This window comes from Falco punctatus (assembly GCF_963210335.1).
Source record: "Falco punctatus genome assembly, contig: scaffold_22, whole genome shotgun sequence".
Taxonomy (NCBI): Eukaryota; Metazoa; Chordata; class Aves; order Falconiformes; family Falconidae; genus Falco; species Falco punctatus.
Window position 1 is genome coordinate 2,743,370 of NW_027660223.1, and position 66,075 is coordinate 2,809,444.

At 40.6% G+C, this 66,075-nt stretch overlaps 1 protein-coding gene and 1 long non-coding RNA gene across 3 annotated transcripts; both read left to right on the forward strand.

The window, feature by feature from the left end:
• Positions 1–32,512: 32,512 nt before the first annotated feature.
• Positions 32,513–39,030, forward strand: LOC308057559 (uncharacterized protein; the record flags this gene model as incomplete). The annotated part of the gene is made up of 3 exons (XM_080411639.1): positions 32,513–33,237; positions 38,522–38,993; positions 39,025–39,030. Exons 1-3 carry the CDS (start codon positions 32,540–32,542, stop codon positions 39,028–39,030), a joined length of 1,176 nt encoding a protein of 391 aa, XP_080267765.1. The 5' UTR covers positions 32,513–32,539.
• A 17,283-nt stretch (positions 39,031–56,313) lies between these two features.
• LOC308057531 lies at positions 56,314–58,700 on the forward strand. 2 transcript variants are annotated; one of them, XR_013925315.1, is made up of 3 exons: positions 56,314–56,382; positions 57,738–57,883; positions 58,366–58,700. It is a non-coding gene; the product is annotated as an uncharacterized lncRNA (long non-coding RNA). The 2 variants fall into 2 exon arrangements; XR_013925316.1 differs by lacking the exon at positions 56,314–56,382 and having other exon boundaries at positions 57,550–57,883.
• Positions 58,701–66,075: the final 7,375 nt, after the last annotated feature.

Consider the following 66,075-nt stretch of genomic DNA (forward strand, 5'->3'; position numbering starts at 1 on the left):
AAATCTTAGGTTTAGGTCTCAGTTTTCAGTTTTAGGGATAAGTCTTATGGATAAATTTCACGACTAAGTCTCAGGGTTGAGTCTTAAGGTTAAAACTTAACCTGAAGTCTTAGGGTTAAGTCTTATGGTTAAATCTTAATGTTAAATCGTAATTTTAAGTCTTAGCGTTCAGTCTAAAGTTTAAATCACAAGTTGAAGTCTTAGGGTTAACTCTTTAGAGTTACGTCTTGGGGATAAGTCTTAGGGTTAAGTCTTAACATTTAAGTCCTAAGGTTAACTCTTAGGGTTAAATCTAGGGTTAAGCCTTAAGGTTACATCTTCAAGTTAAATATTAAGGTTAAGTCTTAGGGTTATCTCTTAAGTTTAAAACTGAGGGTTATATCTGAGCGTTAATTATTAAGTTGAAGTCTTAGAGTTCATTCTCAGGGTTAAGTCCTCAAGTTACCTCTTAAGGTTGAGACTTAGGTTTAAGTTTTAAGGTTAAGTCCGAATGTTACATCTTAAAGTTAAGTCTTAGGGTTAAATCTCAGTGTTAAGTCTCAAGGTTAGGTCTCAGGGTAGAAGTCGTAAGGTTGTGCCTTAATGTTCAGTCTTATTGTTAAGTCTTAAAAGTTATATTTTAGGGTTCAGTCTTAGGGTTAAATTTTAAGGTTAAGTCTTCAGGTTAAGTCTTAAGGTGAAGTCTTATGGCTTGAGTCTTAGGGTTAAGTCTAAAGTTTAATTCATAAGTTTAAGTCTTAGACTTAAGTCTTGGGGCTAAGTCTTAGGGTTAAGTCTTAAATCTTAGGTTTACGTCTCAGTGTTGAGTCTTAGGGATAAGTCTTTGAATTAAGTCTTCAAGTTTTGTCTTAAGGTTTAACCTTAAGTTTACGTCATAGGGTTAAGTCTTAGGGTTAAGTATTGAGTGTAAATCTTAAGGTTACGCTTTAAGGTTAAGTCTTAATGGTACATCTTAAAGTTAAGTCTTAGCATTAAGACTTAGGGTTAAATCCCAGGGTTAAATTTCAAGGTAAAGTCTCAGGGTTACGTGGTCAAGTTGTGTCTTAGGATTCAGTCTTAGGGTTAAGTTTTGAAGTTAAACTTGAGGTTAAGTCTTAGGGTTAAGTCTCAGGATTATGTCTTAGGGATAAGTCTTAATGTGAAGTCCTAAGTTTAAACCTTAAGCTTAAGTCTTAGGGTTAAGCCTTAAGGTTAAGTGTCAGGGTTAATTCCTAAAGGTTAAGTCTTAAGTTTACATCTCATAGATTGAGCCTTAGGGTTAATTAAGTCTTAAGTTTACATCTCATAGATTGAGTCTTAGGGTTAAGTCTTCATCTTAAGTCTTAGGGTTAAGTCTTAGAGTACAATCTTGAGGATAAGTCTTATGGTTAAGTCTCAGGGTTAAGTCTTAATGTTAAGTCTTAAGGTTGAGCCTTAAGGTTAAGTCTTAGGGTTAAGCCTTAGAGTTATGTCTTGGGGATAAGTCTTAGGGCTAAGTCTCAGGATTAAGTATCAAGGTTAAAGCTCAAGGATAAGTCTCAGGGCTACGTTTTAGGGTTAAGTCTTCAGGTTAAATCTTAGGTTTAGGTCTCAGTTTTCAGTTTTAGGGATAAGTCTTATGGATAAATTTCACGACTAAGTCTCAGGGTTGAGTCTTAAGGTTAAAACCTAACCTGAAGTCTTAGGGTTAAGTCTTATGGTTAAATCTTAATGTTAAATCATAATTTTAAGTCTTAGCGTTCAGTCTAAAGTTTAAATCACAAGTTGAAGTCTTAGGGTTAACTCTTTAGAGTTGCGTCTTGGGGATAAGTCTTAGGGTTAAGTCTTAACATTTAAGTCCTAAGGTTAACTCTTAGGGTTAAATCTGTAAGGTTAATACTTAAGGTTAACTCTTAGGGTTAAATCTAGGGTTAAGCCTTAAGGTTACATCTTAAAGTTAAATATTAAGGTTAAGTCTTAGGGTTATCTCTTAAGTTTAAATCTGAGGGTTATATCTGAGCGTTAATTAATAAGTTGAAGTCTTAGAGTTCATTCTCAGGGTTAAGTCTTCAAGTTACTTCTTAAGGTTGAGGCTTAGGGTTAAGTTTTAAGGTTAAGTCCGAATGTTACATCTTAAAGTTAAGTCTTAGGGTTAAATCTCAGTGTTAAGTCTCAAGGTTAGGTCTCAGGGTAGAAGTCGTAAGGTTGTGTCTTAATGTTCAGTCTTATTGTTAAGTCTTAAAAGTTATATTTTAGGGTTCAGTCTTAGGGTTAAATTTTAAGGTTAAGTCTTCAGGTTAAGTCTTAAGGTGAAGTCTTATGGCTTGAGTCTTAGGGTTAAGTCTAAAGTTTAATTCATAACTTGAAGTCTTAGACTTAAGTCTTGGGGCTAAGTCTTAGGGTTAAGTCTTAAATCTTAGGTTTAAGTCTCAGTGTTGAGTCTTAGGGATAAGTCTTTGAATTAAGTCTTCAAGTTTTGTCTTAAGGTTTAACCTTAAGTTTAAATCATAGGGTTAAGTCTTAGGGTTAAGTATTGAGTGTAAATCTTAAGGTTACGCTTTAAGGTTAAGTCTTAATGGTACATCTTCAAGTTAAGTCTTAGCATTAAGACTTAGGGTTAAATCCCAGGGTTAAATTTCAAGGTAAAGTCTCAAGGTTAAGTCTCAGGGTTACGTGGTCAAGTTGTGTCTTAGGATTCAGTCTTAGGGTTAAGTTTTGAAGTTAAACTTGAGGTTAAGTCTTAGGGTTAAGTCTCAGGATTATGTCTTAGGGATAAGTCTTAATGTGAAGTCCTAAGTTTAAATCTTAAGCTTAAGTCTTAGGGTTAAGCCTTAAGGTTAAGTGTCAGGGTTAATTCCTAAAGGTTAAGTCTTAAGTTTACATCTCATAGATTGAGTCTTAGGGTTAATTAAGTCTTAAGTTTACATCTCATAGATTGAGTCTTAGGGTTAAGTCTTCAGGTTAAATCTTAGGTTTAGGTCTCAGTTTTCAGTTTTAGGGATAAGTCTTATGGATAAATTTCACGACTAAGTCTCAGGGTTGAGTCTTAAGGTTAAAACTTAACCTGAAGTCTTAGGGTTAAGTCTTATGGTTAAATCTTAATGTTAAATCGTAATTTTAAGTCTTAGCGTTCAGTCTAAAGTTTAAATCACAAGTTGAAGTCTTAGGGTTAACTCTTTAGAGTTACGTCTTGGGGATAAGTCTTAGGGTTAAGTCTTAACATTTAAGTCCTAAGGTTAACTCTTAGGGTTAAATCTAGGGTTAAGCCTTAAGGTTACATCTTCAAGTTAAATATTAAGGTTAAGTCTTAGGGTTATCTCTTAAGTTTAAAACTGAGGGTTATATCTGAGCGTTAATTATTAAGTTGAAGTCTTAGAGTTCATTCTCAGGGTTAAGTCCTCAAGTTACCTCTTAAGGTTGAGACTTAGGTTTAAGTTTTAAGGTTAAGTCCGAATGTTACATCTTAAAGTTAAGTCTTAGGGTTAAATCTCAGTGTTAAGTCTCAAGGTTAGGTCTCAGGGTAGAAGTCGTAAGGTTGTGCCTTAATGTTCAGTCTTATTGTTAAGTCTTAAAAGTTATATTTTAGGGTTCAGTCTTAGGGTTAAATTTTAAGGTTAAGTCTTCAGGTTAAGTCTTAAGGTGAAGTCTTATGGCTTGAGTCTTAGGGTTAAGTCTAAAGTTTAATTCATAAGTTTAAGTCTTAGACTTAAGTCTTGGGGCTAAGTCTTAGGGTTAAGTCTTAAATCTTAGGTTTACGTCTCAGTGTTGAGTCTTAGGGATAAGTCTTTGAATTAAGTCTTCAAGTTTTGTCTTAAGGTTTAACCTTAAGTTTACGTCATAGGGTTAAGTCTTAGGGTTAAGTATTGAGTGTAAATCTTAAGGTTACGCTTTAAGGTTAAGTCTTAATGGTACATCTTAAAGTTAAGTCTTAGCATTAAGACTTAGGGTTAAATCCCAGGGTTAAATTTCAAGGTAAAGTCTCAGGGTTACGTGGTCAAGTTGTGTCTTAGGATTCAGTCTTAGGGTTAAGTTTTGAAGTTAAACTTGAGGTTAAGTCTTAGGGTTAAGTCTCAGGATTATGTCTTAGGGATAAGTCTTAATGTGAAGTCCTAAGTTTAAACCTTAAGCTTAAGTCTTAGGGTTAAGCCTTAAGGTTAAGTGTCAGGGTTAATTCCTAAAGGTTAAGTCTTAAGTTTACATCTCATAGATTGAGCCTTAGGGTTAATTAAGTCTTAAGTTTACATCTCATAGATTGAGTCTTAGGGTTAAGTCTTCATCTTAAGTCTTAGGGTTAAGTCTTAGAGTACAATCTTGAGGATAAGTCTTATGGTTAAGTCTCAGGGTTAAGTCTTAATGTTAAGTCTTAAGGTTGAGCCTTAAGGTTAAGTCTTAGGGTTAAGCCTTAGAGTTATGTCTTGGGGATAAGTCTTAGGGCTAAGTCTCAGGATTAAGTATCAAGGTTAAAGCTCAAGGATAAGTCTCAGGGCTACGTTTTAGGGTTAAGTCTTCAGGTTAAATCTTAGGTTTAGGTCTCAGTTTTCAGTTTTAGGGATAAGTCTTATGGATAAATTTCACGACTAAGTCTCAGGGTTGAGTCTTAAGGTTAAAACCTAACCTGAAGTCTTAGGGTTAAGTCTTATGGTTAAATCTTAATGTTAAATCATAATTTTAAGTCTTAGCGTTCAGTCTAAAGTTTAAATCACAAGTTGAAGTCTTAGGGTTAACTCTTTAGAGTTGCGTCTTGGGGATAAGTCTTAGGGTTAAGTCTTAACATTTAAGTCCTAAGGTTAACTCTTAGGGTTAAATCTGTAAGGTTAATACTTAAGGTTAACTCTTAGGGTTAAATCTAGGGTTAAGCCTTAAGGTTACATCTTAAAGTTAAATATTAAGGTTAAGTCTTAGGGTTATCTCTTAAGTTTAAATCTGAGGGTTATATCTGAGCGTTAATTAATAAGTTGAAGTCTTAGAGTTCATTCTCAGGGTTAAGTCTTCAAGTTACTTCTTAAGGTTGAGGCTTAGGGTTAAGTTTTAAGGTTAAGTCCGAATGTTACATCTTAAAGTTAAGTCTTAGGGTTAAATCTCAGTGTTAAGTCTCAAGGTTAGGTCTCAGGGTAGAAGTCGTAAGGTTGTGTCTTAATGTTCAGTCTTATTGTTAAGTCTTAAAAGTTATATTTTAGGGTTCAGTCTTAGGGTTAAATTTTAAGGTTAAGTCTTCAGGTTAAGTCTTAAGGTGAAGTCTTATGGCTTGAGTCTTAGGGTTAAGTCTAAAGTTTAATTCATAACTTGAAGTCTTAGACTTAAGTCTTGGGGCTAAGTCTTAGGGTTAAGTCTTAAATCTTAGGTTTACGTCTCAGTGTTGAGTCTTAGGGATAAGTCTTTGAATTAAGTCTTCAAGTTTTGTCTTAAGGTTTAACCTTAAGTTTAAATCATAGGGTTAAGTCTTAGGGTTAAGTATTGAGTGTAAATCTTAAGGTTACGCTTTAAGGTTAAGTCTTAATGGTACATCTTCAAGTTAAGTCTTAGCATTAAGACTTAGGGTTAAATCCCAGGGTTAAATTTCAAGGTAAAGTCTCAAGGTTAAGTCTCAGGGTTACGTGGTCAAGTTGTGTCTTAGGATTCAGTCTTAGGGTTAAGTTTTGAAGTTAAACTTGAGGTTAAGTCTTAGGGTTAAGTCTCAGGATTATGTCTTAGGGATAAGTCTTAATGTGAAGTCCTAAGTTTAAATCTTAAGCTTAAGTCTTAGGGTTAAGCCTTAAGGTTAAGTGTCAGGGTTAATTCCTAAAGGTTAAGTCTTAAGTTTACATCTCATAGATTGAGTCTTAGGGTTAATTAAGTCTTAAGTTTACATCTCATAGATTGAGTCTTAGGGTTAAGTCTTCAGGTTAAATCTTAGGTTTAGGTCTCAGTTTTCAGTTTTAGGGATAAGTCTTATGGATAAATTTCACGACTAAGTCTCAGGGTTGAGTCTTAAGGTTAAAACTTAACCTGAAGTCTTAGGGTTAAGTCTTATGGTTAAATCTTAATGTTAAATCGTAATTTTAAGTCTTAGCGTTCAGTCTAAAGTTTAAATCACAAGTTGAAGTCTTAGGGTTAACTCTTTAGAGTTACGTCTTGGGGATAAGTCTTAGGGTTAAGTCTTAACATTTAAGTCCTAAGGTTAACTCTTAGGGTTAAATCTGTAAGGTTAACACTTAAGGTTAACTCTTAGGGTTAAATCTAGGGTTAAGCCTTAAGGTTACATCTTCAAGTTAAATATTAAGGTTAAGTCTTAGGGTTATCTCTTAAGTTTAAAACTGAGGGTTATATCTGAGCGTTAATTATTAAGTTGAAGTCTTAGAGTTCATTCTCAGGGTTAAGTCCTCAAGTTACCTCTTAAGGTTGAGACTTAGGTTTAAGTTTTAAGGTTAAGTCCGAATGTTACATCTTAAAGTTAAGTCTTAGGGTTAAATCTCAGTGTTAAGTCTCAAGGTTAGGTCTCAGGGTAGAAGTCGTAAGGTTGTGCCTTAATGTTCAGTCTTATTGTTAAGTCTTAAAAGTTATATTTTAGGGTTCAGTCTTAGGGTTAAATTTTAAGGTTAAGTCTTCAGGTTAAGTCTTAAGGTGAAGTCTTATGGCTTGAGTCTTAGGGTTAAGTCTAAAGTTTAATTCATAAGTTTAAGTCTTAGACTTAAGTCTTGGGGCTAAGTCTTAGGGTTAAGTCTTAAATCTTAGGTTTACGTCTCAGTGTTGAGTCTTAGGGATAAGTCTTTGAATTAAGTCTTCAAGTTTTGTCTTAAGGTTTAACCTTAAGTTTACGTCATAGGGTTAAGTCTTAGGGTTAAGTATTGAGTGTAAATCTTAAGGTTACGCTTTAAGGTTAAGTCTTAATGGTACATCTTAAAGTTAAGTCTTAGCATTAAGACTTAGGGTTAAATCCCAGGGTTAAATTTCAAGGTAAAGTCTCAGGTTTACGTGGTCAAGTTGTGTCTTAGGATTCAGTCTTAGGGTTAAGTTTTGAAGTTAAACTTGAGGTTAAGTCTTAGGGTTAAGTCTCAGGATTATGTCTTAGGGATAAGTCTTAATGTGAAGTCCTAAGTTTAAATCTTAAGCTTAAGTCTTAGGGTTAAGCCTTAAGGTTAAGTGTCAGGGTTAATTCCTAAAGGTTAAGTCTTAAGTTTACATCTCATAGATTGAGCCTTAGGGTTAATTAAGTCTTAAGTTTACATCTCATAGATTGAGTCTTAGGGTTAAGTCTTCATCTTAAGTCTTAGAGTACAATCTTGAGGATAAGTCTTATGGTTAAGTCTCAGGGTTAAGTCTTAATGTTAAGTCTTAAGGTTGAGCCTTAAGGTTAAGTCTTAGGGTTAAGCCTTAGAGTTATGTCTTGGGGATAAGTCTTAGGGCTAAGTCTCAGGATTAAGTATCAAGGTTAAAGCTCAAGGATAAGTCTCAGGGCTACGTTTTAGGGTTAAGTCTTCAGGTTAAATCTTAGGTTTAGGTCTCAGTTTTCAGTTTTAGGGATAAGTCTTATGGATAAATTTCACGACTAAGTCTCAGGGTTGAGTCTTAAGGTTAAAACCTAACCTGAAGTCTTAGGGTTAAGTCTTATGGTTAAATCTTAATGTTAAATCATAATTTTAAGTCTTAGCGTTCAGTCTAAAGTTTAAATCACAAGTTGAAGTCTTAGGGTTAACTCTTTAGAGTTGCGTCTTGGGGATAAGTCTTAGGGTTAAGTCTTAACATTTAAGTCCTAAGGTTAACTCTTAGGGTTAAATCTGTAAGGTTAATACTTAAGGTTAACTCTTAGGGTTAAATCTAGGGTTAAGCCTTAAGGTTACATCTTAAAGTTAAATATTAAGGTTAAGTCTTAGGGTTATCTCTTAAGTTTAAATCTGAGGGTTATATCTGAGCGTTAATTAATAAGTTGAAGTCTTAGAGTTCATTCTCAGGGTTAAGTCTTCAAGTTACTTCTTAAGGTTGAGGCTTAGGGTTAAGTTTTAAGGTTAAGTCCGAATGTTACATCTTAAAGTTAAGTCTTAGGGTTAAATCTCAGTGTTAAGTCTCAAGGTTAGGTCTCAGGGTAGAAGTCGTAAGGTTGTGTCTTAATGTTCAGTCTTATTGTTAAGTCTTAAAAGTTATATTTTAGGGTTCAGTCTTAGGGTTAAATTTTAAGGTTAAGTCTTCAGGTTAAGTCTTAAGGTGAAGTCTTATGGCTTGAGTCTTAGGGTTAAGTCTAAAGTTTAATTCATAATTTGAAGTCTTAGACTTAAGTCTTGGGGCTAAGTCTTAGGGTTAAGTCTTAAATCTTAGGTTTAAGTCTCAGTGTTGAGTCTTAGGGATAAGTCTTTGAATTAAGTCTTCAAGTTTTGTCTTAAGGTTTAACCTTAAGTTTAAATCATAGGGTTAAGTCTTAGGGTTAAGTATTGAGTGTAAATCTTAAGGTTACGCTTTAAGGTTAAGTCTTAATGGTACATCTTAAAGTTAAGTCTTAGCATTAAGACTTAGGGTTAAATCCCAGGGTTAAATTTCAAGGTAAAGTCTCAAGGTTAAGTCTCAGGGTTACGTGGTCAAGTTGTGTCTTAGGATTCAGTCTTAGGGTTAAGTTTTGAAGTTAAACTTGAGGTTAAGTCTTAGGGTTAAGTCTCAGGATTATGTCTTAGGGATAAGTCTTAATGTGAAGTCCTAAGTTTAAATCTTAAGCTTAAGTCTTAGGGTTAAGCCTTAAGGTTAAGTGTCAGGGTTAATTCCTAAAGGTTAAGTCTTAAGTTTACACCTCATAGATTGAGTCTTAGGGTTAATTAAGTCTTAAGTTTACATCTCATAGATTGAGTCTTAGGGTTAAGTCTTCAGGTTAAATCTTAGGTTTAGGTCTCAGTTTTCAGTTTTAGGGATAAGTCTTATGGATAAATTTCACGACTAAGTCTCAGGGTTGAGTCTTAAGGTTAAAACTTAACCTGAAGTCTTAGGGTTAAGTCTTATGGTTAAATCTTAATGTTAAATCGTAATTTTAAGTCTTAGCGTTCAGTCTAAAGTTTAAATCACAAGTTGAAGTCTTAGGGTTAACTCTTTAGAGTTACGTCTTGGGGATAAGTCTTAGGGTTAAGTCTTAACATTTAAGTCCTAAGGTTAACTCTTAGGGTTAAATCTGTAAGGTTAACACTTAAGGTTAACTCTTAGGGTTAAATCTAGGGTTAAGCCTTAAGGTTACATCTTCAAGTTAAATATTAAGGTTAAGTCTTAGGGTTATCTCTTAAGTTTAAAACTGAGGGTTATATCTGAGCGTTAATTATTAAGTTGAAGTCTTAGAGTTCATTCTCAGGGTTAAGTCCTCAAGTTACCTCTTAAGGTTGAGACTTAGGTTTAAGTTTTAAGGTTAAGTCCGAATGTTACATCTTAAAGTTAAGTCTTAGGGTTAAATCTCAGTGTTAAGTCTCAAGGTTAGGTCTCAGGGTAGAAGTCGTAAGGTTGTGCCTTAATGTTCAGTCTTATTGTTAAGTCTTAAAAGTTATATTTTAGGGTTCAGTCTTAGGGTTAAATTTTAAGGTTAAGTCTTCAGGTTAAGTCTTAAGGTGAAGTCTTATGGCTTGAGTCTTAGGGTTAAGTCTAAAGTTTAATTCATAAGTTTAAGTCTTAGACTTAAGTCTTGGGGCTAAGTCTTAGGGTTAAGTCTTAAATCTTAGGTTTACGTCTCAGTGTTGAGTCTTAGGGATAAGTCTTTGAATTAAGTCTTCAAGTTTTGTCTTAAGGTTTAACCTTAAGTTTACGTCATAGGGTTAAGTCTTAGGGTTAAGTATTGAGTGTAAATCTTAAGGTTACGCTTTAAGGTTAAGTCTTAATGGTACATCTTAAAGTTAAGTCTTAGCATTAAGACTTAGGGTTAAATCCCAGGGTTAAATTTCAAGGTAAAGTCTCAAGGTTAAGTCTCAGGGTTACGTGGTCAAGTTGTGTCTTAGGATTCAGTCTTAGGGTTAAGTTTTGAAGTTAAACTTGAGGTTAAGTCTTAGGGTTAAGTCTCAGGATTATGTCTTAGGGATAAGTCTTAATGTGAAGTCCTAAGTTTAAATCTTAAGCTTAAGTCTTAGGGTTAAGCCTTAAGGTTAAGTGTCAGGGTTAATTCCTAAAGGTTAAGTCTTAAGTTTACATCTCATAGATTGAGCCTTAGGGTTAATTAAGTCTTAAGTTTACATCTCATAGATTGAGTCTTAGGGTTAAGTCTTCAGGTTAAATCTTAGGTTTAGGTCTCAGTTTTCAGTTTTAGGGATAAGTCTTATGGATAAATTTCACGACTAAGTCTCAGGGTTGAGTCTTAAGGTTAAAACTTAACCTGAAGTCTTAGGGTTAAGTCTTATGGTTAAATCTTAATGTTAAATCGTAATTTTAAGTCTTAGCGTTCAGTCTAAAGTTTAAATCACAAGTTGAAGTCTTAGGGTTAACTCTTTAGAGTTACGTCTTGGGGATAAGTCTTAGGGTTAAGTCTTAACATTTAAGTCCTAAGGTTAACTCTTAGGGTTAAATCTGTAAGGTTAACACTTAAGGTTAACTCTTAGGGTTAAATCTAGGGTTAAGCCTTAAGGTTACATCTTCAAGTTAAATATTAAGGTTAAGTCTTAGGGTTATCTCTTAAGTTTAAAACTGAGGGTTATATCTGAGCGTTAATTATTAAGTTGAAGTCTTAGAGTTCATTCTCAGGGTTAAGTCCTCAAGTTACCTCTTAAGGTTGAGACTTAGGTTTAAGTTTTAAGGTTAAGTCCGAATGTTACATCTTAAAGTTAAGTCTTAGGGTTAAATCTCAGTGTTAAGTCTCAAGGTTAGGTCTCAGGGTAGAAGTCGTAAGGTTGTGCCTTAATGTTCAGTCTTATTGTTAAGTCTTAAAAGTTATATTTTAGGGTTCAGTCTTAGGGTTAAATTTTAAGGTTAAGTCTTCAGGTTAAGTCTTAAGGTGAAGTCTTATGGCTTGAGTCTTAGGGTTAAGTCTAAAGTTTAATTCATAAGTTTAAGTCTTAGACTTAAGTCTTGGGGCTAAGTCTTAGGGTTAAGTCTTAAATCTTAGGTTTACGTCTCAGTGTTGAGTCTTAGGGATAAGTCTTTGAATTAAGTCTTCAAGTTTTGTCTTAAGGTTTAACCTTAAGTTTACGTCATAGGGTTAAGTCTTAGGGTTAAGTATTGAGTGTAAATCTTAAGGTTACGCTTTAAGGTTAAGTCTTAATGGTACATCTTAAAGTTAAGTCTTAGCATTAAGACTTAGGGTTAAATCCCAGGGTTAAATTTCAAGGTAAAGTCTCAGGTTTACGTGGTCAAGTTGTGTCTTAGGATTCAGTCTTAGGGTTAAGTTTTGAAGTTAAACTTGAGGTTAAGTCTTAGGGTTAAGTCTCAGGATTATGTCTTAGGGATAAGTCTTAATGTGAAGTCCTAAGTTTAAATCTTAAGCTTAAGTCTTAGGGTTAAGCCTTAAGGTTAAGTGTCAGGGTTAATTCCTAAAGGTTAAGTCTTAAGTTTACATCTCATAGATTGAGCCTTAGGGTTAATTAAGTCTTAAGTTTACATCTCATAGATTGAGTCTTAGGGTTAAGTCTTCATCTTAAGTCTTAGGGTTAAGTCTTAGAGTACAATCTTGAGGATAAGTCTTATGGTTAAGTCTCAGGGTTAAGTCTTAATGTTAAGTCTTAAGGTTGAGCCTTAAGGTTAAGTCTTAGGGTTAAGCCTTAGAGTTATGTCTTGGGGATAAGTCTTAGGGCTAAGTCTCAGGATTAAGTATCAAGGTTAAAGCTCAAGGATAAGTCTCAGGGCTACGTTTTAGGGTTAAGTCTTCAGGTTAAATCTTAGGTTTAGGTCTCAGTTTTCAGTTTTAGGGATAAGTCTTATGGATAAATTTCACGACTAAGTCTCAGGGTTGAGTCTTAAGGTTAAAACCTAACCTGAAGTCTTAGGGTTAAGTCTTATGGTTAAATCTTAATGTTAAATCATAATTTTAAGTCTTAGCGTTCAGTCTAAAGTTTAAATCACAAGTTGAAGTCTTAGGGTTAACTCTTTAGAGTTAAGTCTTGGGGATAAGTCTTAGGGTTAAGTCTTAACATTTAAGTCCTAAGGTTAACTCTTAGGGTTAAATCTGTAAGGTTAATACTTAAGGTTAACTCTTAGGGTTAAATCTAGGGTTAAGCCTTAAGGTTACATCTTAAAGTTAAATATTAAGGTTAAGTCTTAGGGTTATTTCTTAAGTTTAAGTCTGAGGGTTATATCTGAGCGTTCATTAGGAAGTTGAAGTCTTAGAGTTCATTCTCAGGGTTAAGTCTTCAAGTTACTTCTTAAGGTTGAGGCTTAGGGTTAAGTTTTAAGGTTAAGTCCGAATGTTACATCTTAAAGTTAAGTCTTAGGGTTAAATCTCAGTGTTAAGTCTCAAGGTTAGGTCTCAGGGTAGAAGTCGTAAGGTTGTGTCTTAATGTTCAGTCTTATTGTTAAGTCTTAAAAGTTATATTTTAGGGTTCAGTCTTAGGGTTAAATTTTAAGGTTAAGTCTTCAGGTGAAGTCTTAAGGTGAAGTCTTATGGCTTGAGTCTTAGGGTTAAGTCTAAAGTTTAATTCATAACTTGAAGTCTTAGACTTAAGTCTTGGGGCTAAGTCTTAGGGTTAAGTCTTAAATCTTAGGTTTACGTCTCAGTGTTGAGTCTTAGGGATAAGTCTTTGAATTAAGTCTTCAAGTTTTGTCTTAAGGTTTAACCTTAAGTTTACGTCATAGGGTTAAGTCTTAGGGTTAAGTATTGAGTGTAAATCTTAAGGTTACGCTTTAAGGTTAAGTCTTAATGGTACATCTTAAAGTTAAGTCTTAGCATTAAGACTTAGGGTTAAATTTCAAGGTAAAGTCTCAGGGTTACGTGGTCAAGTTGTGTCTTAGGATTCAGTCTTAGGGTTAAGTTTTGAAGTTAAACTTGAGGTTACGTCTTAGGGTTAAGTCTCAGGATTATGTCTTAGGGATAAGTCTTAATGTGAAGTCCTAAGTTTAAACCTTAAGCTTAAGTCTTAGGGTTAAGCCTTAAGGTTAAGTGTCAGGGTTAATTCCTAAAGGTTAAGTCTTAAGTTTACATCTCATAGATTGAGCCTTAGGGTTAATTAAGTCTTAAGTTTACATCTCATAGATTGAGTCTTAGGGTTAAGTCTTCATCTTAAGTCTTAGGGTTAAGTCTTAGAGTACAATCTTGAGGATAAGTCTTATGGTTAAGTCTCAGGGTTAAGTCTTAATGTTAAGTCTTAAGGTTGAGCCTTAAGGTTAAGTCTTAGGGTTAAGCCTTAGAGTTATGTCTTGGGGATAAGTCTTAGGGCTAAGTCTCAGGATTAAGTATCAAGGTTAAAGCTCAAGGATAAGTCTCAGGGCTACGTTTTAGGGTTAAGTCTTCAGGTTAAATCTTAGGTTTAGGTCTCAGTTTTCAGTTTTAGGGATAAGTCTTATGGATAAATTTCACGACTAAGTCTCAGGGTTGAGTCTTAAGGTTAAAACCTAACCTGAAGTCTTAGGGTTAAGTCTTATGGTTAAATCTTAATGTTAAATCATAATTTTAAGTCTTAGCGTTCAGTCTAAAGTTTAAATCACAAGTTGAAGTCTTAGGGTTAACTCTTTAGAGTTAAGTCTTGGGGATAAGTCTTAGGGTTAAGTCTTAACATTTAAGTCCTAAGGTTAACTCTTAGGGTTAAATCTGTAAGGTTAATACTTAAGGTTAACTCTTAGGGTTAAATCTAGGGTTAAGCCTTAAGGTTACATCTTAAAGTTAAATATTAAGGTTAAGTCTTAGGGTTATTTCTTAAGTTTAAGTCTGAGGGTTATATCTGAGCGTTCATTAGGAAGTTGAAGTCTTAGAGTTCATTCTCAGGGTTAAGTCTTCAAGTTACTTCTTAAGGTTGAGGCTTAGGGTTAAGTTTTAAGGTTAAGTCCGAATGTTACATCTTAAAGTTAAGTCTTAGGGTTAAATCTCAGTGTTAAGTCTCAAGGTTAGGTCTCAGGGTAGAAGTCGTAAGGTTGTGTCTTAATGTTCAGTCTTATTGTTAAGTCTTAAAAGTTATATTTTAGGGTTCAGTCTTAGGGTTAAATTTTAAGGTTAAGTCTTCAGGTTAAGTCTTAAGGTGAAGTCTTATGGCTTGAGTCTTAGGGTTAAGTCTAAAGTTTAATTCATAACTTGAAGTCTTAGACTTAAGTCTTGGGGCTAAGTCTTAGGGTTAAGTCTTAAATCTTAGGTTTACGTCTCAGTGTTGAGTCTTAGGGATAAGTCTTTGAATTAAGTCTTCAAGTTTTGTCTTAAGGTTTAACCTTAAGTTTACGTCATAGGGTTAAGTCTTAGGGTTAAGTATTGAGTGTAAATCTTAAGGTTACGCTTTAAGGTTAAGTCTTAATGGTACATCTTAAAGTTAAGTCTTAGCATTAAGACTTAGGGTTAAATTTCAAGGTAAAGTCTCAGGGTTACGTGGTCAAGTTGTGTCTTAGGATTCAGTCTTAGGGTTAAGTTTTGAAGTTAAACTTGAGGTTAAGTCTTAGGGTTAAGTCTCAGGATTATGTCTTAGGGATAAGTCTTAATGTGAAGTCCTAAGTTTAAACCTTAAGCTTAAGTCTTAGGGTTAAGCCTTAAGGTTAAGTGTCAGGGTTAATTCCTAAAGGTTAAGTCTTAAGTTTACATCTCATAGATTGAGCCTTAGGGTTAATTAAGTCTTAAGTTTACATCTCATAGATTGAGTCTTAGGGTTAAGTCTTCATCTTAAGTCTTAGGGTTAAGTCTTAGAGTACAATCTTGAGGATAAGTCTTATGGTTAAGTCTCAGGGTTAAGTCTTAATGTTAAGTCTTAAGGTTGAGCCTTAAGGTTAAGTCTTAGGGTTAAGCCTTAGAGTTATGTCTTGGGGATAAGTCTTAGGGCTAAGTCTCAGGATTAAGTATCAAGGTTAAAGCTCAAGGATAAGTCTCAGGGCTACGTTTTAGGGTTAAGTCTTCAGGTTAAATCTTAGGTTTAGGTCTCAGTTTTCAGTTTTAGGGATAAGTCTTATGGATAAATTTCACGACTAAGTCTCAGGGTTGAGTCTTAAGGTTAAAACCTAACCTGAAGTCTTAGGGTTAAGTCTTATGGTTAAATCTTAATGTTAAATCATAATTTTAAGTCTTAGCGTTCAGTCTAAAGTTTAAATCACAAGTTGAAGTCTTAGGGTTAACTCTTTAGAGTTGCGTCTTGGGGATAAGTCTTAGGGTTAAGTCTTAACATTTAAGTCCTAAGGTTAACTCTTAGGGTTAAATCTGTAAGGTTAATACTTAAGGTTAACTCTTAGGGTTAAATCTAGGGTTAAGCCTTAAGGTTACATCTTAAAGTTAAATATTAAGGTTAAGTCTTAGGGTTATCTCTTAAGTTTAAATCTGAGGGTTATATCTGAGCGTTAATTAATAAGTTGAAGTCTTAGAGTTCATTCTCAGGGTTAAGTCTTCAAGTTACTTCTTAAGGTTGAGGCTTAGGGTTAAGTTTTAAGGTTAAGTCCGAATGTTACATCTTAAAGTTAAGTCTTAGGGTTAAATCTCAGTGTTAAGTCTCAAGGTTAGGTCTCAGGGTAGAAGTCGTAAGGTTGTGTCTTAATGTTCAGTCTTATTGTTAAGTCTTAAAAGTTATATTTTAGGGTTCAGTCTTAGGGTTAAATTTTAAGGTTAAGTCTTCAGGTTAAGTCTTAAGGTGAAGTCTTATGGCTTGAGTCTTAGGGTTAAGTCTAAAGTTTAATTCATAACTTGAAGTCTTAGACTTAAGTCTTGGGGCTAAGTCTTAGGGTTAAGTCTTAAATCTTAGGTTTAAGTCTCAGTGTTGAGTCTTAGGGATAAGTCTTTGAATTAAGTCTTCAAGTTTTGTCTTAAGGTTTAACCTTAAGTTTAAATCATAGGGTTAAGTCTTAGGGTTAAGTATTGAGTGTAAATCTTAAGGTTACGCTTTAAGGTTAAGTCTTAATGGTACATCTTAAAGTTAAGTCTTAGCATTAAGACTTAGGGTTAAATCCCAGGGTTAAATTTCAAGGTAAAGTCTCAAGGTTAAGTCTCAGGGTTACGTGGTCAAGTTGTGTCTTAGGATTCAGTCTTAGGGTTAAGTTTTGAAGTTAAACTTGAGGTTAAGTCTTAAGGTTAAGTCTCAGGATTATGTCTTAGGGATAAGTCTTAATGTGAAGTCCTAAGTTTAAATCTTAAGCTTAAGTCTTAGGGTTAAGCCTTAAGGTTAAGTGTCAGGGTTAATTCCTAAAGGTTAAGTCTTAAGTTTACATCTCATAGATTGAGTCTTAGGGTTAATTAAGTCTTAAGTTTACATCTCATAGATTGAGTCTTAGGGTTAAGTCTTCAGGTTAAATCTTAGGTTTAGGTCTCAGTTTTCAGTTTTAGGGATAAGTCTTATGGATAAATTTCACGACTAAGTCTCAGGGTTGAGTCTTAAGGTTAAAACTTAACCTGAAGTCTTAGGGTTAAGTCTTATGGTTAAATCTTAATGTTAAATCGTAATTTTAAGTCTTAGCGTTCAGTCTAAAGTTTAAATCACAAGTTGAAGTCTTAGGGTTAACTCTTTAGAGTTACGTCTTGGGGATAAGTCTTAGGGTTAAGTCTTAACATTTAAGTCCTAAGGTTAACTCTTAGGGTTAAATCTGTAAGGTTAACACTTAAGGTTAACTCTTAGGGTTAAATCTAGGGTTAAGCCTTAAGGTTACATCTTCAAGTTAAATATTAAGGTTAAGTCTTAGGGTTATCTCTTAAGTTTAAAACTGAGGGTTATATCTGAGCGTTAATTATTAAGTTGAAGTCTTAGAGTTCATTCTCAGGGTTAAGTCCTCAAGTTACCTCTTAAGGTTGAGACTTAGGTTTAAGTTTTAAGGTTAAGTCCGAATGTTACATCTTAAAGTTAAGTCTTAGGGTTAAATCTCAGTGTTAAGTCTCAAGGTTAGGTCTCAGGGTAGAAGTCGTAAGGTTGTGCCTTAATGTTCAGTCTTATTGTTAAGTCTTAAAAGTTATATTTTAGGGTTCAGTCTTAGGGTTAAATTTTAAGGTTAAGTCTTCAGGTTAAGTCTTAAGGTGAAGTCTTATGGCTTGAGTCTTAGGGTTAAGTCTAAAGTTTAATTCATAAGTTTAAGTCTTAGACTTAAGTCTTGGGGCTAAGTCTTAGGGTTAAGTCTTAAATCTTAGGTTTACGTCTCAGTGTTGAGTCTTAGGGATAAGTCTTTGAATTAAGTCTTCAAGTTTTGTCTTAAGGTTTAACCTTAAGTTTACGTCATAGGGTTAAGTCTTAGGGTTAAGTATTGAGTGTAAATCTTAAGGTTACGCTTTAAGGTTAAGTCTTAATGGTACATCTTAAAGTTAAGTCTTAGCATTAAGACTTAGGGTTAAATCCCAGGGTTAAATTTCAAGGTAAAGTCTCAGGGTTACGTGGTCAAGTTGTGTCTTAGGATTCAGTCTTAGGGTTAAGTTTTGAAGTTAAACTTGAGGTTAAGTCTTAGGGTTAAGTCTCAGGATTATGTCTTAGGGATAAGTCTTAATGTGAAGTCCTAAGTTTAAACCTTAAGCTTAAGTCTTAGGGTTAAGCCTTAAGGTTAAGTGTCAGGGTTAATTCCTAAAGGTTAAGTCTTAAGTTTACATCTCATAGATTGAGCCTTAGGGTTAATTAAGTCTTAAGTTTACATCTCATAGATTGAGTCTTAGGGTTAAGTCTTCATCTTAAGTCTTAGGGTTAAGTCTTAGAGTACAATCTTGAGGATAAGTCTTATGGTTAAGTCTCAGGGTTAAGTCTTAATGTTAAGTCTTAAGGTTGATCCTTAAGGTTAAGTCTTAGGGTTAAGCCTTAGAGTTATGTCTTGGGGATAAGTCTTAGGGCTAAGTCTCAGGATTAAGTATCAAGGTTAAAGCTCAAGGATAAGTCTCAGGGCTACGTTTTAGGGTTAAGTCTTCAGGTTAAATCTTAGGTTTAGGTCTCAGTTTTCAGTTTTAGGGATAAGTCTTATGGATAAATTTCACGACTAAGTCTCAGGGTTGAGTCTTAAGGTTAAAACCTAACCTGAAGTCTTAGGGTTAAGTCTTATGGTTAAATCTTAATGTTAAATCATAATTTTAAGTCTTAGCGTTCAGTCTAAAGTTTAAATCACAAGTTGAAGTCTTAGGGTTAACTCTTTAGAGTTGCGTCTTGGGGATAAGTCTTAGGGTTAAGTCTTAACATTTAAGTCCTAAGGTTAACTCTTAGGGTTAAATCTGTAAGGTTAATACTTAAGGTTAACTATTAGGGTTAAATCTAGGGTTAAGCCTTAAGGTTACATCTTAAAGTTAAATATTAAGGTTAAGTCTTAGGGTTATCTCTTAAGTTTAAATCTGAGGGTTATATCTGAGCGTTAATTAATAAGTTGAAGTCTTAGAGTTCATTCTCAGGGTTAAGTCTTCAAGTTACTTCTTAAGGTTGAGGCTTAGGGTTAAGTTTTAAGGTTAAGTCCGAATGTTACATCTTAAAGTTAAGTCTTAGGGTTAAATCTCAGTGTTAAGTCTCAAGGTTAGGTCTCAGGGTAGAAGTCGTAAGGTTGTGTCTTAATGTTCAGTCTTATTGTTAAGTCTTAAAAGTTATATTTTAGGGTTCAGTCTTAGGGTTAAATTTTAAGGTTAAGTCTTCAGGTTAAGTCTTAAGGTGAAGTCTTATGGCTTGAGTCTTAGGGTTAAGTCTAAAGTTTAATTCATAACTTGAAGTCTTAGACTTAAGTCTTGGGGCTAAGTCTTAGGGTTAAGTCTTAAATCTTAGGTTTAAGTCTCAGTGTTGAATCTTAGGGATAAGTCTTTGAATTAAGTCTTCAAGTTTTGTCTTAAGGTTTAACCTTAAGTTTAAATCATAGGGTTAAGTCTTAGGGTTAAGTATTGAGTGTAAATCTTAAGGTTACGCTTTAAGGTTAAGTCTTAATGGTACATCTTCAAGTTAAGTCTTAGCATTAAGACTTAGGGTTAAATCCCAGGGTTAAATTTCAAGGTAAAGTCTCAAGGTTAAGTCTCAGGGTTACGTGGTCAAGTTGTGTCTTAGGATTCAGTCTTAGGGTTAAGTTTTGAAGTTAAACTTGAGGTTAAGTCTTAGGGTTAAGTCTCAGGATTATGTCTTAGGGATAAGTCTTAATGTGAAGTCCTAAGTTTAAATCTTAAGCTTAAGTCTTAGGGTTAAGCCTTAAGGTTAAGTGTCAGGGTTAATTCCTAAAGGTTAAGTCTTAAGTTTACATCTCATAGATTGAGTCTTAGGGTTAATTAAGTCTTAAGTTTACATCTCATAGATTGAGTCTTAGGGTTAAGTCTTCAGGTTAAATCTTAGGTTTAGGTCTCAGTTTTCAGTTTTAGGGATAAGTCTTATGGATAAATTTCACGACTAAGTCTCAGGGTTGAGTCTTAAGGTTAAAACTTAACCTGAAGTCTTAGGGTTAAGTCTTATGGTTAAATCTTAATGTTAAATCGTAATTTTAAGTCTTAGCGTTCAGTCTAAAGTTTAAATCACAAGTTGAAGTCTTAGGGTTAACTCTTTAGAGTTACGTCTTGGGGATAAGTCTTAGGGTTAAGTCTTAACATTTAAGTCCTAAGGTTAACTCTTAGGGTTAAATCTGTAAGGTTAACACTTAAGGTTAACTCTTAGGGTTAAATCTAGGGTTAAGCCTTAAGGTTACATCTTCAAGTTAAATATTAAGGTTAAGTCTTAGGGTTATCTCTTAAGTTTAAAACTGAGGGTTATATCTGAGCGTTAATTATTAAGTTGAAGTCTTAGAGTTCATTCTCAGGGTTAAGTCCTCAAGTTACCTCTTAAGGTTGAGACTTAGGTTTAAGTTTTAAGGTTAAGTCCGAATGTTACATCTTAAAGTTAAGTCTTAGGGTTAAATCTCAGTGTTAAGTCTCAAGGTTAGGTCTCAGGGTAGAAGTCGTAAGGTTGTGCCTTAATGTTCAGTCTTATTGTTAAGTCTTAAAAGTTATATTTTAGGGTTCAGTCTTAGGGTTAAATTTTAAGGTTAAGTCTTCAGGTTAAGTCTTAAGGTGAAGTCTTATGGCTTGAGTCTTAGGGTTAAGTCTAAAGTTTAATTCATAAGTTTAAGTCTTAGACTTAAGTCTTGGGGCTAAGTCTTAGGGTTAAGTCTTAAATCTTAGGTTTACGTCTCAGTGTTGAGTCTTAGGGATAAGTCTTTGAATTAAGTCTTCAAGTTTTGTCTTAAGGTTTAACCTTAAGTTTACGTCATAGGGTTAAGTCTTAGGGTTAAGTATTGAGTGTAAATCTTAAGGTTACGCTTTAAGGTTAAGTCTTAATGGTACATCTTAAAGTTAAGTCTTAGCATTAAGACTTAGGGTTAAATCCCAGGGTTAAATTTCAAGGTAAAGTCTCAAGGTTAAGTCTCAGGGTTACGTGGTCAAGTTGTGTCTTAGGATTCAGTCTTAGGGTTAAGTTTTGAAGTTAAACTTGAGGTTAAGTCTTAGGGTTAAGTCTCAGGATTATGTCTTAGGGATAAGTCTTAATGTGAAGTCCTAAGTTTAAATCTTAAGCTTAAGTCTTAGGGTTAAGCCTTAAGGTTAAGTGTCAGGGTTAATTCCTAAAGGTTAAGTCTTAAGTTTACATCTCATAGATTGAGCCTTAGGGTTAATTAAGTCTTAAGTTTACATCTCATAGATTGAGTCTTAGGGTTAAGTCTTCATCTTAAGTCTTAGGGTTAAGTCTTAGAGTACAATCTTGAGGATAAGTCTTATGGTTAAGTCTCAGGGTTAAGTCTTAATGTTAAGTCTTAAGGTTGAGCCTTAAGGTTAAGTCTTAGGGTTAAGCCTTAGAGTTATGTCTTGGGGATAAGTCTTAGGGCTAAGTCTCAGGATTAAGTATCAAGGTTAAAGCTCAAGGATAAGTCTCAGGGCTACGTTTTAGGGTTAAGTCTTCAGGTTAAATCTTAGGTTTAGGTCTCAGTTTTCAGTTTTAGGGATAAGTCTTATGGATAAATTTCACGACTAAGTCTCAGGGTTGAGTCTTAAGGTTAAAACCTAACCTGAAGTCTTAGGGTTAAGTCTTATGGTTAAATCTTAATGTTAAATCATAATTTTAAGTCTTAGCGTTCAGTCTAAAGTTTAAATCACAAGTTGAAGTCTTAGGGTTAACTCTTTAGAGTTGCGTCTTGGGGATAAGTCTTAGGGTTAAGTCTTAACATTTAAGTCCTAAGGTTAACTCTTAGGGTTAAATCTGTAAGGTTAATACTTAAGGTTAACTCTTAGGGTTAAATCTAGGGTTAAGCCTTAAGGTTACATCTTAAAGTTAAATATTAAGGTTAAGTCTTAGGGTTATCTCTTAAGTTTAAATCTGAGGGTTATATCTGAGCGTTAATTAATAAGTTGAAGTCTTAGAGTTCATTCTCAGGGTTAAGTCTTCAAGTTACTTCTTAAGGTTGAGGCTTAGGGTTAAGTTTTAAGGTTAAGTCCGAATGTTACATCTTAAAGTTAAGTCTTAGGGTTAAATCTCAGTGTTAAGTCTCAAGGTTAGGTCTCAGGGTAGAAGTCGTAAGGTTGTGCCTTAATGTTCAGTCTTATTGTTAAGTCTTAAAAGTTATATTTTAGGGTTCAGTCTTAGGGTTAAATTTTAAGGTTAAGTCTTCAGGTTAAGTCTTAAGGTGAAGTCTTATGGCTTGAGTCTTAGGGTTAAGTCTAAAGTTTAATTCATAATTTGAAGTCTTAGACTTAAGTCTTGGGGCTAAGTCTTAGGGTTAAGTCTTAAATCTTAGGTTTAAGTCTCAGTGTTGAGTCTTAGGGATAAGTCTTTGAATTAAGTCTTCAAGTTTTGTCTTAAGGTTTAACCTTAAGTTTAAATCATAGGGTTAAGTCTTAGGGTTAAGTATTGAGTGTAAATCTTAAGGTTACGCTTTAAGGTTAAGTCTTAATGGTACATCTTAAAGTTAAGTCTTAGCATTAAGACTTAGGGTTAAATCCCAGGGTTAAATTTCAAGGTAAAGTCTCAAGGTTAAGTCTCAGGGTTACGTGGTCAAGTTGTGTCTTAGGATTCAGTCTTAGGGTTAAGTTTTGAAGTTAAACTTGAGGTTAAGTCTTAGGGTTAAGTCTCAGGATTATGTCTTAGGGATAAGTCTTAATGTGAAGTCCTAAGTTTAAATCTTAAGCTTAAGTCTTAGGGTTAAGCCTTAAGGTTAAGTGTCAGGGTTAATTCCTAAAGGTTAAGTCTTAAGTTTACATCTCATAGATTGAGTCTTAGGGTTAATTAAGTCTTAAGTTTACATCTCATAGATTGAGTCTTAGGGTTAAGTCTTCAGGTTAAATCTTAGGTTTAGGTCTCAGTTTTCAGTTTTAGGGATAAGTCTTATGGATAAATTTCACGACTAAGTCTCAGGGTTGAGTCTTAAGGTTAAAACTTAACCTGAAGTCTTAGGGTTAAGTCTTATGGTTAAATCTTAATGTTAAATCGTAATTTTAAGTCTTAGCGTTCAGTCTAAAGTTTAAATCACAAGTTGAAGTCTTAGGGTTAACTCTTTAGAGTTACGTCTTGGGGATAAGTCTTAGGGTTAAGTCTTAACATTTAAGTCCTAAGGTTAACTCTTAGGGTTAAATCTGTAAGGTTAACACTTAAGGTTAACTCTTAGGGTTAAATCTAGGGTTAAGCCTTAAGGTTACATCTTCAAGTTAAATATTAAGGTTAAGTCTTAGGGTTATCTCTTAAGTTTAAAACTGAGGGTTATATCTGAGCGTTAATTATTAAGTTGAAGTCTTAGAGTTCATTCTCAGGGTTAAGTCCTCAAGTTACCTCTTAAGGTTGAGACTTAGGTTTAAGTTTTAAGGTTAAGTCCGAATGTTACATCTTAAAGTTAAGTCTTAGGGTTAAATCTCAGTGTTAAGTCTCAAGGTTAGGTCTCAGGGTAGAAGTCGTAAGGTTGTGCCTTAATGTTCAGTCTTATTGTTAAGTCTTAAAAGTTATATTTTAGGGTTCAGTCTTAGGGTTAAATTTTAAGGTTAAGTCTTCAGGTTAAGTCTTAAGGTGAAGTCTTATGGCTTGAGTCTTAGGGTTAAGTCTAAAGTTTAATTCATAAGTTTAAGTCTTAGACTTAAGTCTTGGGGCTAAGTCTTAGGGTTAAGTCTTAAATCTTAGGTTTACGTCTCAGTGTTGAGTCTTAGGGATAAGTCTTTGAATTAAGTCTTCAAGTTTTGTCTTAAGGTTTAACCTTAAGTTTACGTCATAGGGTTAAGTCTTAGGGTTAAGTATTGAGTGTAAATCTTAAGGTTACGCTTTAAGGTTAAGTCTTAATGGTACATCTTAAAGTTAAGTCTTAGCATTAAGACTTAGGGTTAAATCCCAGGGTTAAATTTCAAGGTAAAGTCTCAAGGTTAAGTCTCAGGGTTACGTGGTCAAGTTGTGTCTTAGGATTCAGTCTTAGGGTTAAGTTTTGAAGTTAAACTTGAGGTTAAGTCTTAGGGTTAAGTCTCAGGATTATGTCTTAGGGATAAGTCTTAATGTGAAGTCCTAAGTTTAAATCTTAAGCTTAAGTCTTAGGGTTAAGCCTTAAGGTTAAGTGTCAGGGTTAATTCCTAAAGGTTAAGTCTTAAGTTTACATCTCATAGATTGAGCCTTAGGGTTAATTAAGTCTTAAGTTTACATCTCATAGATTGAGTCTTAGGGTTAAGTCTTCATCTTAAGTCTTAGAGTACAATCTTGAGGATAAGTCTTATGGTTAAGTCTCAGGGTTAAGTCTTAATGTTAAGTCTTAAGGTTGAGCCTTAAGGTTAAGTCTTAGGGTTAAGCCTTAGAGTTATGTCTTGGGGATAAGTCTTAGGGCTAAGTCTCAGGATTAAGTATCAAGGTTAAAGCTCAAGGATAAGTCTCAGGGCTACGTTTTAGGGTTAAGTCTTCAGGTTAAATCTTAGGTTTAGGTCTCAGTTTTCAGTTTTAGGGATAAGTCTTATGGATAAATTTCACGACTAAGTCTCAGGGTTGAGTCTTAAGGTTAAAACCTAACCTGAAGTCTTAGGGTTAAGTCTTATGGTTAAATCTTAATGTTAAATCATAATTTTAAGTCTTAGCGTTCAGTCTAAAGTTTAAATCACAAGTTGAAGTCTTAGGGTTAACTCTTTAGAGTTGCGTCTTGGGGATAAGTCTTAGGGTTAAGTCTTAACATTTAAGTCCTAAGGTTAACTCTTAGGGTTAAATCTGTAAGGTTAATACTTAAGGTTAACTCTTAGGGTTAAATCTAGGGTTAAGCCTTAAGGTTACATCTTAAAGTTAAATATTAAGGTTAAGTCTTAGGGTTATCTCTTAAGTTTAAATCTGAGGGTTATATCTGAGCGTTAATTAATAAGTTGAAGTCTTAGAGTTCATTCTCAGGGTTAAGTCTTCAAGTTACTTCTTAAGGTTGAGGCTTAGGGTTAAGTTTTAAGGTTAAGTCCGAATGTTACATCTTAAAGTTAAGTCTTAGGGTTAAATCTCAGTGTTAAGTCTCAAGGTTAGGTCTCAGGGTAGAAGTCGTAAGGTTGTGTCTTAATGTTCAGTCTTATTGTTAAGTCTTAAAAGTTATATTTTAGGGTTCAGTCTTAGGGTTAAATTTTAAGGTTAAGTCTTCAGGTTAAGTCTTAAGGTGAAGTCTTATGGCTTGAGTCTTAGGGTTAAGTCTAAAGTTTAATTCATAATTTGAAGTCTTAGACTTAAGTCTTGGGGCTAAGTCTTAGGGTTAAGTCTTAAATCTTAGGTTTAAGTCTCAGTGTTGAGTCTTAGGGATAAGTCTTTGAATTAAGTCTTCAAGTTTTGTCTTAAGGTTTAACCTTAAGTTTAAATCATAGGGTTAAGTCTTAGGGTTAAGTATTGAGTGTAAATCTTAAGGTTACGCTTTAAGGTTAAGTCTTAATGGTACATCTTAAAGTTAAGTCTTAGCATTAAGACTTAGGGTTAAATCCCAGGGTTAAATTTCAAGGTAAAGTCTCAAGGTTAAGTCTCAGGGTTACGTGGTAAGGTTGTGTCTTAGGATTCAGTCTTAGGGTTAAGTTTTGAAGTTAAACTTGAGGTTAAGTCTTAGGGTTAAGTCTCAGGATTATGTCTTAGGGATAAGTCTTAATGTGAAGTCCTAAGTTTAAATCTTAAGCTTAAGTCTTAGGGTTAAGCCTTAAGGTTAAGTGTCAGGGTTAATTCCTAAAGGTTAAGTCTTAAGTTTACATCTCATAGATTGAGCCTTAGGGTTAATTAAGTCTTAAGTTTACATCTCATAGATTGAGTCTTAGGGTTAAGTCTTCATCTTAAGTCTTAGGGTTAAGTCTTAGAGTACAATCTTGAGGATAAGTCTTATGGTTAAGTCTCAGGGTTAAGTCTTAATGTTAAGTCTTAAGGTTGAGCCTTAAGGTTAAGTCTTAGGGTTAAGCCTTAGAGTTATGTCTTGGGGATAAGTCTTAGGGCTAAGTCTCAGGATTAAGTATCAAGGTTAAAGCTCACGGATAAGTCTCAGGGCTACGTTTTAGGGTTAAGTCTTCAGGTTAAATCTTAGGTTTAGGTCTCAGTTTTCAGTTTTAGGGATAAGTCTTATGGATAAATTTCACGACTAAGTCTCAGGGCTGAGTATTAAGGTTAAAACTTAACCTGAAGTCTTAGGGTTAAGTCTTATGGGTAAATCTTAATGTTAAATCGTAATTTTAAGTCTTAGCGTTCAGTCTAAAGTTTAAATCACAAGTTGAAGTCTTAGGGTTAACTCTTTAGAGTTAAGTCTTGGGGATAAGTCTTAGGGTTAAGTCTTAACGTTTCAGTCCTAAGGTTAACTCTTAGGGTTAAATCTGTAAGGTCAACACTTAAGGTTAACTCTTAGGGTTAAGTTTAGGGTTAAGCCTTAAGGTTACATCTTAAAGTTAAATATTAAGGTTAAGTCTTAGGGTTATTTCTTAAGTTTAAGTCTGAGGGTTATATCTGAGCGTTAATTATTAAGTTGAAGTCTTAGAGTTCATTCTCAGGGTTAAGTCTTCAAGTTACTTCTTAAGGTTGAGGCTTAGGGTTAAGTTTTAAGGTTAAGTCCGAATGTTACATCTTAAAGTTAAGTCTTAGGGTTAAATCTCAGTGTTAAGTCTCAAGGTTAGGTCTCAGGGTAGAAGTCGTAAGGTTGTGCCTTAATGTTCAGTCTTATTGTTAAGTCTTAAAAGTTATATTTTAGGGTTCAGTCTTAGGGTTAAATTTTAAGGTTAAGTCTTCAGGTGAAGTCTTATGGCTTGAGTCTTAGGGTTAAGTCTAAAGTTTAATTCATAACTTGAAGTCTTAGACTTAAGTCTTGGGGCTAAGTCTTAGGGTTAAGTCTTAAATCTTAGGTTTAAGTCTCAGTGTTGAGTCTTAGGGATAAGTCTTTGAATTAAGTCTTCAAGTTTTGTCTTAAGGTTTAACCTTAAGTTTAAGTCATAGGGTTAAGTCTTAGGGTTAAGTATTGAGTGTAAATCTTAAGGTTACGCTTTAAGGTTAAGTCTTAATGGTACATCTTCAAGTTAAGTCTTAGCATTAAGACTTAGGGTTAAATCCCAGGGTTAAATTTCAAGGTAAAGTCTCAAGGTTAAGTCTCAGGGTTACGTGGTCAAGTTGTGTCTTAGGATTCAGTCTTAGGGTTAAGTTTTGAAGTTAAACTTGAGGTTAAGTCTTAGGGTTAAGTCTCAGGATTATGTCTTAGGGATAAGTCTTAAGTTTAAACCTTAAGCTTAAGTCTTAGGGTTAAGCCTTAAGGTTAAGTGTCAGGGTTAATTCCTAAAGGTTAAGTCTTAAGTTTACATCTCATAGATTGAGCCTTAGGGTTAATTAAGTCTTAAGTTTACATCTCATAGATTGAGTCTTAGGGTTAAGTCTTCATCTTAAGTCTTAGGGTTAAGTCTTAGAGTACAATCTTGAGGATAAGTCTTATGGTTAAGTCTCAGGGTTAAGTCTTAATGTTAAGTCTTAAGGTTGAGCCTTAAGGTTAAGTCTTAGGGTTAAGCCTTAGAGTTATGTCTTGGGGATAAGTCTTAGGGCTAAGTCTCAGGATTAAGTATCAAGGTTAAAGCTCAAGGATAAGTCTCAGGGCTACGTTTTAGGGTTAAGTCTTCAGGTTAAATCTTAGGTTTAGGTCTCAGTTTTCAGTTTTAGGGATAAGTCTTATGGATAAATTTCACGACTAAGTCTCAGGGTTGAGTCTTAAGGTTAAAACTTAACCTGAAGTCTTAGGGTTAAGTCTTATGGTTAAATCTTAATGTTAAATCGTAATTTTAAGTCTTAGCGTTCAGTCTAAAGTTTAAATCACAAGTTGAAGTCTTAGGGTTAACTCTTTAGAGTTACGTCTTGGGGATAAGTCTTAGGGTTAAGTCTTAACATTTAAGTCCTAAGGTTAACTCTTAGGGTTAAATCTGTAAGGTCAACACTTAAGGTTAACTCTTTGGGTTAAGTTTAGGGTTAAGCCTTAAGGTTACATCTTCAAGTTAAATATTAAGGTTAAGTCTTAGGGTTATCTCTTAAGTTTAAATCTGAGGGTTATATCTGAGCGTTAATTATTAAGTTGAAGTCTTAGAGTTCATTCTCAGGGTTAAGTCCTCAAGTTACTTCTTAAGGTTGAGACTTAGGTTTAAGTTTTAAGGTTAAGTCCGAATGTTACATCTTAAAGTTAAGTCTTAGGGTTAAATCTCAGTGTTAAGTCTCAAGGTTAGGTCTCAGGGTAGAAGTCGTAAGGTTGTGCCTTAATGTTCAGTCTTATTGTTAAGTCTTAAAAGTTATATTTTAGGGTTCAGTCTTAGGGTTAAATTTTAAGGTTAAGTCTTCAGGTTAAGTCTTAAGGTGAAGTCTTATGGCTTGAGTCTTAGGGTTAAGTCTAAAGTTTAATTCATAACTTGAAGTCTTAGACTTAAGTCTTGGGGCTAAGTCTTAGGGTTAAGTCTTAAATCTTAGGTTTAAGTCTCAGTGTTGAGTCTTAGGGATAAGTCTTTGAATTAAGTCTTCAAGTTTTGTCTTAAGGTTTAACCTTAAGTTTACGTCATAGGGTTAAGTCTTAGGGTTAAGTATTGAGTGTAAATCTTAAGGTTACGCTTTAAGGTTAAGTCTTAATGGTACATCTTAAAGTTAAGTCTTAGCATTAAGACTTAGGGTTAAATCCCAGGGTTAAATTTCAAGGTAAAGTCTCAGGGTTACGTGGTCAAGTTGTGTCTTAGGATTCAGTCTTAGGGTTAAGTTTTGAAGTTAAACTTGAGGTTAAGTCTTAGGGTTAAGTCTCAGGATTATGTCTTAGGGATAAGTCTTAATGTGAAGTCCTAAGTTTAAACCTTAAGCTTAAGTCTTAGGGTTAAGCCTTAAGGTTAAGTGTCAGGGTTAATTCCTAAAGGTTAAGTCTTAAGTTTACATCTCATAGATTGAGCCTTAGGGTTAATTAAGTCTTAAGTTTACATCTCATAGATTGAGTCTTAGGGTTAAGTCTTCATCTTAAGTCTTAGGGTTAAGTCTTAGAGTACAATCTTGAGGATAAGTCTTATGGTTAAGTCTCAGGGTTAAGTCTTAATGTTAAGTCTTAAGGTTGAGCCTTAAGGTTAAGTCTTAGGGTTAAGCCTTAGAGTTATGTCTTGGGGATAAGTCTTAGGGCTAAGTCTCAGGATTAAGTATCAAGGTTAAAGCTCAAGGATAAGTCTCAGGGCTACGTTTTAGGGTTAAGTCTTCAGGTTAAATCTTAGGTTTAGGTCTCAGTTTTCAGTTTTAGGGATAAGTCTTATGGATAAATTTCACGACTAAGTCTCAGGGTTGAGTCTTAAGGTTAAAACTTAACCTGAAGTCTTAGGGTTAAGTCTTATGGTTAAATCTTAATGTTAAATCATAATTTTAAGTCTTAGCGTTCAGTCTAAAGTTTAAATCACAAGTTGAAGTCTTAGGGTTAACTCTTTAGAGTTAAGTCTTGGGGATAAGTCTTAGGGTTAAGTCTTAACGTTTCAGTCCTAAGGTTAACTCTTAGGGTTAAATCTGTAAGGTCAACACTTAAGGTTAACTCTTAGGGTTAAGTTTAGGGTTAAGCCTTAAGGTTACATCTTCAAGTTAAATATTAAGGTTAAGTCTTAGGGTTATTTCTTAAGTTTAAGTCTGAGGGTTATATCTGAGCGTTAATTATTAAGTTGAAGTCTTAGAGTTCATTCTCAGGGTTAAGTCTTCAAGTTACTTCTTAAGGTTGAGGCTTACGGTTAAGTTTTAAGGTTAAGTCCGAATGTTACATCTTAAAGTTAAGTCTTAGGGTTAAATCTCAGTGTTAAGTCTCAAGGTTAGGTCTCAGGGTAGAAGTCGTAAGGTTGTGCCTTAATGTTCAGTCTTATTGTTAAGTCTTAAAAGTTATATTTTAGGGTTCAGTCTTAGGGTTAAATTTTAAGGTTAAGTCTTAGGGTTAAGTCTTAAGGTGAAGTCTTATGGCTTGAGTCTTAGGGTTAAGTCTAAAGTTTAATTCATAAGTTTAAGTCTTAGACTTAAGTCTTGGGGCTAATTCTTAGGGTTAAGTCTTAAATCTTAGGTTTAAGTCTCAGTGTTGAGTCTTAGGGATAAGTCTTTGAATTAAGTCTTCAAGTTTTGTCTTAAGGTTTAACCTTAAGTTTACGTCATAGGGTTAAGTCTTAGGGTTAAGTATTGAGTGTAAATCTTAAGGTTACGCTTTAAGGTTAAGTCTTAATGGTACATCTTAAAGTTAAGTCTTAGCATTAAGACTTAGGGTTAAATCTTAGGGTTAAATCCCAGGGTTAAATTTCAAGGTAAAGTCTCAGGTTTACGTGGTCAAGTTGTGTCTTAGGATTCAGTCTTAGGGTTAAGTTTTGAAGTTAAACTTGAGGTTAAGTCTTAGGGTTAAGTCTCAGGATTATGTCTTAGGGATAAGTCTTAAGTTTAAACCTTAAGCTTAAGTCTTAGGGTTAAGCCTTAAGGTTAAGTGTCAGGGTTAATTCCTAAAGGTTAAATCTTAAGTTTACATCTCATAGATTGAGCCTTAGGGTTAATTAAGTCTTAAGTTTACATCTCATAGATTGAGTCTTAGGGTTAAGTCTTCATCTTAAGTCTTAGTGTTAAGTCTTAGAGTACAATCTTGAGGATAAGTCTTATGGTTAAGTCTCAGGGTTAAGTCTTAATGTTAAGTCTTAAGGTTGAGCCTTAAGGTTAAGTCTTAGGGTTAAGCCTTAGAGTTATGTCTTGGGGATAAGTCTTAGGGCTAAGTCTCAGGATTAAGTATCAAGGTTAAAGCTCAAGGATAAGTCTCAGGGCTACGTTTTAGGGTTAAGTCTTCAGGTTAAATCTTAGGTTTAAGTCTCAGTTTTCAGTTTTAGGGATAAGTCTTATGGTTAAGATTCACGGTTAAGTCTCACGGTTGAGTCTTAAGGTTAAGTCTTAAGGTCAAAACTTAACCTTAAGACTTATTGTTTAGACTTAGGATTAAGTCTTATGGCTAAATCTCAGAGTTAAGTCTTAATGTTAAGTCTTAAAATTAAGTCTTAATTATAAGTGTTAAACTTAAGTCTTAATGTTAAGTCTTAGGGTGTAAGTCTTATCATTAACTTTTAAATTTAAGTTTTAAGGTTAAGTCTTAATGTTAACTCCCAAGCTTAAATCTTAACGTTAAATCTTAGGGTTAATATTATGTTTAACTCTCAGGGTTAAATCTCAAGGTTGAGCCTTACGTTTAAGTCTTAGGGTTATGTCTTATGGTTAAGTCTTAGCGTTAAGTCTTAAGGTTAAGTCTTAGAGTTAGGTTTTAGGGTTAAGTCATAGGGTTAAGTCGTAGCGTGAAGACTTACGGTTATGTCATAAAATTCAGACTTAGGGTTTCGTCATACCTATCATAGGGTTAGGTAATGACTAGTAATTCAAAAACAGCCATGCAATTGTCCATGTTCCAGAAACACTTCTGTTCCGGCTGTTGCAAAGGCCCCAGCAATGTCCATAACTTACAGCCAATTAAATTCTTCTGAAAAATTTGTGTTAGTTTCCAATGAAGAATTAACGGGTCGTATGAAAAATGGTAAACAGCTTCTGAAGTGCTGCTTCTTTGTGTCTTGCAGATGAGTAATACTGCAGCATTACACTGAGGCCAGTAAGGTGCTCCCCTTCCATCTTCCCAAGCTGGGAACTACTCTCTACAGGATAGTATCAAAGTATACGCACATTTTAGAGTTAGGAGAAACACTCTGAGTTATTAACAACTAATGTTTTTTCTCATATTACAGCAGCTATCCAGCTAGAGAGCACAGTGTAAGGTTTAAAACCACTATTTCACAAGAAAGTACATCCAAGCATACCTTAATAAGCTGGGCCAGAGAAAGAGGTGCGGAAGAGTCGCCAATCTATTCAGAAAAATTAAACACATATTCAAGTTCTACATACACGCCTACTGCTGTATGAAAGCCCGCACTATATCCTCTGAGTGCCACTTAAAGAGCCACCTCCAAGCCAGTGGAATTTAGATTTGTTCAGAACAAAGTACAAACCTTAAAGGGCTGAAGTATGCCTGCGTTGTTAATGAGAAGAAACTAAAGTAACCAACCCCTCTTGAGATCAATCTATCGCTCAGGATACCTCAGAGCGGGACCCTGGTCAAATGCTCACAACTGCTTAAAAGACGGAGGGTCAAGGAAGCTGTCCATTTTCAGCTCAAAAGGATCTAAAAAAAATATTTCCATTTATTTGAGAAGGAAGTGTCACTACAGGAAACATTGTCAGTGCAGTTTATAAATTAATCAGTTAATAGCTCAACATTTTCTAAATGCACACAGGTATGGTTCATGAACGCAGTATAGTTTTTGCGCTGTCTTTCATTTACTTTCATTAGACCCCAAGTTCATGAATTTCTAGATGAAGTTATCCTAAGAGCTTACAAAGTGATCAGATCCCGTGACCTAGAGCTCGTGTAATGCATCACACCATTCGAGTGAAGAAAAAGCAGTTATACTTACAGATGAAAACCAAACACCACCGCAAAGTAAGGTTTGTACTATGAGGGCTATTTTGAAATGCATCGTTGCACGTAGCATTCCACCCAAGGGCCAAATGGAGATCTAGGCCATTACCAGTCAAGTATCTCCTCGAGTTACTTATTCATGTCTTAGCAGCAGAACGACTGTTGCTAGGTAGGGCCTGGCGGCCGGAAGATCTCGCGCTGTACGGAAACACAGGGCCCCCCTCCAGGTAGCCAACAGCTTTTGGTTTATGATGTAAGCAGACGGAAGTGACATTGTAAACCTAGGCTATATAGTGCCGCGTCGTTCAGCAATAAACGCCATTTGCCATCCACCACATTGGTGTCTGTGAGCTGATGGACCGCGCGGCCAGGGGTCGGCCGCCGTGCCGTTCCTGAACCAGGTCACTGCGTGCCTCAAAAGGCAACAAGTGGTGCCGAAACCCGGGAAAATCACCTGGAGTCGGGTGAACGGCGGCCGGAGCGGCAGGACCAGCCCGGCGGGGAGGACGCTCCCGGACCAGCCAAGAGGATGGAAGCTCTTGCGAAGGTCGTATTACAGCTGCATAAGCAGTGGGGTATTGACTGTAAGCCCAAAGATTTTACTCTCGCAGTCGCGAGACTTTTGGAGCTGGGGGCCATTGACCAGCCGGTGGATATACTCCACCCAGATGTGTGGGACAAATGTTCCTGTGCTTTATGCGATGAAACAATGTCTACTGGTAGTGGGAAAAATCTGAAAGCGTGGGGGAAAGTCGTCCAGGCTCTCCAAAAAGCTAGACACGAGCAGGAGACCTGGAAAGCTGCCAGGGATTTTCTGTTAACCACCCCACGGGTGGGAATTGGGGCGGCTACGCAAACCTCACACCCCCCGGCTGAGGAGGGTTCCGTCGACCCTCAAAGCCGACAGAAAAGTGACGCGCCCACTCAGCGTCCGAAAGACTCTAACATCTTCAGCTCGCCCACAGACTCCTCGGCGAACTCCTTTTGGGGCAAACTGGCGGCAGAGGCCAGGGGCGCTGAGGCGAAAGCTGAGGCTGAAAATACACGGATTGAACCACCACCATATGTGCCCCAAGATGGCGCCGAGCAGCAAGAAGAAGGGCGGGGCGAGACCGCCCCCGGCGGGAGCAGGGGGGGAGCGCTAGAGTTAACAGGCGCACACAGAGGGGAGGGGGAGGAGAACGGGAAGGAAAAGAGTGATTGGCATGACCAAAAAAGGGAAAAGAGCACGAGTGAGGGGCAGAAAGCTAATCAGAATGACCCTCCCCAAAACCGTCCTTATAAGGCAGGCACCTCCCCAAGTGGAAGGCAGGGCGGGCAAAAAGGGAAAGAACCGCCCAATTACACAAGAAAGGGGAGGGGCCGAAGCCCGACCACATACCACCAGCACCCGGAAGTGAACAGTCAGTCGGACTCTGACTCCGACTCAGACTCTGCATGGGAGACTTGGCTTGCAAATACAAAGACCAAAATATCACCACTCACAGGGAAAGAAAAACCTAAGGGGACAGAAATTACTCTCACTGATTGGAGAAAAATACAAATTGCATGTGCCGATTGGGCCCCATCGGACGCACTAGCATTCCCAGTCCGAGTGACGGACGGGGGACAGAGGGTTCATTTGCCCTTAAGCCCTAAGGATATACAAGTGATTGTTAAAGCAATCGCGGGCAAAGGACTCAATTCGGCCATGGTCTCCACCCTCATATGTTGGGGCTCTTGCTGTATTGAATGATTATACTGAACTTTGAAGTAAGTGGAAAAATACTGAAGAAATAAGACGAGGTCACGACCAGAACAGTGGAATGAAGAGGGAGGAACAAATTGCAGATGCTTGCACAAAACCAGAGCCAGCAGGACGCGATAAGAGGAGCTGGGAAACGGCAGAAAAGAGCCTACGTGCCAGAATGAGCAGAAACAGAAATCTTGCCAATAAACAATTGTTAACCAATCATATTATTTTACGCTTGTAAGATAGCCAATCACATTATCGCACGTTTATAGAATGCCAAAGTTTACCTGGTTTGTACAATAAACGGATCAGATCTTGAACTCCATGAGTATTTGAATCTGACTCCCGCTTGCCCGAAATGCCCGCAGCACTCATAGATGGGGTTTTTGGGGGAGATGATTTGCTCCCGTTCGATATAAAACAGACCTGTAGGTTGATTTTTGACGGGGCAGGGATGATTGTGTTTAAACAAGAATGGGAAGAGAACTGTGCGAGGCAGTTAGCCCGAGTAACCGGAGCGGATCATCCGCTACACGGCTCCAGCCTACAGCGGTTGATGGGTACAGACCCAACAATGATTACCCCCCAAGCACAAGCCCAGGGCCTGCGGGCCCATGAAGTTATGGCAACCACCCGTGCAGCTAGAGAGGCTATTCGCACAACCTCTAGAGTTATTGCCAAGCCATCGCCATGGTCCACAATAAAACAAAAAGAAAGCGAGAGTTTCACACAGTTTGTAGATCGCCTCCAAGCAGCAGTCGATTCCTCGACCCTGCCCCCAGAGGCAAAAGGCCCGGTTGTCGCAGACTGTTTGCGGCAACAGTCTAATCTAAAACCCAAGGAAATCCTGCGATCGCTGCCACCTGGGTCAAGTCTCGCAGACATGATTGAACATTAGTGAGCGAGGAACACCTGGCCCCAATCCAAGTGGCCGTTCGTGCACTGGCTAGCGTGATGATATGCCCCAAATGTGGCCAGCCAGGCCATGCGATGATCAATTGCCCCCAATCAGGAGACCCGCCAACGGCACTCCCCCCGCAAAACCGATCTAAAGGACCATGTTGGGCCTGTGGAAAGAGAGGGCACCTCGCGAAGGAATGCAGGCTTAAAAAGCAGGGAAACGGGAAGGGGAGGGGGCCCCTGGGCCGCACACAGCCCTCTCCCACTTGGGATGTCAGGCGGCCCCATTACACCAACCCCAGACAGGGGGGGTCACTCCCGAACCCGTTGCCCCCGCAGGAAGCAACCAACTTTATGGCCCAGCCAACGACCCCACAAACCTGGCCTCCGTCCCAGGGACAGCAGGGACCGCCCGGTGGGGGCGAGACCCCTGGGTGGCCCTTGCAGTAAGGTGTGACAACCCGCCAGTGGTGTGGGGGATTTGTTCCCTCCATAATTCCCTAAATGGTACCACCATCAGTATCCCCTTTTTGATTGATACCGGAGCAGATGTTACAGTCATTCCTGAAACGAGCTGGCCCCCACCTTGGAAATTGGAAGACGCCTCCACGGTGGGCGGAGTCGGGGGATTAACCCGAGCTCGGAAAAGTGCTCACTTGGTAGCAATCACGCTCCACACAGAAAAGGGACCAGAAAAGACCATTACCCTCTTCCCATACGTCATGTCAGGAGTCCCACCCCTGTTGGGAAGGGACGCCCTAGCCTTATTAAAAGCCAGAGTGACAAATTTACAGTAAGGGCCACTGCCGTACACCCACTTCCGCCGATCAGACTGACATGGAAATCGTCCGACCCAGTCTGGGTCGAGCAGTGGCCCCTGTCAAAGCCTCGAATGGATGCCCTTCTTGAGTTAGTTGACCGCGAACTGCAACGGGGTCATATAGAGCCTTCCACTAGTCCATGGAACACCCCAGTCTTTGTAATACCCAAACGAGCAGGCGAGGGGTTTCGTCTCCTCCACGACCTGCGTGAGGTAAACAAAAAAATCCAACCAATGGGTCCCGTTCAAACACTGTTGCCCATGAACTCCATGGTTCCGGAGGGACAACCTTGTGCTGTCCTTGATATTAAAGATTGTTTTTTCTCAATATCTCTGCATGAGGCGGACAAAGAGCGGTTTGCTTTTTCTGTAGTGTCTCCAAACAGCCAACGCCCTAACTTACGCTTCCAGTGGAAAGTGCTGCCCCAAGGAATGATCAATTCACCCACTATCTGTCAAATCACAGTGGATCGAGCACTGGCACCGGTACGGCACAGTGACCCGACTGCGACTATCATTCAATATATGGATGATATCCTGATTGCCGCACCATCAGGCAATCAGGTAGACCACCTGGTGACAATCATTTCAGAAACCCTCAAGACAAACGGGTTTGAAATCGCAAGTGCAAAAATTAAAAGAGGACCCTGTGTCAGTTTCTTGGGAATGGGAATCACAAGTTCTTATATAACACCTCCTCAAATAAAAATCCGTCGAACCGTTAAAACACTCCATGATATGCAACAGTTAGTGGGGTCTTTGCAATGGCTCCGCAATGTTGTCCTGATCCCTCCCGAAATCATGGCCCCCCTGTATGATCTTTTGAAAGGGAAACACCCATGGGAACAAAAAACTCTGACGACAGAGGCAGTAAACTCTCTCGACTTTATCGAACAACAGGTGTCATCAAACACGCTCGCCAGGTGGAACCCAGCTATGCCACTCGACCTGTATGTGCACTTCACGGAAGGGGGGGGAGTAGGAGCGCTGGCCCAAGGCCCTCCTGAAAAAGCTCAGCCAATACAATGGATAGTCCTGGGAAAAACGTCACGTGCTTTCTCTCCAGGAGTCGAGTGCCTCGGTAACCTCATCATGAAAGGCAGGAAACTCGCCCTAAGGCATCTGGGCATTGAGCCAGCCAGAATATACCTACCCTTTCGCAAACAGCTCCCAACACAATCAGTGGCAATGTCAGAATATCTAGCTATAGCCCTCGCCGGATTTGGGGGGGAAGTCCGGTATGCCACAAAGCCCCCCTGGACTCAAATGCTAGCTATTGTCGACGTCGACCTCCCACGGAAAATCATGGACCGGCCCCAACAGGGACCAATGGTCTTCACAGACGCATCCTCAGCGACCTCAACTGCGGCAGCAGTATGGCAGTCGGGAGGAGAATGGCACTGTGTCAAAATGACCGATCGTGCGATCTCTGTCCAACAGCTGGAAGCAGCAGCTGTAGTGCTGGCATGCGGTCTGTTCCCAACAGAACATCTCAACATAGTAACTGATTCAATGTTTGTGGCCAAGCTTTCCTTAGCCATGTCAGGGCCCGGCGTGTCAACATCAACAATAGCTCTGATGCTAGAAGAAGCACTTTTTTCCCGAAAGGGCACTATATCGGTTATCCATGTCAACAGCCATAACCCAATCAAAGGGTTCTTCCAAATCGGCAACGACAAAGCAGATGCCGCTGCAAAAGGGGTGTGGACACTGAAAGATGCCCGCCAATTACATGAGTCCCTCCACATTGGAGCTAAAGCGTTAGCAAAGAGATGTGGGATCTCGGCCACTGATGCGAAACATATAGTAGCTACATGTCCCCACTGTCAAAAAGCACCATTGTGGTCTAGCAGAGTCAACCCCAGAGGTCTTAAAGCCGCTGAGGTGTGGCAGACAGATTTTACGCTCTGCCAATTGCTAAAACCTCGAGCATGGCTAGCAGTAACTGTAGACACATATAGCGGGGTGATCGTAGCGACACAACACCTTAAGACCGACGCAAAGGCAACCATCCAACATTGGCTAACAGCCATGGCGTGGCTTGGCATCCCTAATCAGATCAAAATGGACAACAGCCCAAATTTTGTGTCTAAATCAGTCCAGGCGTTCGCTCTGAAATGGGGTATTACTCTGATACACGGTATCCCATATAATAGTACAGGACAAGCCATAGTCGAATGGGCAAATCAAACTCTGAAATCTAAATTAGAGGTATTAGCAAAAACAGAAGGTTTTACCAACGTCATTCCCTCAAGGGACCAGGCACACTTATTAGCAACAGCCCTGTTAGCTTTAAACCAGTTCCCCAGGGGAGACGAGGTGAATAGCCCTGCCCAGAAGCACTGGGCCACTCGAGCGCTAGAAGAAGGTCCGTACGTCATGATCAGAAATGAGCTAGGAGAGTGGGAACAAGGGTGGAAATTAGTTCTGACAGGGCAAGGGTATGCTGCGGTCAGAAAAGATAACAGAATCAAATGGTGTCCACTTAAGTCTATCAAGCCAGACCTTCAAAATAAAACTAATGAAAACTGTGAGTTTTTATCTGCAGGACCGGATCATCGGACACCCCCGTAACCAGTATACCCTGGTGACAAGAGAAGACGACGAGTCGGCAAGCGGCCTGTCCGCATCTGAGAGCTCTGCACCGGCGGAGTCCAGACAACGGCGAAACAGCTCCCGCAAGGCGGGGCTGCGATGTTTTTGTGTGATCTCAATTTTGGGGTTCATAACGCCGTCTAGCGGCTTGTATGAACATCAGCCGTGGGAATGGGTACTGGCAAGATGGGAGGACCAAAAGATACTGCAAAGGATAGTTACCCCGGGTTCCCCTAGTTTTCAAGTATATCTCTGTGACCTAATCCTCTCAACCCCCTGTTCGAACACTATAATGTATTATGTGTGTCCCAGCTCTAACCCCGGCAAATCTTACTGTAACGTCCCTAATCAGTATTACTGTTCTCGCTGGGGCTGTGAAACCATTGCATCTGGCCGGAAGGTAGCGAAACCAGACCCGTTTCTTAAAACCAGTTGGGGACCAATAGGCTGCACCCCTAGGAGACCAAGTGGGATGGGAAGGACAGTATGCCAAGGGAAATGTGACTGCCAACATATTTTCTTAAACGTAACCAATGAAAACGACCTAGGATGGACATCGGCAAAACTTGGGGCGTTAGATACTGGCAACCCGGCACCGATAGGGGGGGACTGTTTTTTATTAAAAAACAGGAAGTAAAAAGCAGAACAGCGATTGGCCCCAACGTCGTGATCAAAAGCGATAACCAGCAAAGAAAAGAAAACTTGCAGACTGCCATGCCCGCCCCAGCCGATCCCTTACTAACCAAGCAGATAGTTCCCTCAAGCCAACCTAACATGAACCTTCACCATTTACCCGACAAGCCATTTTTTAGCGTGTTAGATGCCACCTTTCGGTCGCTGAATCAGTCAAACCCGGATCTCATGAATTCCTGTTGGTTATGTTATGACGTGTATCCCCCCTTCTACGAGGGCATTGCCCTTGATGCTTCCTTTGATTATTCATCAGACAGCAATCCAACCCAGTGTAGGTGGGATACACCATGGAAAGGAGTTACCTTGAACCAAGTCAGGGGCCTGGGCGTATGTATTGGTAATGTCGCCCTAGCAAGCTGGGATAATGCTGTCTGCGCAAGAACCATTGCGGTTGACAAGACCCGTAAATGGGTGATCCCATCCGCACCCGGAATGTGGATCTGCCATCGATCAGGAGTAACTCCCCGTGTGTCCCTCAAAATTTTTGACGATTCTGCTGACTTTTGTGTACAAATTCTGATTGTTCCTAGGATCCTATACCATCCAGAAGAAGAAATGTACCGCTACTGGGGAGAAGCCAATAGCAGGCTTCAAAAAAGAGAAGTACTGACAGCTGTAACAATAGCAACGCTGCTTGGTTTGGGAGCAGCCGGCACGGCCACGGGAGTGACCTCCCTAGTGACCCAGTGACGAGGCCTGCCTCAACTGCAAGCTGCCATCGATGAAGACCTACAAAAAATCGAGAAATCCATTACCTTTTTGGAGTAATCCCTCTCCTCGCTATCAGAGGTTGTTTTGCAGAATAGACGGGGATTAGACCTCCTGTTTATGCAACAAGGAGGCCACTGTGCTGCCTTGAAAGAGGAATGTTGCTTCTATGCGGACCACACCAGAGTAGTTAGGGACTCGGTGGCCAAATTGAGAGAGAGATTGGCTCAAAGAAAAAGAGACAGGGAAGCCCAACAAGGGTGGTTTGAATCATGGTTTAAGCAATCTCCGTGGCTAGCCACCCTGATATCCACCTTGGTAGGTCCGATTGCAATAATCCTGCTGATACTGATCTTCGGACCCTGTATATTAAACAGGCTTGTGTCCTTTGTCCAGAGCCGGCTAGAAAGGGTCAACATCATGTTTGTAGAACACCAACAACTGCTTTAAAAATGTACTTGATCAGTATTTCCCCTGATTCTCCCTGGCTCTCCCCAAATATCCCAAGCTACACTCCATTACCCCCAGTCGCTTCCCAAGTGCCAATTCCTCAGTGTGCCTTATCTTTGTACTCTTTTTTAGAAATATTTTTACTATTTTAGCCTGTTGGGTTAAGCGGGGGGGGGGGGGGGGGGAAGGGGGGGAATGTTGCTAGGTAGGGCCTGGCGGCTGGAAGATCTCACGCTGTACGGAAACACAGGGCCCCCCTCCAGGTAGCCAACAGCTTTTAATTTATGATGTAAGCAGACAGAAGTGACATTGTAAACCTAGGCTATATAGTGTCACGTCGTTCAGCAATAAACACCATTTGCCATCCACCACATTGGTGTCTGTGGGCTGATGGACCGCGCGGCCAGGGGTCGGCTGCCGTGCCGCTCCTGACCCAGGTCACCGCGTGCCTGTGAAGGCAACAGACTGTGTTAGTTTAAATTGTTTGCAGTAGTCATTGTATTAAATTAATTGTAATTGGCTACAATGCTGGCTTATCTGTTTTTGAGTTTGCTGCCCAATCTTTAAATCCTGGTAGGCTGACAAATGGGACAAGCTGGTTAGAGGAATGAGCCTCTTTCCAGGGAAAGCTCCACTGACTTGAACTTTAAGCCTAAACTATCACCTTACTGCGTTTACTTTGTGTGTGTTAATGCTTACCTGATAAATATATTTCAGTCGATTTATCAGTTTAGTTACAAGTTGGAGTAAGTGGTCCTTGGCTATACGTAAACCTCTCCTCTGGTTTTTTAACATGTTGTGTGTCATAACACTTACTGTTGTACTTCGATACAAACCGGGAATGATTCTGGTAGTGTTGCAATCTAACGGTAATACTGCATCATCTTGTCTGTGAAGAGAAGGGAATCAAGCCGACTGTCGCTGTTCTACCAGGCAGGGTGGACACCCGAACAGCTTCGGTCTCAATGCCCAAGCCTGGGCCCAGCCCAAGAAACGACTGGCTGCTTCAGTAATTTGGCCATAAGGTATTAACTGGTTGTGTGGGAAGGTGCCTAAACAATACTGTCTGTTCTTTGCTTTGGTATGTCTCATCTGTAATGGATTCTTAAACGTTGTGTGTTGCAGGAGGCTTGGAGAGGCTGTGCTGGTCCCTGGCTGGCAGGCCATGCCCTGTGGCAGGGGCTGGGGTCTGCGGGCGGGCAGAGCTGCGGTGTGCAGAGGCGCAGCCCGTCCCCCGCTGAGTCACTCTGCCGGCTGCTCCGGGGAGGCTGCTTTGAGCAGCGCTTTTGCTTTTGTATTCCTCTTGCTGAGAGGCAATGTTTTACTTTTGTTCTCATGAGATTTTATCACGTTAGCTTTAGGCCCGTTTCTCACTTATTAATTAAACCTGGTCTGCGAAGGACTGGGGCTGCCCTTCTTCCACCCGTGCTGTGATGTCATGTGCAGATTTTGTATGTAAAGTCTCTGCTCTGACATCATGGCTGACCCCTGTGCAAATACCTGTCTTGGGCTCCAAGTGCAGTATTTTATACACCCGTTCAAGCCACCCACCTTATGGTAATTACAGCATGACAGGATTTCCCTTGTTTGCTTATAGGACATTTGCATGGAATAGGGTTTTAGGCTTTAAAAAGGTTAGGATACAGCCCATCCCCTACTTCCCTCTACTTCGCTGATCCAGTTTTCCTCTTAAAGGAATTAGAATGGTATGACACTACTGGCTCTTGGGGAAAAAAAAAACAAGTGACTGTTTTCTAGTGCTGCGTTACTTTTTAGGTGCTTGTACATTTGTTTTGGTGTCCCATTCCCTTACCCTGTGGTTCATCCTAGTATCTTTTCATATTGAGTCGAGGCCAACCACTGTGTCCCTCACCACTGCTCCTTTCGCTATAGGAGCAGGCAGATAGGGCAAGTAAGAAACAGCGGTAAAAGTGCCAAGCAGAGGATTTGGTTCTCCCTTTCCCAGGCATCCCTTTGATTTGCTTTGTGACTTATTCCATGGTCCTTTATTACCTCTTCTTTAAGAAAAGATAGGTATTTACCACACTGCCATAACATGAGCTTTAATTAACCCACAGCTGAACAAAGCAAACCAGACCTAGCACAGATAGTTCTGTCATTCATTGGCATGCTTTAGGCGGGTAAAATGGGAGGAGGTTTACCCGGAGACCTGTCTTCCCTAGTTGTTTAGCTCCTGGCACCACCACCTATCCATCACCTGCCTCAGTCCTACCTTTCTTTTCAGGGTTGTGAAGATTATCAAGGCATATAGGTTGTGTGAGGTCTTGATTTTCGAGCCTTGCTTCTTTGGAGGAGATGCCCTTGTCTGCACAAGGGGTGAGGCATGTGTCACTGTAGATGTCCACCAAAAGCTGGACACCTGGCCATCCTGACATGAGGTGTCTTGAAATAGATCTGTATCAGTCATGCCAGTCTATACATGTGCAAGACATTAGGAAGAGCTATAAGAAAGCAAATGCAGCGTAGTCGTGTATTCTGCACATACACACCACACACCGTGGTGTTCTAAAGCAGCCTTCTGCTTTCAGCCTCCCAGGCAACGTTACTTTACAGGACTGTGCCTTTTTGTGGTGGTTCCCAGGCTCGTTCAGTCTCTTACTGAGCCTTCTTTTATGGATGGATGGTTTTTCTGTCGTAGGTGATGATCAGGGCTTGTATGTAAATCTGAAGTTTGACAGGTAATCTCCGTGGAGCAACAGTGGTGGGTAACAGGTAAACTGAAGCCAGGAAAAGGCAAGAGCACGCCTGCAGTTTCAGGCAGTGAGGCTGTAAAGAGGCTGTGTAAGGACAGTGGTGATGACTAATACGTTGTCCTTTCCAGATGCAGACTTGTGGGGTTTGTGGCAAAACAAAATAGCACGTCAGCACAGGATACAGATGCATCCACAAGTCATGACGAAACGAGCTGGTTTGCCTTTACAATTCATTTATCAGATCACTTCCTGTTCCCATTTTGAGGCTAGAGGCTAATGATTGATAAGTATCACTTCAGGAACACTACATGGTGCTCAGCTCAAATGATGCTCAGTTAAAAAGCAAAACAAACAAAAAAACCCCACCCCCACGAAACCCGAAGAGTGTCTGTTTTGGCTTGAAGAGTATTAAGCAACCTGGGAGGACAGCTGAAAACACTTTGCATATGCCGAAGCAAACAAGAATTTTTGTTGCCAGTTTGGATTTGGGGAGTATACAGAGATGTTCATATGCAACGAATCAGTCCTCAGTTCAGAACTTAGATGCTCATTTGCCTGGGGGGGATGACCCTCCTATACTTTTTTTTATTTAATCAGTGAAAACTGCTAGCTGGGAATTGATTTGGGGGATCGGATCCAGAAACACCTTTCTCTGAAAGGCAGCAGTAACAGCAGTTCAGTAGAAAGGATAAACAGCTTATAGGTGTCTTCTGACACTGAATATTGGTCTAGGACCCAGATTACTAGAAATGCTGTCCTTCCAGGCTTTCATAATAATCTAAACGTTTCTATAGGTTTTCTATTAATTAGGATACGTAGGGGTGTTTATTGACCATTGAGAAATAATTCCAGTGTTTATCAATCTTGCTGTGTTGGCCGCTTCAACTTGCTGGAATTTGCCACTTTTAATTTGAGGGCAGAACTCTGTGGTTCTTATGCCTATTCCAAGAATTCACGAGGGAGAATAAAAGGCTGTGTGTTGTTTTGGGGTGGGGTTTTTTGTTTGGTTTGGTGGGCTTTTTTGGTTGTGATTGTTTTGTTTTTTAGAACAACAACCGCCTCAGACACACTGTCATGTCTTAGTCACCTCCTCATTTTCTAGTTCTGTGCAAACGTGCTGCATTAAAATGACAGTCTCTCTCGGTCTGCCCTTACGGAGCCAAGGCAGTTACGGCTGCGATTCCAAAGAGAGGCTATGTCCTTTATTTCATTTGATTCCTATTAGCTGTAACAGAGTCACTGGACAGCACTGAAGGATGCTTTACTCAATGTTCTGTCCTGTTTTTGTTTACCCGATTGCCTTAACGGCACAGAAACCATTAGGAACAGCCTTCAGCAATAAGTATTTAGACCCTGTTCAGAGCTTTGAGCACAGCCATGTGAGTTATCTGCTCTGTTTCTCTGTGCTGCTTCAGATTTAAGTTTTTAGAGTAAATGTGGAGTGTGATCAAGTACATTTCGGAGCAATTTGCAGGCACTGCTTTTGGAGCCCGTCACAAACTGCCAATGTGAAATAACGCCTCCTGTGACGCTCATCTGCACGGGAAGCTGTGGGAGCAGCACTAAGCGAGGGTTGAGGGCAGAAGGCTTGAGGCTTCTACTTCTTGCCTACAGGTAACAAGCCTGGCCCCGACCAGGGACTGGGGCTCTATGGAGGAGTTTTCCCTGCCTGCCACGTCCAGTTCCTGTAGCCTCTGGGGAGGGACGGTTTCTGCAGCTCCCTCTGTGCTGATGCTGCAGGCAGCAGCTGAACCAGCCGGGCTGGAGCCTATAAAGAGGATCGGAGAAGTGTACTGAGTTTTCCGATGTCCCATCCTAAGCTAGGTGCTCCCTTGTTTTTGGACCAAGGGCTCTGGGGATCTGTGCTGAACTCTCTACAGTTTATTGAGCCTCCTGTGACCAGATGTGGTGATGACCCCGCTTTGCTGAGGGGAAGGATGTCTGATGTTAACTAGTCATGTCCAGTGGAAGCCTGTGGGAGTTAACGTGGGCATAGAGAGTTCTTTAATCCAGTGCTTGGTGGCACAGACTGCTTTAATTTTGACTTAAATGAGATAGGCACTTGGAATGCAAACTGCAGAGATGTTCCACTTACAAGCAAAGCATTTGACGGTTTCACTTTTCTTAGAAAACTGAACAGGCAGTATAAATAAAGGAAGCAAGCTGAACTGTAAAAAAAATAAAATAAAAATCAGTGAAGCTATCAAGGAACTATGTGTACCCTCTAGAACAGGGGTCCCGAAACTTTTTGAACAGGGGGGCGGCATGCAGATGAAGTGGCAGGCAGTCATCTGCAGTTGCTTGGTTCCCTTCCCCGCCCCCTCCCCCCCCAACCCCTGGCAGGGGCAGGGGGGGTCTGTAGATACTGGGGGCCGGATTGAGGACCCTGGGGGGCTGTATCTGGCCCGCGGGCCGTAGTTTGAGGACTCCTGCTCTAGAAATTCAGCTAGCTAACATACCAGTGGGTGAGATTTGTGCATTTTTCTTGGTGGAAAAATATTTCTGCCCTGTGAGCCCTGAGGATGGCTCTGATAGCAGGGAGAGGCAGTTTCTATCACTGTGCAGAAGGGTGATGCTTCTGCTTTCCTGGCTGGGTTTGGTAGTGCTGTCAATGGTGATTGTGTGGCTCTACCAGATCAGTCATTTGAAATGTTGCCGCTTGTTATGTATAACTGGTGGCTTTGGTCTGGTGGGAAGCTAGATCTGCCCTTCACGCTGTGTGACAGGCCATCAAGACCATGTGTCAGACTGGTTATGCCTTTACTGGTGGCTATAGAAAATCAGAGGGCAAGTGCTGCTCCTCACATTCACTCTTTCCACCTTTTTGCAGGCTCCGTGAGAGAGCACCTAGATGTGTTTGACGTGTCTGGGAATGAAGCAGACATGGCTTTGCCACCTCCATCAGGATCTCGGAAGGGGAAAATAGTAAGAGAAGCTACCAAAGCCGCAGCAGAATTGGGACAGGGGAGATGGAAGCTCCCAATAGGGTTGGACATTTGGGAATTGTGTGCCAGACAAGTACAGAATAAATGCTACATGTGAAGCAAAGACACCGTAAGGTGAGGAGTGTGTGAAGGGTGTGTTTGTATGAGAAAGAGCAGTCTGAAGGCACAAAAGGAAAATTGGTTGAACACAAGGATAAAATAAATGAAAACATAAAGCAAAAGCAAGAAAACAAAAGTAGTAGGTAATGTTTATTTGGAGGGGAGTGTGTGTGTGTGTAAATCCCAAGCCTTAGGAATAGCCTGCAATTTCAAAAAAAAAAAAAAAAAAAAACCACCCCCAAAAAGGGCAGGCTGGGGGGAGAAAAAAAGAGACTGGTCTAGGAGAAACATGTAAGAACAGGGAAAGAACCTGGAAAGGGCATGAGGTTTAACGAAACATTTGAGTTGCCACTAGCAGCAGGGATGTCCACTGTTAGCCTGTATAAATGTGTGATCTAGTGGTGACACGGCCTCTCCTCTTTCTCTTCTCGGTCCCTGTGCTCCCCTAATACATCTGCCTAGTCTGGGCTCTGGTCCGGCCCCATCGCCAGGGTGTTTGTGCTGTGGCCAGGCTGAAGGGTCCTTAGTTTCTATTGTGCTTGTGGCGGTTCACTGTAGTACAAATAATGGATATAAGCTAATTATTAATGTAAGCTATGTTGTCATAGGGAGGCTGAGTGGGAGAGAAAATTCACTTACAAAGGTTTTCAAAGAAAATATTTACCAAAGAGCTTTCTCTGTTGATGTGTCCTGTAAGCCTAGAATTTGACACTGGTTCTAAATTAGTATTTTCCTGGAAATCGTAATAAAGGATGCACCCAGTATCTAGCTGTAGTAATTCAGCAGTGTGTATGCAATATGACAATTACAAGGGCTCTGTGTTAATGGCTGGAGGAAAGCAGCCCCTGATCCAGTGTTTTGGGTTTGCTGTGCCTCTGAACGTTCTCATTTGGACAATTTCTTTGTGTTTTTGCGAGAGAAATAACATCTATTTTTACGCTGTAGCAGGAGTCCCAAAGTGACTTGAAACCTAGATGGTGAAATGGAACCACAGACCAGTTAAGACCCGCTTGATTAGTCAGTGGCACAGTTAAAACACTGTGCTGGACAGCATGAATTCATAGGTGCAGCTCTATTGCCTGACATCTTATCATACGCTGCCGTGGTAGGTCACGAGCTAAGGTGAAGCAATGCTGGTGGTAGTGGAAGATTTTTTTCTCTTAAGAAAGTATAAGCTGCTGCAGGTGGTTGGCAGTTTTCTTTCGAGCGCTGAATCTGCAGCTGGGCTCTGTGCCGATCAGGATGCTTGCTTTCTTTTGAGACTTGAGGTGAATGGTGAAAGCTTGAGGCTGTAAAAGACCCCCAGGCACTTTGGCAAGATTTGGGCAGGAGCTTAGACCTGGCTTATTTCTGTGCAAAATCCTGCATTTTAAAATGTTATAGGAATCTTTGCCCAAAGTGATGTAAACTTTGGTTTTTTCTCCATACTGTATTATCACATTGAGTAAGGTATTCCCAACATGCAAAAGAAAAGTACTGAGAGGCTTCTGGTGAACCATTGTACTGAGGGGCTTGGGCTAAGATGCAGCAAATGCTCCTTGGGGTTGTCTTGCTTTGTCGTGTAAAGTTTTAAAATGTGGCATCGAGCCAGCACCTGTTTCCAGTACCTGCTTTGTCCTGTAATCTCAGCCATATAATAGTGTAATACCTGGAGGGTATGTCTTAGCTGGTCTGACTTTCAATATCAGCCCTTCAGTCCTCTGGAGTTTCGCCATAGTTTAAACTGGCTCCCGATCTTGATGTTTCAAGTGACCATCACACCGCTTCTGCAATGAGCACAGTTTGGCCAGACCCAGAGATCTAGCCACATAGCGTTTTCTAAAGAGAAAGTTTAAATGCGGTAAGAGGAACACATACAGACCTAGGTACAGCAGAGCCTCTGTGTTGCGTGCTGTTGTTACTGATGATGCTTCACCAGCTAGTTGGGAGTTACGTGAGGCTTTGCTCACTGGTGTTTTTAACCATGATCCATCAAGGAAATGCGCAGAGTTTTCATGTAAAATCTAATAGGCTTTTATATACAGGCTTCTCTGCTGGGTTTCGGACTCAGGAACGGATACTTGTGGCTGGATCCTTCCAGAAAGGGGACATCGTCCGTGCACGTATAAAGAAAATGCCCATTGATTTTCTTTTAGCCACTGACAGAAGTGCGGGTGGAGGTCAGGCCAGACTGGCATGGCTACCTCTTGTGAGTTCACCAGTTGAGCTGACACCAAGGTGAGCCCAGTCTTTAAATTCCCTTGCGTGCTTCAAGGTCTGCGTCATCCAGTTTGTGCTCGTTAGAAGTACAAGATGAAGCTGGACGCTGCCCACCAAGTGTCCGATGATGTTCTCTTTGCTGCACATCTGTAACGAGAGGCTCTAGAGTAATACAAACCTGGTCAGTAAAGGCAGCAAAATAACACTTTCCTTTCAAACACCGAAACTGGTAAAAGGGTGTGATTTGTCTATCGCTGCCTGTGTTCTCTTTGACCCAGGGAGGCTGTTTGGAGCTGACGACTTCTTGCCTGTGTTGGCATATGTGCTGGCCCAGGGTGATACGCTGGAGCTGGATACTGAAACTGAATACATGGTGGAATTGCTGGACCCATCTTTGCTGCATGGAGAAGGTAATCAACTGCTATTAGAACTGAGTGGAGGGCTGGGGAAGGGGGATTCTTCCTCACCTCGTTTGAGTAGAAACCCTTTTGACGGAGTCATGTAGTCGGTGATGGCGGTAGTGTAACAAGAGAACCTCGTAATTATTTCCACCTTAAAATAAGAGAAGGCTGGTTAGCTTGCAGAGTTGCAGCCCCAAGTGACCTGGGAATCTACCGACGTCTTAGGAGGGAGTATGTTGTTTTCTGCCAAGAAGGAGGAGGCATCCTGACTTAGCAAGCAAACATAGGCTGTGCGGGTGCCAACTGTGGTTATCCTTCTGTGCCTGAAAATGTCCCGAGAGTATGTCTGGGTCTGCAGCATTCAATTGAGTTGTGAGACCTGGAATGGGACCCGGTTAGGTGCTTTGTAAAATCTTTGGGGGAATTCTCTGCCCCTCTGGGGAGAGTGCTTTTGAGAATGTTGCCCCCCTTAATGATCCTGGTTTATGCCCGATACTTGCTTCTCACAGAGTATTTTTATGAGGCCTAGGAATATGTTTCTTAAGGCACTCTTGAACAATGGCTGAAGTCTGCTAGAGGCAAGGAAATCTCCCTCCTTTGTTTTCACGGTGGTGGTTTTAACAAAGAGGTATTCTGCCAGCCCTTGGTAGGCCCCAGAATCTATCAGTTTATGAGGAAGTTTCAAAGGTTCTTGTGACCAAGCTCAGCTGTGAGTTAAGTATATGTGTATACGTCCCATTTCTGCTATCTCTTGGGTTGCTGAAATTGCTGTATCCTTTTACATGCCGATATGCATGACAGAACTGTGTCGGGTTTCCTCCGGTTCAGTACTAGTCTGTTCCCTGCTTTGTGTGCAGGGTGCATTGTTCAGGAATCTTAGGACAGAAAATACTTGAGATGTGAAGCTGGAGATCATTAACACGCTTGAAAGGCAGAAATATTTACTGGGCTGTTAAGTCGTGTCGTTTTTAATGTAGCAAAAGTCATTCATCTATTGGCTGGCCCTGTCTGTGCACTAGTTAAACTGTACGGTGCAGGAAAAATTGTTTAGTGCTTTGGGGTTGTGCGGTACAAATGTAAATGTATTTTCCAGTTTGTCTGGTGGGTCTTGCGTGTCTTCCACGTATTGAACTCGTCACAGAGCTGAAAGTGAGAGGATGCTGTCGGTAATACAGAAAGCACTACTGTGAGCATAGACTGCATCTCTGAATGACTCCACAAATAGACCGCGCTGCCTCTTAATTGAACGCTCCCACTCAAATAGTTTACTTAAAGAGCAAGAGAAATATATGATAGCCTGTCTTCTGTTTCTCCTGGTTGCTGAGGACTGTTGCCTCCTGCTGAGAGTCCTTTTCCTTTGTGACCTGCAGCTCCTTTTGTACATCGGCAACTCTGTTGTGGCTGTACTTTGTTCTCCACTCATGTAATAAAGGTGAAGTCTGGAGAGCTGTACACGCTGCCTCCTGAACTAGTTGGATGTAGTGTTGGACATAGGTGAACAAACACAGCCTGCCTTTTAAAAACAAAAGCAAAACCTTTGGGATGCTTCCAGGTACAAATCACACGCTCGGTCATTGCTTTGTTGCCACTAAGGGGGTCACTTTTAAGTTCCTGAACAGTGGTAGATGGTCTTTTATGTCGTTTAAACAGCTGTGTTTGTTTGATCCCCGCTTGAAGCCCAGGAAGAAAACAAATCGCTGTTTGGAAACTGTTTAGAAGAAAACTCATGTTCCACCTTTGTAAAAACACTCAGGAGTAAAGGAGCGACACTGGTCATTTAAATAACCGGCCACCCCCAGCGCTAGCGGACCCAGAGATGGATACTGTTGCACCACTTTGATAATATGGAGCCCAGGCAACCACTGCACGGCTCTTAGCAGCTGAGAACACACTGTCCAGTATTTTGCAGGCAAGTAAGCTGTTTTTCTTTACGTATAAATATTTTGGCCATAGAATGCAGTGACTTTCGTGTATGTGTGCGTCTGTTTATTAAAAAAAAAAAAAACAGAAATAGTTTGTACTTTTGACTGTGACCCGTTGGAACTGGCGTGGTGTTTGCAACCACTGTGAATTGTTCTTCCCCTGCTGTCCTTCACAGGAGGATATTCCTTGGCAAGTGCTTATGGAGCACTTTTGCTGATCAAGAACTTCCAGGAAGACCAGGCTGCCCAGAAGCTAGAGATACTCTCCGGCAACGGCACAAGAGGAGGACAACTAACAGAACAATGCCTTCAGTTGATGATTTTCAGGTAGAGCTTTAGGCTGAAGAGAAAAAAAGCCCAGGGGATGGTTGTTTTGTTGGAAATCTCCATTTGAGAAGTATGATTCATAATGATTTCCTTGGGGCCACAAGTGGTGTGAAGCAGTGCTGAGAAGATGGCTGGCAAATTTGCCTCTGTTTCAAAGTCCTTCCACTTCATAGCAGAGTGTGGTTATGATGGTATAAAGGAAACACTAAATAATGGAGCTTTCCCACTGTCCTTTGTATTTAAGTCGTGCAGAGCGAGGACAGACCAAATTGTATTTTCGATTCAGCTTCTTTGTACGCTTTGCTGTTAAAAAGAACAAACCCAGATTTCCAGTGGTATAAATCATCACAACTCCCCAGTAGCGATTGGTGGCTTACCGTGGGTAATAGAGAGGAGACTTGGCAGAAAAGCTTGCCTACAATTTGAAAGTTTAAGCAAGTTGTAGAGTTCTGTATTGTGGATGTCTTCATGTTTGTAGTTTGTTTTGTGGGGTTTTTTTCTCCCCCCTCCCATTTCTTACTGCTCTTTCAGAGTAGGGCAGTAACTCCAACTGAAGAATAACAAAACAGTCGGGATTACTTCATCTTTTAAAACCAAGTCTGCATGCCTTTCATATAGGAAAAGATTGTTACGTAGATAGGCGTGCTGCTGTCTGTCCAGATGCATCAGTTTGCGAACTGAAGCAAGGAGGATGTTGGAATCGAGAAGAAGGGATTTACTCCTTTGTGTCTGGTTGTTTACAGTCCATACCACAGTGCAAAGCTGCTGGAGAGGCTAACAACAACCGTCAATGAGTTATGATGTAGCTAAGAGCTTGATAAATGAAGGTATGGGGTCATCAGGAGGTAATTAAACCTTTCACTTGCGGCTCCTTCTGCTTTATCAGTGTCCATGCAAACAACCACAGCACATCACTGAACAGGAAGGAGCTGGGAAAAGCAGCAGTCTCCCACAATATGCCTCTCTTAGGAACAGGAGAACTGACAAACAGAAATTCCAAACTGTGGCAAGCGCACAAAGCTAGTCCATCTTACTGGGATCCATTTTATATTCTGCTTACCTGTAGTTAGGTGTCACATTCAAGTACCTTGAGTCTTTGTTCTTTCTAGCAAAATATTACGCTTAATAGGAAAATTAATCACCTTTGTATTTCTGCTGGATGACTAAATGACAGAAGATTTTTTTCAGCAGGATCTTGTATTCAGTTTCACCTTCTCTTCCTCAGCAACTGAACTTCAGCCAAGCTACCTGTACAGCTGGACGCCGTGCTGGATGCTGGAAGATGCAGGGGAGCACAGGAAGAGCTGGCACCAGCTGTGTCCAGGGCTGCTCCTTTGACTCTTTGAAAGAGAGCCTCAAATCAGTAAGGTCGCTCCGCTTCCAGGCTATGCTTGGCACAAATTCAAGCACTTTGCTGCCTGCCCAGAATGCCAGTTTTCCATCTCCCTTCTCCACATCTGCAGTCCTGACATGAAGCACCTTCCCTACAAGGTATGTGTAACACAGCTTCAGCTCAACTCATCTTTCCCACATTGAACCAGGATGTGGTCACTACATGTCTGTGGTGCTGTCTCACAGCCTTACCACCAGCTTTTGGGTCCTGGAAAGGCCTTCATCCTCCCTCCCTCAAAAGGATGGAAAAGCAAAAAATCCGGTATTTTGATGATGATGAAATACAACTTGCTGATACTGCATAAAGAATTTTGATACTTACTATATGAGTTACAGGCATTTGCACAAACCTCAGCCTCTCCTTGAAGCAATCCTGTCCATCTAGAAGCATCGAAAAACAGGTCTTCTCTGTGTTAGCTACGTTAGAAATTGAAACTGTAGCGTGCTTTGCCTTATTTAGAGCTGATTTGATTTTTTTTATTTATTTTTTCTTCACACCGGCTAACAAAAATGGATTAGTTCTGCTCAGTCCTAATGGTTTAAAAGCTGTTGCAAAGTTCCAGTGTTTCAGTCTGCAAGCTATCAAAAGTTTATTAAAAACCCAGAGTGCTCTTTGGAACTGAAGTCATATGAGCATTCTTCTCAGTCTTAGCTTTTAACAGCTTGTTCTTAGGAAACGTGAATTTTTGCCATTGTGATTTAGCATGCTTAATTTATTCAGCGTACAAACGTAAGTATCAGCTCAGTAAATAAACAGGTCTTTCTTACTGTCATTTTTTCCATCTCCTTTCATTTTACTGCTTTTAGTTTCTAATTGCAGTTAGTTTTTTGCAAAAAAGCACGTGATGGCAGGCTGCTTTGCTCATGTGTCCAAAAGTGTTTTGTGGTTGGGTGTATTTTTTTCCAGTTGCTTTTTATTTTACTTTTTAAATACTTTTTGAAAGATAGAACTGCGTTTCCTTGTAGGGCTTGTTTAGAATTAATCTATGTTATCAGTTGTGCACATGTGTGAATTTCAGCAGAGAAAAAAGATCCAGCTTTTGCCTCGTGATCATACGGTTTTACTTTAATGTTGCAGAGTAAATTTTCTTTCTGCCTCCCTCTAAGCCTGTTAGATGAAATTTGGTTACATCAGGCTCAGACACTAAGTTGCCATCGGTTAATGTGATGAAAATGTCCTGCATGAAAATGGATTGCCTTTTGCATGCTGCAGCATAGAGTGTGAATGGTTTATCGTGCAGCAACCTCTGGATCAACACCCTTGTGTGTTGCTGGCAGAGGGTTGGGTTTTTTTCTTTTTCCTTATGATGAACATATTGTGTGAAGCTTCTCTTCAATAGTATTGACCAGCAGTTGCAGCATCATCTCTTGGGCATGCTGCCTCTTGCGGCGCAGTTCCCTAACAACCGAAAAAGAAAGAGGTGGTCCCCCTGCCCGACCCTGAGTGTACAAGACCGGAGCAACTATAGTCTTAGCCATTTCTAAATCCACCTCCCTTAAAGCTTGTTTCTTTATTTTTGCCCACAGATCGTGTGGATCAGGAGAGTATAAATCAGGTCCTTTTTCAGGGTCTGCCAGTCCTGGGTCAAAGGGATCTTCCTCTGACGGATACTCAACTGCATTGACACCCAGGGGTTTAGAGCACTGTGACTTAGAGGCTGGTAAAGAGCATGCGACTCCTCTTCCTCTCCTTCCTCTGCCTTTTCTTCTTGTGCTTTCATAGTTTCAAAAATAACTCTCCATGAAGAGAGCAGACGGTGGGACTCAGTATTGCCTTTTGTCGCAGAATCCCACAATTTCACCCCTGTGTTGTTCTGAAGTTCCCGTGCAAAAATTGTAGATGCAGTCACTGCGGGCATATCTACTTGCACCCACTTGAGCATTGCTTTAAGGTCATGCCCAGAAATACTTTTCTCATGTTTGTTAGGGAGACTTTTCATAAGCTCATAAACGTCTCTTTCTGGGGACGAAGCCTGATTCGCCATTACGCATTTCCCACAGCTCACCTCTCAACTCCGGAGGGATTTCAGGCCGGCCGGCTCCCACTTCAGCGGTTCATTCAGAGTTCTGTGGGATTCGCTGCAAGTCGCTCAGGCGATTCAAGAGCCCCTCCACGTTGGATCCTTCACTGGATCATGTCAGGGTCACCAATTTGTGGCGAATGAGGAGACGGGACACAGCTTGATGCAAGCAAGATGTCAGTTTATTAGTGATTTTCTTACAATTATATACGTTTCTACCTTCTACATATTACACACCAATTGGTTGACATTTAAGACACACCGTTTAAACAATAGGAAGTTTACCTTATCATAGCAACAATTTCTATTCCAAAGTTAGGGAGTTTCTTTCTAGGCGGCTTTCTTGATTAACAAAGTTACATATCGGCGCCATCCGTTCCCTTATCCGGCTACTTGTTTCTCTGTCCGTCTTGCTGCCTCCTCAGCTGTAGCGGCTCAGGGGTCTGCAGTTAGCTTGTTCCTTGGTTCCCAGGGCTTGTGCCCTACAAGTCTTATTCATCAAGCTAACAGTACTTGGACTCTTGTTCTTGAGGCCTTGTCCTACAGCCTCTGATGTTTATTTTGCTTCACAGCATTTAGTTTCCTAGTAAGGCCAAACACCCAGTCCCGTTAAAACCACTGATGTTTTCAATGGGGCTTTAAGACTGCTATCTGTTCGTTTGTAATTGCAGGGTTAGAATGTGAGCCAAGGAAAGGAGGATGTCAACTTATGAATTTGTTATGCCTGCCACAGTCTTATCACCAACGTCAATTCACAAGGTGGCTGTAATGTACAGGAATCACTGGTGTGCGTTTCACAACTAGAACATAGAGAGGATTGCTGTTTGTTGCTGAGCTTCCTGTTTTCAGAGGATGAGGTTTGGAGGTTTTGTTTCTGATGTCTGTTTTCTCATTCTACAGAACTACCTTCGTGTTGCATTCCAGGAAGTTAACAGTGCGTGTACAGGAAAGACCTTACTAGTAAGACCCTACATCACTACCGCAGATGTATGTCAGCTTTGTGCTGAAAAGTTTAGAGTGGAGAATCCAGAAGACTATAGCCTGTTTCTTTTTGTTGATGACACCCGGCAGCAACTGACAGAAGATACCTACCCTCAGAAGATTCAGACAGAGCTGCACAGCCGCCCGCAACCCAAGGTCTTTCGCTTTGTCTACAGGCGCATTAACAGTGATCCATATGGTGCCATTTTTCAAAACAATGATGACTCAGCTTCTTAAAACCAGCAACTCCTTTAATTTCTGTTCCTTGTTAACTCTTGAAAACATCTTTGCTGGCTGCCTGCCTTAGGAGCTAAAAAAGGTCTTAAACCATAAATACCTAGTTAAACATGTGCATTGCATACAACACTCCGTGTAAACCGTGCGTATGGCCAGTTATACAGTGTTCCACCAGTGTGTTTGAGCCAGCAGCCCATGAGGCTGAATTTCTTGTACCACAGACTCTTTTGAAGCATATTATACCGTGGCCCTTTGCAGGTCTCTTGCTGTAGTGTGCAAAAATGTATTTTCTTGCACTCACTCTATAGCCAAATGTCTTAGCATACATATACTTGAATCAAAATGACAAGTGTTTCAGTAAACCAACTGGTATGAGCTTAGTTTCACCAGCATGAGTTTGACAAGACTGTCCAATGCAGCGCATCAGTTAACTCCTCATTACTTGGATGATTGCATCCTTTCCTAATTTTTTTAATTACAGAGATTCGCCGTGTTTTTACGTGTGTGTGTATATATATATATGTATTTGTTCCTTCCAGTTGTTTTTATTCCCCTTCTTTTGGGGGGTTTGAGAAGGTGGGCACAGAATGGGAGTCTTTGTAGGGACCCAGGAAATGAAGTGTTTAACAGTAAAGCTTAAAGCGTTTGCTGTACGGAAGGTTTCTCTGTACCCACCACATCAGTTGCTTATTTAGCAGTGCCCTGTGGAAGTCTGCATATTCATTAACGAGCTAACAGGAGCTTGGCTCTGTGTAGAAAGGAGAGGAACTATGAAGAACACACACCCATCCCTGCTTTTATTTTTTATTTTTCCCTAAACGTCCAGTGTTTCCAGGGCCTTTGCTTTCTCTTGCCACATTGGCAAAGCGTCCCAAGCTCTATTGCCCCATAGTCAAAAAAAGCCTTCAGTAATTGCTGGGATGGCGAGTGACTTTTGGGCTTCTAGCCCTCCATTCCTTCGGTTGTGAATTCCGCTCAGTTAAAGACTCAAGAGAATTGCTTAAAACTTGCATTTGGAAGTCACACCTCAAACAATGAATTTGTGGAGATCAATTTATTTATTTATACTATTGAAGAAAAAACTGTAATACTGTGTCAAAATGAAACTTAGTGGCTGCTGAATCACTGAGTAATAGCATAGAATCGCTGCTTAAGCCTTTACCACAATCATCGCAATGTTTGTTTGTAGACTGCTTGGTTTTTTGTAAAGTCGTGTGGCTGCGTGTGGTGCATTATTCCCAAGGTGCTCCTTACTGCTCTGATGCTCTGTACGTTCGCAGTACTGGGTAAAGCGGAAGGCTCTGTGGCTGGGGAAGAGTGGCACGGACATGTTGCTGCTCTCTCTGTCGCACCGGAATTTCAACAGCTGGGTTTGGCTGCTAAATTGATGGAACTACTGGGAGAAATTTCAGAAGTGTGAGTACCATGCTTATCTTTAATCTTCTAAAAGTAACCTCTCAACTGACATGGCTTAGGTATTTGACTTGCATGAAAGAGACCCAGAATTTTGCTTTAAGTAGTGTTCTGATTCGCTGAGGATTCCCTGTAATTAGAGAACAAGACTAAAACTGTCATGTGGCGGTGTAAGATCTCAGGGTTTCTATGAAAGCTAACTTGCCAGAATGAGTAGGGTGTAGCTGCAGGAGCGGGCTGGAAACTAGGACCATGCGTGGCAATCAGTTAGCTGAGGGGAATGTGCTCGAGCTTGTCTGGACAACGATTAACATGATGAGGCATGTTTACAGAGCACAGGGGGGTGGGAGACGGATGGCGCCAAGGATGGCACCAAGGAAAGGTAACACCTTGCTGTTAATTGATGGCAGCTAACCACCAATCAGGGATTGCCTAGTATGCAAGGCTTAGCTTCAAGAACCAATCTGTTTCAAACGCGCAGCTTCTGAAAGTGTATAGAAACTCGTGCTTCTGTACAATAAATTGACATTTGCTTGCATCAAGCTGCGGCCCGTCTCTTCATTCGCCGCATGTAGCCTGAATTCTAATAGAGATACTGTATAGAAAAAGGTCCTTGTCTTGACAGCAAGAGAGTTTCATGGAGGGTCAACACTTTCCCGTAGGGTCTCCAGCGTGCTTGTTCAGTGATCGTGAGATTTTTGCAGTTCCTGCAGGCAGCCTTGGAACCAATTCTGTATGGCAGACAGTACCTTAGCTTACTTTTTGTCATGCTTGGCTGCTTGTACTTGCTGAAGATTTAATTGAGCATCAAATGAACCCACAGGGAAATGTCCTGAACTCATGGTGGTAGGGCAACCCCATTGTAATCGGTAAAATGGGAAAATTGCACATTGAGGAATCTGCCTTGTGAGGAGAAGGGCTGCCTTGTGTTAGGTGACTGAACTTTGTGACCCGTTCCGCCACTGCCCCCTGCCACACACATTGAAGGAGGCAGTCCCTAAGCCAATGCAATTGAAAATGTGGATTTTTAGATGATTTTTTTTTTAAATTAAAGATTTCTTATGTGTATGAGACCTGTGCGAGTGCTTAGCTTGCCCTGTTCTTTCTGTTCATAACTTTGAACCTACAGGCTGGTATAAAAGAATGGTTATATGACAAAAATAGAATAAAATCTGAACTTATACCAGATTTGTCCCTTGGGAAAGGAGTGCATCTGTTACTGCAGTGTGAAAGGTGTTTGATTAGCATATGACATCATCAGACCTGCTCTTGGTCAGATTACAAGTTATGGGTTATTTAGCAATACATTCACCTGCTGTTCCTTACTGTGGTTTTTCTTTGGTTTTATGTTTCCAAAGAAAGGGTGGATTTTTCGTCGATCTCTTTGTGAGAGTATCAAATCGGGTTGCAGTAAATATGTATAAGCAGCTCGGCTGCCGTGTGTACCGGACAGTATCGGAGCGCTACTCTGCTAGCAGTGGAGAGCCAGATGAAGATGCTTACGGTAAGTGGTTGTTGTGCCTTAAGTTGAATGGAAAGGTTCTTGTGTTGAGGGTTCCTGGGCCTGTACAAGTTCAGATAGTCATTGATGAATGGGATTCTGTATTCTGCTTTAGATAGCTTTTCCTACTGAAGAGTACATCAGTTAGGAAACTTGATTGCAGGAAACGGAATGAAGCTGCGTCAGGGGAAGTTCAGGTTGGACATTAGGAAAATCTTATCCACTGAAAGGGCGTTCAGTCAGGGCACCAAACCTGTCAAGAGCTTAGGGAGCATCTGGATGATGTTTTTAGTCATATGGTTTAGTTTCAGGTAGTCCCGCAAGGAGCATGGAGTTGGACTTGATGAATCCTTATGGGTCACTTGCAACTCAAGATATTCTAGGAAATCTTCTTGAAAAATGATCTTAACATAATAGAGAAGTCACTTAACGTGGCTTTGTGCAATGACTGTCTTTCATAATAGCATTATTTTCTTTTGCCATAGGTACGAGGAAAGCTCTTTGCAGAGTTACAGAGAAGAAATCAATTATACCTCTGCCTCATCCTGTGAGACCAGAAGACATTGAGTAACCGTAAACTGTGATTCTCAGACAACCTAGTAAGAGTGTCAGTTTCCTTCTCCCCAAAGCCCCCAAGAACTCTACAGATGAGAAATATTAGGCTCAATGTTTTTCCCTGTGAAATACCAAAAAGCAATATTGAGAAGCTTACCAACACTGCTTCTGTCGGTATTGGCTGCATATTCGTGCTCTTACCCTATTGTTCTTCCTTTCGAACCGTGACACTTTGGAGACTATTAAAATGGAATTGCTTCCTGTATGGTGGTGTCATGGTTTTCCTTCTCGGCCACAAAACAGTCCCCTCACTTTGTCACTCCCACGGAGCCCTGCTCCGAAACTGAAAACGTCTGGCCGCTGCTCCTACACAGAAGGTTCCAGGAAGTTCTGCTGCTGGCTCTCGCCTTCCCTTTGCAGCCATATAACTGCTGCGACAAAACCTGGGCTCTGTTCTTTCTGAGCCACAAAACCAGAAATTGGGTACATCAAAATATACTCTCCAGAACTCAGAGGTCTCTGTTTCTCTGTGCCTTTTACTTACCTCATTCCCTAATTTAATTCTTGGATCCATCTGTCCCTTCACAGTCTGTCTGGATGTCACAGCTGCTGTTACTTGGAGGCATTGACCAGGCACTTAGTTCCAACACAGGTTTCTGTCACTGTCTTCCCTGCAATTTCTTGGAGTGCAGAGGAGTGAAGGCAGAGGGTTGATGAGTATTGATAACATGCAGCTGTGACCTTGCCTCCAAGGCAGTGGGTTGAGGGACATGGATGATGAGCAGCTGTAGCTCGTTCCTGCTAAGTAGTTAAATAGCCCTGAGGATTGTGGGAGAGGGGGTTGGATGGAGGGGGTCCCGTCCCGTCCCGTCCCGTCCCGTCCCGTCCCGTCCCGTCCCGTCCCATCCCATCCCATCCCATCCCATCCCATCCCATCCCATCCCATCCCATCCCATCCCATCCCATCCCATCCCATCCCATCCCATCCCATCCCATCCCTGGAGGAAGGAGAAACAGCACAGACAGTAGAATCTGACTGATGGTAAAAGCCTTGTTGCAGCCTGATAGCTTGCTTGTGCTGCAGCAGCGGGTGCCCTGTGTGAGGCTGCCTGAGTTGGGCTCCAGCTACAGCAACTGGTGCCCAACGTAGCTGAGACAAGCGGGAGAACCTGTGACCCATAACAGACACGGTGAGAGGCGAGCTGTTGCAACTAATCAATATGGGTGTGTTGTGATATTTGTTGTCTGTCTTAACTCAGATCGCAACTGAAGAGGATGTGTATTACTTGTGCTCATAACAATCTCCAGGCAGGGTTTTTTCTTTTATTACAGTCCTGGGCATGCAGGCTTTTGCTACTATTCTGGTTTTGCTGTTCTCCTTAAGTGCCCAGTGAGGTTTGCTCTAGTATCAGTCATGGCAGTTAATGTTCTCTCGTTCACCTGTTGTGTTTTTAGCACCAGCTTCTGTAGGCGCAAGGGGTCTATTTTAGATCTTTGAGTCACCGTGTCGTGCTGTTGTGGTTTTTCCATTGGCAAACTGCTGCTGTAATTCCCTAAGGGGCTTCCTAGGTCAGGAGGTAGCGGATGGGAGCAGGTTGCCACCCTGGGTCAGTGGTGAGTGCTGGCATGTATCATCTGACCTAGAGCTGATGTCTGTCACCGCTTTAGCTCTGGAATTACTCTGAGACCCAGGGAACTCTGGTTCCCTTAAGCTGCAACCTTGGAGCTTTTCCAAGCAGTGGATGAAATTCCTGTCACAAGCTCTAAGGCACCTTAAGGAGAAGGGGGCACAGTCTGAGTTTTCCTCCATGCAGGTGTCAGGGAGGTACAGTTCTGAGCTTAGTACTGGCCGCTACTGGGAGACGCTTTCAAGTGATCCGAGTGCAGCTCTGGCTACCCAAAGCTGGACAGGGGTGGCAAATGCTGATGTAGAGTTTTGGTGGTAAACTTGACCAGCCTGTCTTAATGAGCAGGCATGTTCTTTGTTTGCAAGCACCGTTTAGTCCTGCCTAGGCATCCCGAAAGTTTGAAGGGCCGTGGTCACATCTTCCCTTGGTCACACACAATGAACGGTTGCCTATGCAGAGCTGCTTTTTAAGGAGCATGCTGTGGTTATATTTTCTCTGTTTGGCTTTGCATTTGGGAAATAATGTAACAGTTACAGCTGAACTGAAGGAGCACGATACCTGACGTGGCAGAGAAGGAGGTGCATTTTACTAATTTTTTGGTGTGCATCAGTTTGACCCCAAAATGACATTGTGTCAAAGCTTGTGGCCAAGTTCCGCTGTAGATGTTGACTTGGGGTATGAATAGCTCCAGGTGTGCTTTAGGAGAGCTCTGTTGGTGTAGGTGTGCTGAGTAATTGCTCTGCTGTGTGTGCAGCTGTTCTGGTTTGGCTTCCAGGTGTGAGCATGCAAAAGAAAACTCACCAGTGTGGTCAGCCTTGCTGTAAAATCAGAACGCTTTCTGCTGCTGCCTGGATATCCGAGAGCCTCCTGAACGTTTCAGGCAGGCAAGAGATGTGCTCCAGTACGTCTGAGAGTCCACAGCTCTGCAGTTCCCTAGAGGGGCACTCACTACAGGTAAGGCTGTAAGATCGCAGGGCTCTTTGCAAGTTACGCTGACGGAGTTTCTTTGGGTATATATTTGGATACATGTGCCAGCTGAAAAGGTATTGTTTGCTTTCCTGCTCAGTAAGCACAGGTCACTTGGGTGGTCATGGACACCTGTCATTTACTGAGGAAGTTTCCACTCGTTGGATGGAAAGGGAAACAGTTCAGAGGCACTGTTTAGGGTTTGGGGCTTTTTTGTTTGTTGTAACACCTGGAGGTTTAGCATTTTGTTCTGTGTTGTCTGTTAGAGAAAAAGTATTTTGAATTAGGAAATGTGAAGTGCTGAAGCAGCTAAGTGGCAGAACCACGCCTTGTCCCTAGTGTAGCCCTAATCCAAGGCTGGTTTAAAGCCCAGTCCAGTTAAGCAGTGGGAGAGCAGAGAAACAACAGATGATCAAGTTGTGTACACAGGTGTTCTCAAATTCAGGTGTTTTTGGAAAAAATTGTCTACTGGAATAGTAATTGCTTGTTCAAAGACTTAAGTGTACTCGAAGGAGTGTGTGAGTTAAAGCAGGCAGAAAGAAGATAAAGATCTGAGGAGCAGCCTGGAACTGAGGAGATGAATCACCTGGGACAGTCAGGTGATGGATTTGCAGAACTGACAGGACCAAAGGAAACTCCTAAAAACTTCAGACGTTGACCAACGGTTTGAGAAGCATATCTAAGCCGTGCTGTATCCCAACAGTTTGAGAAGCATATCTAAGCCGTGCTGTATCCCAACAGTTTGAGAAGCATATCTAAGCCGTGCTGTATCCCTTTGCTCCTGCCACTCGCTGGGGTGGCAGCCCGGCTCTGAGTTGTGACTAAAGCAAGCCCAGTGGTACCCGCATCTGTTTAAATTTCTCCTGGAACAACAGCAATCGCCGGGGCTTATCCGTAGGGCCCCACCATGCACCGCCCCCCCTGCACCTTGTGCCAGGGGTTCCCCATGCTGCTGCTGCTCCCTCCTGGTGGGCCGGGGGCACGGGCAGAAAGAGCCACCCAACTGTAAAGCTGTCAGATGCAAAGGATTTAGCCACTCGAACCACGCGGGTGCTTTTTAGTACGGAGGCAACGGGTAATAGCGGCTGGGCTGCGAGTGGGCGAAGGGCAGAGCGCAGGGCACCCCGCAGCCGCAGCGGGCACTCCCGGGCTCCGGTGGCGTAAACTGGGCTGAGACCCCGCCCAGTGCTCGCGCGGCCCCTGCTCAGCACGGGGCTGGTGGGGCGCTGCTGCCACCTGGCGGCCAGGAATTGGGTACTGCAGCCGCGCGCTTGGAGCGCTTGGTTAGGGTTAGGCGCCGGTTAGGGTTAGACGTCGGGGTCGGGTTTAGGGTCAGACGTTGGGCGTGGTCAGGGTTGGGGGTGGTCAATGGTGCTTTAAGGAACTCTCTCCTCATCAAACTATTTTCACAAAATGTCTTCTCCAAACCACCTTCCCTACAAGTGCCCTGTATAGCTGTGTGACCAGTCTCAGTAGATCAGTACTCTAACCCTAGAGGAATTAAATGTCGGGGAGAAGTGAAGGAAGTTTTATCTGGGAGACAAGGACTAACTCTAAACTAGCTGCTCCATTCTTCTAAATCATGAATAACTTCACATGCAGGGAACGCGTTTTCTGTTCTCTCTCTGACTTGGTATACTGGTTACACTGTAAACAGTCACCTGGCCCACAGCTCAGAGACCTTTGTACTCTGCTGCACATACTGCACAGCAAGAATCACCCTGCAACTGCCCTGGGAGGCTGGCTGTGCGCCAAGTGACCATTTTGCTTTGTGATGTGCTGTCAAAGGACATGGCACTGGAAAACCTATGAGATGGTAGGAGGACTGATGCGCCGCTCTTCCTTACTGGTTGAAGTTCAGCTGTCTTGGGGTTATGTAGATCAGAATCAACCTTGAGATCTGTACAAGAAGTTTAAAGGGCACAATCCGATTTCTCTTAAAACCAACAGCAAGTTTTTACTGACGTGACACTTCAGTGTTCTAGTCCTCCACAATAGAGCAAGAGATTGCCCTTCTCTGCAAAGGTTTTGGGAAACAAGAAGTTTAGCTACACTCAAGTGATGTCTCTATGATGTAAAAAACACATTTACAGAAATCACTAATGGAGTAAGGCTTTAAGTATCAAAGCTGCTGTTATAGTAACTGTTCTCTCTGACCATTGTAAGGCAAGAGCTGCCACCTTTGGAGTCCCAGTTGCTGGACAGCTTCCCTGTACTTATTACTATACTTCTTTGTGCATCCTGCAATTAAAAATGCATCCTTCTCTATTCCTCTGTCCTCAGAGGTTATTTATTGCTAATTCATAACTGTTGTGAAAGACTTGAGATACCAGAGATGTAATGCAGAAGAAAGCCTCCACCAGATTCTCTCTTTCCCTTAAAGCCTTTGTTTGTGCTACTCCACTCTGCACCACTGCTCAGAAAAACTCCGTGTATCAAAAGATGGTGAAACGACAGTCACGTATTAATCTAAAGCTTGGCTGTGTCCCAACACTTGTGTATATACTCTGTGCTACTCCACTTCCCTAACTTCCCGCCTGCCTTCCCTCCTACAATCACACTAACAAAAAGATACACTGAAAAACTGGTTATCCAAGAATCTGGGTATGGTTGGAATCTGTTGCTGGGTTAAAACAATTAAAAAATTGTGACCGTTGGAAAGATGATAACATTAGGCATGCCATCCCAACATCAAACAGTGCCACAGACAAATAAGCCATGGGTCTCTCCCTTAATTCACATGCATATACAAATGTGGACAAACAGCACTTTTTTTAGGATAGGCAGGTGAACCTTGTTAGCTACTCCTTTGGAAGTAGTGTTTCAGAAGAGTCTAGTGCAATCAAGGTGTGACTGCTTTTAATACATGCTAGAAAGATCAAATTAAACACTAGGTGGAACATGCCTTGACCAATTTAGGGGGTGCTAAAGTACACACCACCTGAGCTGGCTTACAGCTGTCAAACACATTAATTAGAGCTGACACATTCAAAAGTCTTTAAATCGTTCACTGGGCATCTCTGCAGACAGGTTTTGTATTGTTCTTATTCTCCTCTTCTAGAAACTGATGTAGTGTAGTCACTGCCCTACTAATGGTGGGATGAGCATGCATCACCTCTTCACTAGTGAAACTGCACCCCAGGAGAGAGCTGTGCAAATGCCGCTAGGAATGTTTCTGAACAATTACTGTTACAGCAATGTGAAACTGTGTACAGATAGGCCCTAGTCAGAGCTGTGTCTATACTGCAGTTTCAGATATGACTGCAAGTGCCCGTCTGCCATAGTTCAATGTTCCTAAATTAACACTGGTACTCTGAGAAGACATCACATAGGAGCTCCATCAACACGGACCTACGTTTGTGTAGGGAATTCTCACTGAAGTTTGTGCTGCTGTGCTTTCTCTGTGATTGTTTCATGGACTACCTAGATCAACGCCGGTACAGGCAGGCAACTGTAACTTCAGCGTCACTGTGACCAGAACTCTTACATGGTCTCTTCTACCATGTACATCGTAATTGGACACAACATACTCAAAGGCATACCTACAAACAGTCACAGGCACAAGCAGAGCCTCCAGTGAACTCAAGGAGACAAATGCACATGAACAACTTTGCGCTCACTCCTCACTCACACCTCCTCCATGACTATGAATAAATGCTGGGTCAGGACCACATGAAGGCTTATCTTGTCTGAATTTGTTTTTCTTTTCTTTTAAATCTTACATTCCTAAAAAAGAGACTCAATGAAGTAAACTTGTTGCTGTGACTACACTGCAACAGAGTGCTTAAATCAAACAAAAACTTAGATGAGATTAAGAAAAGAATAACAAAAACTAAATAAAGGGAATTTCAAAAAAAATATGTAAGCAGGCATTTACATGTTTGAATCTTCTCATGGGGATTTGAGTTCCTTGGAAGATGAGCAACTTTTCTGCTCCTTCCTTTGCATTGCTTCATAGCAAATGCAGCATGCTTGTGGACAAGAGAAGCTGCCTGCTGCAACTAGTTAGCACCAACTTTTATTTGTTTGTCAGACTTCCAAACCTGAACTTTTCTACATGTGGAGTCAGGCATTCTCATTTCTATTTCTGCCTATTTTGCATCACTGTGTGACGGCAGCAATTCACCTAGTGACTCCAAACTCAGGTTCTTCACTCATGAAACAGAGAGAAAACATCTCTGTAAAGCAGAGCGGGGAAGTACTGCTCTTCAGGTGCTCACACTCTTCATTCATTTCCATCTCATACTATAGATTTCTATAGCTCTGTTTCTCTCAAGTTCAATAGCTCAGTCACTGAGCAAAACCAAGTAATTATGAGCCACAATGCACCACAAGCAGCAAATGCAGAAATGTCAGAGCATGCAGTTTGCGCATAATTTTCATGCCTGATGCCTAAAATTGTTCATCTAAACTCTTTGGAAAATACTTAGAAATAACTATTTTGTTCACAGCAGGAGAAAAAGATTTTGTTTGTCATACATCTTCCTTTTCTTAGCCAAAACTAATCTGCATCCAGACACGGCACAAAGCATTTTCACTCACTCTTCACACTCAACAGGCACACATGCAAATAAATACGTTGTCAGCACACACTTAGAAAACTACTCTGTACATAGTCAAAAACTTTAAAGTTTTGCACCAAAAGAAAAGGATAAAAAGGCATTTTGAACATTGTGCTGTTTGCAAAAACTATTCCTTTCGTCTGTTGTCTGTAGCACAGAGTTAGCCATAGCTGCGGATAAAATGAGGGGAACAGTTACAGTCCTGTAGCACTTGACACACGCAGTAGTAGTGACAGCCTGGCACCAAGGGCCATCCCGTGTTAGACACAGACACACAGAGATGCACGGGCATGTGCACTCAGAGAATAGATTCTGGGTAAACAAGAAGGCTAATTTTTCTTTTTTTTTGTGCCCTGAAAAAGAGAGGAAGAGCTAAAATATCAAACCTGAGGTTCTGTGCATATCAATTGGTAAGAGACATGCTACTGAAACATTAGTTTGGCTTTATGGAAGCAGTCATCAGAAATTCAGTCGCTAACATTTC